Genomic DNA, 72,089 nt, shown 5'->3' on the forward strand with positions numbered 1-72,089 from the left:
GGATTTTCATGGATGCTGTCTGCAGTATAGTTTCCTATGATTTTATTATTTGTATCAGTGGGTATTGTAAAAGGGTGAATAGTAACTTCCAATTCTGGCAATATAATGGAATAGTCAAAAAATTCTTCAACCATGAAATGCTGCAAAATGCTGGATAAACATAAAAAATACAATTTGAATTCATGACTGAGATAGCAAAAATTTGAGGGGAAACTGAGAGCAAAAGCTTGAATTCAAAGAAGTAAATAGGCTGGGCGTGGTGGCTCATTCCTGTAATCTCAGCAATTCGGGAGGCTGAGGCTGGAGGATCACTTGGGGCTAGGAGTTTGAGATCAGCCTGGGCAACATGGCAAGACACTGTCTCTACAAAACAAATAATAAGTTAGCCTGGCCAACTTGGTGATGTGAGTCTGTGGTCCCAGCTACTCTGGCTAGAAGTTGAAGAGGGAGGACCATTTGAACCTGAGAGGTCAAGGCTGTTCTGAGCCGTGATTGCATCACTGCACTCAAGTCTGGGCGACAGTGAGAACCTGTCTCAAAAAAAAAAAAAAAAAACACCCAAAAAAAACAAAGGAAAGAGAAAGAAAGAAAGAAAAGAAAGGAAAGAAAAAGAAAGAAAGAAAGAAAAGAAAGGAATGAAAAGAAAGAAAGAAAAGAAAGGAATGAAAAGAAAGAAAGAAGAAAAAAGAAAAAAGAAAGAAAAAGTGATGTTGCTGTAAGGGCACTTGCTGATTCTGAATGGGCACTGGCTTTGATTTAGCAGGCAGCTGAAGCCAGAGGTAAATCGGGGGCTTAGGTCCTGCAGGCAGGTGCCTAGTCCTACTCTGCACCTTTTTCTTCTCCCTGTCTGTTTCTTCATAGGCAGGGTAATCATACACTGTTTCTAGAATATTAGCCTTCAAAATATTTTGAAGATTATTCATTTCACCTAAGTCTTTTTTTGTGTGTAAGAGGACAGTCGGGCTCATAAAATGTCAATGGCTTATTAATGGCAGAACCAGGACAATAATCCAATTTTCTTTTTCTAAGTTCAGAGTCCATTCTGCTCCACTACCTTGTCTTTCTCTATTAGTGTTTTCATCCAAAAATGAAATGACGGACATGTGTATGTGAGTGTGCATGCAGGTGAGTCTTTTGGGACAGAGGCTCAAAGAGATGATATAGTACACATTTAACAGGTTTTGAGCTCTAAGTTGATGTGAGAGACGGAGGAGGGCTTTAGGACCTTCCTGGGCTGCTGAGGCTGTTACTTACCTCTCTAATTCTCCCATGTCTATGGAAGATGCTCCTTCAGCTGATCTCTTGGAGCTACAGATTGGAGGAGTTGGTACTGCTCCTTTTGTCAGCATGCTTTTGGCAAATAGAGTTTTTGGCATTTATTTCGAGTTCTCTAACCGTCGTGAGATCACAGGGCCGAAGCACTGTGGTCTCCTCTTCCCAGGACTATCCTTTTAATTGTGAGGGCCTGAGTTAAATATGACAAGAGTCCTAGTGGTACACTAGCCATCACAGTGAGCCAAAGGGCTCCCCAATCTCAATTCCCTTCTGAAGTTTGGGTGCTCTGACGTGGGTCAAGCAGGGCTGGGAAGAGACATTGGGCCTTTTGGGCAGGCTATAATTTAATGTCCTTTCCAACTGAGATCTAAAAAAGTAATTCAATATCTATTGAGTGGGGGGGGGGGATAAGGAAAAGCGGATTTTTCTATTTAAAAATGTATCAGTAGCAGACTCATACATTAATTTATTTCTACTGACCAAAGCAGAGTCAATATTGTTAAGATATTCAGTCAAATGTTTACTCTTTCTTTCTTTTTCTTTCCTGTTTTCTGTTGCAGTTTTCTGAATGGGACAACTTTTGGGGAAACATAGTAATAGATTCCAATTCAAAATAAATAGGCGGCCTGTTCCTGATAAGTAGTAGCATAATAACATGCAAATATTTACTTGGAAATTTTTACCTGAATGCTGACTATGAATAAACTGTGACTCTTTTTACAAAACTACCCAACAGAGATAGCTTGATCCAGGATGGTCTTCTTTTGTTTTTAATTTTAAATATGCATTTCAATTATTTTTCCTCATTTGTTGGTGCTGGCTACTTTTTGGGGGTAACCAGTGCAAAGTAATAGAAGAAGAAGAAAGTGATATGAGGAGAAAAGGGGCTTAAGAACTGTCTATAAAGGGTATTTTGAGGGGTGATTGGTCTAGAATATTCAAGGGCCCAGCCAGGTGGCTCATATCCAGGTGAGACCTGAGGTATGAGAAGATTTAAGAAACCAGGGGAGATCTATCAGGCAAATCACAAAGAATACCAGGATAGATTACATATATTTTTTTAGACGCAAACTTCTTCCTGACGGTAAAATTTAAAAGAAATGGGTCCTTTTACAGGGAAAGTGAAGGTAATATTTTTAAAATACAACGAACAACATAAAGCTTTTAAATAGTATTGGAACAAATTCAGAAATTTCTTTCACATAGCCATTTATTGTATTACCCAGATAAAAATTGAGAGCATAGGATTAGGATGTAGTTGATTGAAAATGTTTCTTGTGGGGAACACATTTAGAGACTCCATGTGTAGAGCTCAACAGTAATGTAGTGGTAATGAAGATAGTTAGAGAGAAATGGATAAAAAATCCCTTAGATTCTTTTCCTTGAATATCACTGGCTTTGAACAGGAGCTGGATATTAAACAGTAAAAGTTCGTCTTTCTAGGGTGATTTTGGAGCACTAGTGTTCCTAGGTGACTGCTGTGGTTTAAATGTGTCTCCTCAAGTTTGTTGTTGGAAACTTAATTCCCCAATGCAATAGTGTTGAGAGGTGGGAACTTCATGAGGTGATTAGATCATGAGAGCTCTGCCCTCATGAATGGATTTTATGCTATTATCTCCAGAGTGGGTTAGTTATCAAGGGAGTGGGTTCCTGATAAAAGCGATTAATTTGGCCCCCTTTCTGTCTCATGCATTTTTCTTGCCCTTCTGCCATGGGATGACACAGCATGAAGGACCTCACCAGATGCTGGTGGCACACTCTTAAACTTACCACCCTCTAGAATTGTGAGCCAAATAAATTTATGTTTACTATAAATTACCCAGTCTGTGGTATCCTGTTTTAGCACAGAAAAAGGACTAAGACAGTGTGTATTGAAGAATATCCATTTATTTTGTAAACCAAATGATCAGATAGAGTACATTCCACTGAGAAATCTTCATTCTTACCTGGATGACTCCAGGTCTGCAAAACAATGTTCACAGAGGTGTTCTTTCCTTCTCAAGAAATAGGTTTCAATCTACTTGTAGGAACGCTTAATTTGTCCCAAAATATTACGCCAATGAATACAGCCCACATTATTTTAGGCTGTAAAACCGTAGGGTATTAAACTCCAGAAAATATTCTTATTGTACATTTATTTATTTATTTATTTTTATTTTTATATATTTATTTACTTTTGAGACAAGGTCTCATTCTGTCACCCAGGCTGGAGTGCAGTGGCGTGATCTCGCCTCACTGCAACCTCTGTCCCCTGGGTTGAAGCGATTCTCGTGCCTCAGCCTCTCGAGTAGCTGGGATTACAGGTGCGTGCCACCATGCCCGGCTCATTTTTTTTTTTGGTATTTTTATCCTAGCCACTAGACCACCAGGGAGGCACACCTTTTTGGCATTTTTAGCAGAGACAGGGTTTCACCATGTTGGCCAGGCTGTTCTGGAACTCCTGACCTCAAATGATTCTCCCACCTCAGCCTCCCAAAATGCTGGGATTACAGGCATGACCCACCATGCTCGGCCTTATTTATTTATTTAGAGACAGATTCTCCCTGTGTCACGCAGGTTGGAGTGCAGTGGTGCTATCTCAGCTCACTGCAACTTCCGCTTCCCAAGCTCAAGCGATCCTCCCACCTGTTTCCTGAGTAGCTGGGACTACAGGTACATGCCACCATGCCAGACTAAGTTTTGTATTTTTGTAGAGAAGGGGTTTTGCCTGTTGCCCAGGCCAGTCTTAAACTCCTGCACTCAAGCAATCGGCCTGCCTTGGCCTTCCAAAGTGCTGAGGCGTAAGCCAACATGCCCAGGCTTGTAGTACATTTATTTGACTTGCATGAATCACATTACCAAACTTGTATGTGACATATAAATATTTAAGAAGTTACTAATTTGGAATTTGGGATAATTTTTAAAAAGATAAGGCAAACTGTTATCTGAAATTGTATAATCTAATAATATTAAAAGTGATGAATACTTTAAATATTAAGAAAATAAATGTCAATTACCTCAAAAGTTTATATACCTACATTTCATAACAATAATTGACATAATTTCCTCTTACCTCCTCCTTGAAAGTGAACCATGTACAAATCAAAAGTAAATGGCTAATATAAAAATTACACAGCACTGGGTGCGGTGGCTCATGCCTGTAATCCCAGCACTTTGGGAGGCCAAGGTGGGCGGATCACAAGGTCAGGAGATCGAGAGCATCCTGGCTAACACGGTGAAACCCCATCTGTACTAAAAATACAAAAAATTAGCCGGGCGTGGTGGCACGCACCTGTAGTCCCAGCTACTCGGGAGGCTGAGGCAGGAGAATAGCTTGAATCTGGGAGGTGGAGGTTGCAGTGAGCCGAGATTGCGCCACCGCACTACAGCCTGGGTGACAGAGTGAGACTCCATCCCCCGCAAACAAAAAAAAAAATTACCCATTTGCCTTATCTTTTCATTAAACAGGTTCTCAGTAGACCTCTAGCAAGCAACATCTTGGATGGAGGTATTTTCTTAAACTAATGAATGTCAATTCTTTGAAGTACAAAATTGATGTTTTGAAAAAATATGCAATTCAGAATTTTTACTTTTTCTCGTAGGTATTTTCTTGGTTAACTAAAATTCCTCTTACCAGTACTTTAGCTCTATCCTAGAAAAACTGTCTAAATTCTTAGAATAGCCTCCTAGCCAATCTCTCTGACTCCACTCTCCATCCCAATGTAATTTATTGCTCACAAAATTTTTCTTAGATTATTACTTCAAAATTTGTCTTGTTTTACAGCCTTATTGAAAAATGATGGAAGTACAATTAGCTACACATATTTAAAATGTGCAATTTGATGAGTTATAACATATGTGCACACCAACTAAACCATCATCACAGTAAAGATATCAACCTATCCATTACCTTCCAAAGATTCCTCATACCCTTTTGTCATCTCTCTTTTCTACCCTCTCCAGTCTTTGCACCCCCCATGTCACTCTTACCTTCCAGGCAACCACTGATCTACTTTCTGTCTTCTGTCACTATAGATTAGTTTATATTCTCTAGATCTTATAAAAATGGAATCATATAGTATGTACTTTTTTTGGGTCCATATTCTTTCACTCAGAACAATTAATTTGAGATTAATTTATGTCATTGCCTGTATCAACAGGTCATTCCTTTTTATGGTTGAATAGTATTCAATTGTATGGATATGCCACCATTTGTTTATTCAGCCACCTGTTGATGAAGATTTGTGTTGTTTCCAATTTTTCGCTATTATAAATAAAGCTGCTATCAACATTCATGAGCATATATTTTCTTCCTTTCCTCTATTTTATTTTGTTCCCACTCCACCTCTAAACAAAGGGTATACAGCTAAAAAAACTCTTTGACCAGTAATTTATTCTGTTGTTGGAATTAACTAACTGATGGAAATGGACTGTTTAATTGGTATCGAGTAGACATAGGGACAAAAAGACTAAGCTGCTGAGCTCCAGCGGCCAACTTTGTGAAATTCTTGAGCAACGTTCTTATTTGCAAACACAGAAAATTTGTTTTCTGCCCTTTTTCACAGAATCTACCCATATCTTTCTTTTTTATAAATCTTTAACTTAATTAGTACATCCAAATGACCTCTGTGATGGCTTATTTTATGTGACAACTTGACTGGGCTAAGGGATAGCTGGTAAAACATTATTATTGGGTGTGTCTGTAAGGAGGTTCTGGAAGAGTTTAGCATTTGAGTTGGCAGACTAAAAAAAAGAAGATCATCCTCATCAATGCAGAGGGCATCATCCAATCCTTTGAGGGCCTAAATAGAACAAAAAGGTGGAGGAAGAGCGAATTTACTCTTTGTTTGAGCTGGAACATCCATCTTCTTCCCTCAGACGTTGGCACTCTTGATTCTAGGACCTTTGGGCTCTAACTGGGACTTCCACCATTAGCTCCCCCTTGTCAGGCCTTCAGGCTTGAGCTGGAACTACACTATCTGCTTTCCTGGGCCTCCAGCTTGCAGACAGCACTGCATGGGACTTCTCAGTCTCTACAATTGTGTGAGCCAATCCCTCATAATAAATCTCTTTCTATGTATCTCTAAATATTCTATTGGTTCAATTTCTCTGGAAAAGGGTGACTAATACAATCTTTCATCAGGAAAAGCTTTTACATGCAAAGTATATATATATTTTTAACTTAAAGAAATATGTTGGCCAGGCATGATGGCTCATGCCTGTAATCCCAACATTTTGGGAGGCCAAGGTGGAAGGATTGCTTGAGCCCAGAAACTCCAGACCAGCCCGGGCAACATGGCGAAACTCTCATTGTCATTACCAAAAAACAAAAACAAAAAACCCCCCAAATTAGCCACGCATGGCACATATCTGTAGCCCCAGCTACTTGGGACTGAGGTGGGGGAATCACTTGAGCCCAGGAGGTTGAGGCTGCTGTGAGCCAATTTCACATCACTGCATTCCAGCCTGAGTGCCAGAGGGCCAGACCCTATCTTAAAAAAAAATGCAATATATTGTTTGTGTTTTTAAATTTCATAGTCCTTCTAGCCAACTATTAGACATATTATTTTTACATATTTGTGAATCTGTTTTTTTTGGATAGCAAACAGTACAGAATTTCTAACATTGATTTTGCTAATGCATATTTAATAAATATCTTCAATCTCTTAAGTAATGTTAAACCTCAACCTTTGCTCGTATTTCACAGGGGAATAATGCTTTATGTATTATGCCTACTTAAAGAATGTCTGGCAAAATAGTTGAGCACATGTTTTTCAGCTAAGAGCAATTGCATTTGGGGCTTTTAAGATAGCTTTTGAATTCAAGTACTGTGTAATTAAATTAATAATTATAAAACCTACAAAATTTATATGTAAAATGAATTTAATTCTAAATTTTATTTGTGATTCTACAAAATTTGAATTGCCAAGAAGAAAAAAAATCAAGCCAACTGGCAAAATAGTCTATTTCAAAATATTTTAAAAATGTGATTTCTAATATTGTGCAAATATAAATGGAGAGAGGAGATAAACATTGATTCAGTCTATAGATCTATTCTGTCCTTCTATTCTCAGTTTAACTCTTTCCTCCTGAGGCTTTGTCTTAGCCTCTTCCTTTATTCTGCAAAACTCTCTACTCATTACTTTCACAGCATTTTTTCAATTTGCAATGACATATTTATTAATTTGTTGCTTTGTTTATTAGATAAAATCTCACCCTTGGGTTTGGGAGGTGAAATAGGCAAGATTTACCAATTAATCTAATTAACTGGCGTCGAGAGTGGATGGGGCCAAATTAGACATATGCATAAGAAAGAGCCTTTGGGATCAAATGGTGGACGAGATCAGGGCTCTTGACACAGTTGAGGTCCTTGACATTGTAGGTACTGCTGATTACTTGGAAGAAGGACTGTACAACTAATACACAAGCCTGTTCTTTTCTCTTGTTTTTCCTTCTTTTTTTGAAGGAATTTGGAAATAGAATAAATTTGATACCAAAGTTAATATGCTACTTTATCCTTTTTCTCAGTTAGGACTGCAACATCAGGCCTTTAACTGCAAAACAGCTGAATTCCTTGTGTCTGAGCAAACATCGTTATGTGAAATAGTTCAGCTTTAGGCACAGGCATAGATAGCAAGGCATGGGTAGGCAGCACTGATTGCCTATCCCAGATTGTTCCATTTTATTGTAGTTTAAATGAATCCCAGGCCAAAGAGGAACTTGGATTTTGATCTGCCCAAAGCCTTCTGGAGTCACCTCACCCTTTCACCTCATATGTTTTCATATTGGCTCTGAACTGGAATACTATCTGGGTTGTGGATTTCAGGGACTCAGATAGTGGATTTGATCATTGAGAGTTATTGGAATTTTATTAATGGAGAGAGAGAGAGAGAGAGAAATGGGGAGCCTTATTATAAAGAAAAGATATCATATTGTTGTGATAGAAAAAAAATCTCAAGTTTACAAACCATAGAGTTGAGGTGGAAATTTGAAAGAACTGTGCTGAAAATATTGTCTACAAGAGTCAAGTTTATTCAGAGGCAGTGGAGACAATGGTACACTTATAAAGAAATGACTTTAAGTCTTGCATCAAGAAAAAGTGGAAGATGACAGAAGAAAGGTACATTGATTGCAAAACAGTGAAGAAGAGAGCGACCATCTCATAAGAAGGATTGCAACCTTAGAGGGCAAGGTAATCACAGATGAAAGCTCCAACGACCAACTTTGTGTGCATATAAAAATGTTCTTAATGTTAGAACTAAGCAAGGAGTTCTTGTTGTCTTTATATCAGTGAGTCTGGACTAGAGCTTAATGAGGTTTAACTAGAAAGGATGCAAGATTCTAGAGAATAAACTAGGAGGACTCCCTGCTGAGGGGGCCCAGATATAATAAACTATTGAAAGGCACTCTTGAAAGCTATAGGGAGGGAGTCAATAATAAGAAAAACTGGGAGAGCTCGCCCTTGATAATTGGGACAGCCTCTAGAGGTTATACAAGATTTGGAATATTTGATATTGGAAGCCTGGGAAAGTAAGCATAAACTACTTCAGTCATTAGTAAGGGAGTGTTAAAGTGTGGTTAGTACAGGTGGAGAGGCAGGTTCTCTCATGCCATAGCGGAAAATGATTGAAAAATTTATGGTGATAGGACTCTTGGAGAAAGATGCAATGATAAGTATTTAATGGGAGTCAGACAGCATTCCAAAACATTGAGTTCAGACATGGATTAGGAATGAGACTGATGGATGGTTTACTTCTATGTGGGAATTAGTCTGTTCAGGGAAGGGGAAGATTGGCAGGATTTGTTGTGGCAGATATGGAACCCATTCATCTCATCTCACTTTCTATAAGTAATTGAAACAGGCAGAATCTGGAAGTAGACATTAGGAAAAAAACAACAACTCCTGGGCCAGAAAGCAAAGATTACAGAGAAGAATGAAAGGAAGGCATTGGAACTTAGCAAATAATAATAGTTCTACACACACCAAGAAAAAATATGCCAACAGCTGGTTTAAAAAATCTCAAAGCATTTGAGTTTTTTTTCTCGAAGTTTAAAAGTCAGCTAGGTGTTCCTGAACTGACTTTGAGAACAACTGAAGAAAAAGGGACACAACATGGAAGTAAGAGAATTGGTAGAAGGCAATTAAAGGCATTGCAGCCATTGAGAGTGTGTGTGATATTCAGGGGTTGGAAGATTTGAAACTGGCAGGATTATCTCGCTGTCTTTACTGGATCCTAGAAGCCCAGGCGATGGGAGCAAAGATAGTTACATTGTTGGTTCAGAAATATGTTGGATGTTGTGATAGTTACCTGTGGCTGACATAACAAATGGCCACAAACTGGGTAGCTTAAAATAATAGAAATGTATTCTTCTTGATTCTGGAGGCTACAACTTAGCTTAATAACATCTGCAAAAACCTGTTCTCTAAATCAGGTAACATTCAGCAGTTCCTACATTAGGAAGTAGATATAACTTTTGGGGAGCTACCATTTAATTCACTATAGGCATGATTAGGATTCTGTTTCCTGAATCTAGGTGGTAGGCTTTTCTTCTTGTCACTGCTTTCTCTAGTGCAGTAAGGACATCTGATCAGAATCTGTATTCTAGAAGTAGATTCAGCTATTCTCCAATCTTTCTGTTTTGATTTCTTTATCCTTGACCCTTTATAAATCAGGTCAGCTTTTGTCCCTCTAAAGTGGTCATCTTGGATTTGGAGGAAGAGAGCAGGAAGCCTCAGACAAATGGGTCTCTCATTTGTCTGAACATTTTGTGAGAGGAGCACTGACTATATAATTCAAGGATTTTGTAAGCTGGAAAGCCTTGGAACATAAAGATAGTGTCTCCCTCTGGAGCAGAGGAAATGTTTATTTGTTGTTTGGTATAATAAAGATGTCTTCCTCTGGGACAAAGTTTGGGCAGGTTTGCTTGCATTTGTTGTGAAAGATTGGGGTCCTCTAAGCTTGAGTTTCCTCAGCTGTGACACAACCCACTGTGTGAGTAGCATCCACCTGGCTGATTTATGTTGCCCCATAGGACTTGGGGACAAGGGGAACCATGAAGCTCATGCTGTTTGCTATGCAGTGAAAGAGTAAATTCAGGATACAAGAGTCTTGTATCTTCTGCCAGAATCCATGAAACTGTAGCAGACAAACTTCTTAGCTTGCAGCTAGGGTAAAACCTCAGATCATTACGTTTTTAACAGTCTCTTTTAAGCCTCCTACCGTAAGCTGAATTCACTAACTTGGTTTTTATCAGAGAACCCAGGTATTGAGTGCTTATTCAATGATGAAAATAGTCGGTTCTGGTTCTCATTTGACTATCACTGCTATGTGTTTGCTTTTTCTATCAGAACTCCAGGCAAGAAGGGGTTAGTGGCAGGGTTTTGGATAGGACATCTGCCATATGGAAGAGTGGGCAAAAAATTTACTGTAGCAGGTTTAAGGCTGAATAGGGAATCTGTGCAACATAAATAAAAGTGTGAGTAAGTGAAGACACATGTACCAGTGGGTTTATTGCAATATGGTTATAATAGTGAAAATCTGGAATCGGCATGAATGTCGATCAACAGGGTTGAATAAAATATAGTACACTCATGCTATGGAATATTATGCAGCTATTAAAAAAGCAGGGAAATCTGTATATTTGGTCTCAGAAGATATCCTCAACACCCTCCTGAAATGAAAAAGAGAAGTTATAGTATAATAAACATGGCCTGTTCCTTTTAAGGACTCTGTATATTTCTGTTTCTATTTATATACACAAAACAAGAACTTCAGGAAGATGTAGGGTAAGTTGTTATAGTTAGCATTTGTTACTTTTCTAGTCAAATTATTAAAATAGAAAAGTATAGGAGAAAAGCGTTAATAGGTTTTGCATGAGTGGAGGCTGTTACTTAGAGAGCTTGGCCATGGAAGGAAGGAAACAGGGGTGTGTACTTAGGGTAATACAGAGTTCAGGGAAGTTGGTGATTTTAGTTTTTTAAAGATGGGAGACAGAGTGTATTTATGGGGAAGTAGCCACTAGAAGAGAAACCCACTTTTCCATCTGTTCTATCCTTATCCTTTCACCCATCTTTCATCCCATCCCTCTTTGCATTCATCCTTCCTCCCTTCTTCCCATGGCAATTAAGAAGGGTGAAAGGTGTAGGGTATATAGCAATAATAAAAAAAAAACACCAGGTGTCTGCTTTTGTGAAGTTGCATTTTAGGGGGAGACAGGAAATGAACAAGTTACAAAAAAACAACATAATTGCAGGTAGAGCCTAGGGTTGTGAAGTGACAATGAAGCACAGTGAGGAGCAGATGATGATAGCGGGGGTCGTGTGGGGAGACTTGAGAAAGTCTCAGGGTGGCTGAGAAAGGCCTTTTTGAGGCCTTTTTGAGGAGCTAACATTTCAGCAGAGGCTGAATGACATGATTTTGTAAAATCTGCAAATTTGATGGAGGGTTCCTGGCAGAGGGTTCAGCAAGTGTAAGGCCTGAGAACAAGCTTGTCATGGAACGATGGTGCAGGGAATGTCGCAGAGGTAGGCAGGGGCCACTTTTGGAGTAGGGGAGTGCTAGGTTATGCTATGGAGCTCCTTCCCCTGGGATGGAATGAAGTGAGGAGGGAAAACTTCGCTTTTTAACAGAGTGTAGTCAGCACTGCTTACTCATTCCATGGAAGTCTTTTGTTAACAGGTGATCAAGTTCTGGAAATGGGTTAAAAGTAATCCTGTTTCCACAGCACATTCTGTCTCCATGATGACAAAGATTCTTTGCTGGGCCAAACTTTAGTCAGGCTTCTGAACCTTCTCCTAGGCCTATCTGTGTGCTTCTGGTAAAATCTACTTTTAGCAAAGAACCCTGCTAAGTCAGTTTGGCAAAACCACTCCCCTCCCATCTAGACATCGGACTGGGTTTCTCATCCTCCACCATTGCCCAGGTAATCATCCCCCAGTTCCAATCACCCTGGACTGGTTTCAGCAAGAATCCTGCTAGGTTGGTTTAGCCAGAATTCCCTTAACCCCTGATGCTTTCTCTTAGTAATTTTCCATCCACTGACCCTCATGCTGTTCCTTAGCTGTAAATTCCCACTTGTACATGCTGTATTCTGAGTTGAGCCCAATCTCTCTTCCCAGCTACAAGAACCCATTGCAGTGGTCCCTATACCTATCGTGCTGGTCCTGAATAAAGTCTCCCTCACTATGCTTCAAGAAGTATCATTGAATATTTTTATCTTTAACAGTGATTAAAGTAAACATTCTGCCTTGGCAACTTTTGTTTTTCTTTTGCTCCATGTGTCTTGAAAGCAAACTGTATAAATAATATTGTGTCAATTTTATTTTGGTCATCTGATCAGAATTGTCTTTTTTCCCCATAGTGTAATTGATATGAAAAGCATGTACTGTAATTTAAATGCAAATATCTCCTTGGGTCCAGATACATTTCCCAAAGTTTGAAAGTGGAAATTGCTTCCCAAACAAAGCCAAAAGTGTATTTAGGATTAATATGCACATGTGGAGCTTATACAACTGTATCAGCATCATTGCTTTCAGCTTCATTAAAAATGGATTAATATTCCATGGTGTTTGAGATTAGTTTCTATTGAAGGTCTGCATGCTTCACAGTGTTATGCACTCACCTTTGAAAAGTCTTATTGTTTCTTTCTAAAAAATTGGGATTTCTAGGTGGTCCTCACTAGAACAGTGCCGTAGAATGCATAGGGGCTTCCACAGGGCTCCTTGTAAACAGGGTTCTTGTTGAAAGGTGGGGTGCTTCACAGTGTGTCCAGCAGCCAGGAATGATACACAGCATGGGGGATGTGCGATACAATCCTTACATTCAAATATTGAGAGCATGAAGAATCATCTCAGCCAACGATATCTGTGGGAATGTTACAGATCTTCCAGGTGGCTGGCTGTCAGGATTTTTTTTTTTTTTCTGAGGTGCTGGTGCTGTGGATAGGTAGCTTTGAGAAGTATCTGCTATTATCTATAACATTTTTTTCAAGCATTCTTATTTGAAATGTTCTTGTAACAAAGCACCTGACTTATGATGAGACTTTAAGATGGGCTCTGGTTTTCATGCAATGCTTTTCCAGATAAATAATCCCAAGTGCATTATCAATACAATGCCGTTTGGACTTATAACATTCCAGATGCTGCCACTGAAGATAACATTTGCAATTATCCCGCTTTTTGAGTAAGACTTATATAAGACAAATTAATTATGCATTTTCTTTTCTTTCTTCTTCAAATGCAATCACACTCTTTTTACTACCTGATACCACCTGCTTTATAGCTCCAGGGGGGAAAAGTTAAATTCCATTTGAAGTAAGACTACAAAGCTTCATATTATCATGCAAAGGCCTCAGCTTCATAGCAGCCTATGCATAGGGTCTCTATGACACCTGGGGGTGCTCTAGGCAGGCACAGTGTTCACTAGAGTAAAACAGACATTTTGTAGAGTCTGGAGAGAACCCAGCCAAGAAGCTACGCTTTCCTTTCAACAACCCAGAATTCTACGACTTTTGCACTGAAGCAAAATAGAGACCAGAGAACCCACAAAATAGGAGTACTGAGTCCAGCTCAGCACACCCAGAGGCAGCATCTTGAAGTATCAGGAGGTACAGCAGATGTTTTATAGATCCCTGCAGCAGAAAATATAGGACTACAGAACCACTTTGAACTTAAAGTATTGACTTTGAACAGATGCAGGTGCAGAGACAATGTTTATATATGAATTCTTATGAAGACAAGAATTCTTATATGAATTCTTATTCATAATAATTGCTGAGATATCTATACATAAAGAAGTGCTCATAGCATTGCAAATCATAGCCCACAGGAACAAAAGAGTATCCGTGGGAAATGCAGAATTGGAATGGTAAAGGAAGTGAAACTCGGGACAAGAATGAAGCAGGAACACTTTCCTCAGCTATCTGACTAAGAGTTGTACAAATTCCTGTTGTGTGATTTGTTATATATGTAAATGTGCTAAAGGGAACTCTTTAGTACACTACTGTATTGCATTCTTCCATAGTGTGTACTTAGACATTTTCAAAGTACCCCTTTGCTGTCTTCATAAAGTGTCAAGTTAATGAAACTTTTTTAGGTGTGTAAAGAATCTGAATTGGTTGGATTCAGGTACAGGTGCTCAGAGTGGGTGTATATCTCTAGGTTAATTAGCTGAAAGTGAGTTCATTGAAATTAATTACTCAGAAATTGGTTTTCCAAAAGACATTTCACCAAATGGTTAATTGGCAAGGAAGGCATGTCAAGGATGGTATGAAAGAGGGTTTTTTAAAAAAAATTTGTTTTCAATCCGGTCTATTCTCCATCTCTTAATTCACATATTGTCAGCTACCTTAATCAGATTAATGCTTTGTATATGTTTCAGTATCTTAAAATTTCTCACTTGTCTGACATGGCAATAATGCACATAGCTGCTATTTCAAAGGCCTCCACAGCTCCTGGCATGGGTGCCCCGGTGGTGGTGACATCACCGGTGCAGGGAAGCTGAGCAGAGAAGGTTGGTGGGGGAGATTCAGGAGTTTCATTCATGGGGTGATGAATTTGGGTTTGGGCAGAATCATGAAATTCATTTTGTCTTATCACTGTGTAGGGCTTTTCATTTTATTTTGTGTTGAGGAAACACATAGATGTAATTTTCACAATCTTTTGTAATTTCATATAGCATTCCTTTTGTATAGATGGGAAGGAAATTACATTTTTCTCTTTTTTGGAACTCTTGAAATTTATCATTTTTATTTTCTCTTTTTTCTCACACGAAGATATATAAATATTAATAAGGAGTCACCCAAATGTATATAACATTGCATTGTTATCTCCTTTTCTCTGAAATGTTGGTGTATATTCTCATTTCTTTCTGTTTGTATTTAACGTATTTATGTGGATGTGCTAAGTAAGGTAAAGTACTATACAAATGTGGCCTATAATTACTTTAGATGTTACTCACATTTAACAATTACCAATTGTTATCAGATAATAAGCATTTACTGAATTCTTTCAAAGTTGAAAACATTTTATTAGGTACTTGGGGCTACATATAGAGGAATAGACATAGCCCAAGACCTCAAAAAACCCTTTGGAATTGAGAAGCACGATACACAAACTTGTAATCAAAATAAATTATTTTTTTGTCCAGTGAGGCTTGAGATAATTTGAGGCTTGAGATAATTTAAGCTGTGAGTTATGGTCACCAGGTAAGTCATTTACATGGAACTCAATAGAGTTTGGGGAGCACTCTTTCTCCTTTTAACATTCAGAGAGAAATATTCAGTTGCAAAACAGCAGCTGGAGGCACACTGAAATTGGATACCTATGGGGCAGTTTGGCTGGATTGGAATTAAAATTCTGTTAGACCCCAAGGATGATAATGGTAATGCAACTGAAGTTGCAGTACAGACACTGATCTTTAAATCCCATTTGCAGACAAATTTTGCTCGCAGCCACCAGATACAGGTATTAGAATGATTAAATATCGATTGCTAAACATAAACAGCCCAAAGACCATATTAAATTTGCTGTCTGTCCAGGTGATCAATGCAAAGCCTCCAAAATCATACAACAACATGAAACAATGGCCACTATCACCCTTATAAAAAGAGTCACATGCTCTGTGGATCACTTTGGAGGATCTTTAGGGGACCTCAAGCAAGTGTTTTCTAGTAAGTTATTTATTTATTTATTTGAGTTGAGCATCCACTATGTGTCAGATACTGTGCTAGGTAGTGGGTTTTTAGGATGAATATGATGCACTCCTGCTGCTGAAAGGTTAAAGTCTTTGGGGGACAATCACTAATGAAAATAAGTCAATGAAAGGTAAGCAGGACCATCACAGGGACATGGATGCAAGGATATGGGACCATGGAAACTGGGGAAACTGCCTGGGAGTCTTGGGAAGTCGGTGAGGAAATGATTTTAAAAACACAAACTTCTAATAATTTGCTTAACCAATTTTTTTTTGTTTCCACATTTGAGTTGTTTCTGAGGTCTGATATAAATATTTCAAGGAAAATATTTATGCATATACCTTTTATGTGTGCTTTAGATTATTTCCTTTGAATAATCTGCAGACATAAAAAGACCAGGTTGAAAGGTTATGAAAAAAACCTAAGTATCCTGTACACATTTTCAAATTGTTTTTCAAAAGGGCTCTATCAATTATCACTCCCACTCAGTTACGTAGGAGAATACACATTTTAATAAATTCTTACCAACATTGGGTAGTATAAATTTCAAGCTTTGCCAATTAATAGGCAAAACCTTTAGCTCCATATTATTATTATTAATTAATTAATTTTTTATTTTTATTTTTGAGACGGAGTTTCTCTCTTGTTGCCCAGGCTGGAGTACAATGGCACGATCTTGGCTCACCATGACCTCTGCCTCCCAGTTTCAAGCAATTCTCCTGACTCAGCCTTCTGAGTAGCTGGGATTACAGGCATGTGCTACCACACCCAGCTAATTTTGTATTTTCAGTAGAGATGGGGTTTCTCTATGTAGGTCAGGCTGGTCTCAAACTCCTGATCTCAGGTGATCCTCCAGCCTTGGCCTCCCAAAGTGCTGGGATTACAAGCGTGAGCCACTGGGCCCGGCCTCAATATTATTTTTAAAGTGTTTCTTTAAAGTTAGGGTACATAAGTATTTTTAATATCTTTATTAAAGTCTGATTTCATATAAAAAGCTCACCCAATTTATTTGTGCAGACTAGAAAATGTACATTTGAAAATGTATACAGTCATGTAACAACCAACATAGACTTAAAACATTCCTGTTACTCCCAAAAGTTTCTTTGTGTCCTTTTGAAGACAGCCTGCCCTTTGTGTCTGGTTCCACGAAACTACTCGTCTCTTTTCTGTCACTGTACTTTTGCCATTTCTAAAATTTCATATAAATGGAATCATATTATATATAGTCTTGTGTGCCTGCTTCTTTCACTTAACATACTGTTATTGAGCCAATATTGTTTTATTGCAAATTTTTAAATTATTTTTGGAGTTAAACACTTCTTCATGTACTTTTCAATCAGTTGTTTGGAGGAGGTAATATTTGGTATTAAAGAAGGATCAAGAATTTCCCAAGTGAAACTGGGGGAGAGAATTAAAGATTGTAAAAACTATATCATATAAAAGCAAGCCTCATAAAAGGCCTGACAAATCCAGGGAATGTTAAAAAGTTCAGCCTCCAGGAGTTTAGAGGATGTTTCTTGGGAGGATTGGAAGAGGATGTTACACCAATGGGGATAGATTGTAAAGGGCCTTAAGATGATGCCCCCTTTTCCCCTATAGGCAGTTGGGATTTCACAGAACCTTTAAGGAGGTCATTGACTTTTTTCCTTGGTTTGAATATCATTCTAGTGACAACAAAGGTAGAAATGAATAGGGAGAAACTTGAATCATACAGAACACGTTGGAGGCTATGCAGAAGATGCATTGTTTCAGGAACACTTAGGAAATGGAATCAGCAATTTGGAAATAAAATCAATGTATAAGGATAGGAAGAGAGATAAATTAGGAATGATATTGAATTATCTAGTTCAGCAGACTGGTTGCATAGTTAATTTATTAGTTGCGTCAAAAATATTGGATGCAGACCACATGTAGGAGAAAAGATAACTAGTTCTATTTATACGTTGAGTTTGCAGAGTCTGCAGTAGTTGGCACTTTGAATTTTGAGTCTAAAGCTAGGACTACAATTGTGGGCTAGAGATATAAATTTGAGAGTCACTGGTTATTAGCAGGAAAATATATAGAATCGTGCAATCTGAGTAGAGTGAAAATAGAAGCAACAGAGGATAGAATCTTGGGCAACTTCGTCACTGAAGAGCCTTACTGATTTAGTGCAACCTATTACTTGCTGAGAGGTCCTGATTTTGTGTTCCAAGACAGCCTCCCCCATATTACCCAAGGATAAATATGTAACAGTCTAAGCTCATCTTGGTAGTTTCATTCCCCTTATCAGTGACTGTATTAGGGTAGGGCATTTGGCCCAGTTCTGGCCAATGACACATGAAAGGTAATAGGAAGGAATAGATCTTTGTCTGCTAGATATTGTTCTGTGTGGACTTGATGACTAGAACAGTAGCAGTTATCTTGTGATCATGAGGGAAGAGCAGAGACACAGCTGACAAGCAAAGCATGCCAAGCAGAAAGATGAGAAGAACCTGTGTGTTTTATGACGTCACTTGCATCAACCAGTTCTGGAGCTGTCCAACCTAGGACCTGTTATGTGAGACAATTGATTTTCCTTTTTATTTAAGCCAGTTGAGTTGGAATTTATATTACATGACGTTGAAAGTTGATTTTCCTTTTTATTTAAGCCAATTCAGTTGGGATTCATATTATACGAGGTAGAAAACATCCAAAATGATACATCATTCTAGGTAATTACATATGTATCATGTCTGTAAAAATCTATACTGTTAATGTACAGTGCTCAAAACATATGGAAATATCTTGCAAGTAAGATTATATCATGAAACATCAGGGCCAGGGATAAATTAAGGCATATTATTGACATCTTTACTAAAATTACATATAGAAAGCTATTTTATCATTGCATTTTAACTTTAATGGCACCATATACATGTATGAAATTAATTGCAATTCTTAATAGAAGAGGTGATTTCTGTGGATAGATTTTCATTATTAAGGAAAAGGAATGAAACCATTCACTGATGTATCATTTTAATTCTTATTTCATTCCTCTGATGAGGTAGTCTCAAGAATGGGGAGTGGGTATCATCGCTTGAGTCAAATGTACTACCCTATAGGCACTTCATAGGCACTTCATTCCTGTTAGGTGAAATCAGAATCTCTTGGATGAACAGATAGCATCATTTTTCTTGGGGAAGACTCTAGATTGCGCACCCAGGACCTTCCTAAAGAAGTTTCCTAGGTGGTATGAAATAAAGAATGAAGTGCAGTGAAGAAGATTCTATTAACAGCACTTGTGATCTAAAATTAAGTGAGCAAAGCAGTTCTGTAAATCCTTGTTGAATAGACTAACGGAGGTGCACTTGATACTTCTATAAGTATGGCTGCTGTCACAAAGACTGAACTTTCTCAGCAAGCACAAAAGTTTCTGTAGATATGAGCCCCTGTCAATACATCTATGTCAATGTACTTTTACCAGGGACTTTCCTACTTTGTAGAAATCAAATCAGAGAGATATTAGGACATCAAAGAAGCTCACCACTCCAGATGGTTGATAAAGTCTGAATGCAGTCCTTTTCACCCTGTAGTGCCATTTTCTGCAACTAGCCCTAACTCAGCAGCTGTACATGATCAAAGCAACAGAAGGGAATACTTGACATATTCATAAACAGAAAATATTTCTGAATGCCCAGGGGCACAAGTGAGCATCTGAAATTTAGTATGATATCAGATACCATGAGTGCAAGGCATTATATTGGACATTTTTATTCTTCTACGCACAGCATGTCTTTTAACTTACAGTAATTTTTAACCAATGATATGCTCCAAAGGTAATGAGTTTACTTACATTATGAACAGAGATGAGATGCCGATTTTTGACTGTGTACACACTCTCTGGACTGATCTTACTGATTGCTGTAGTTTAGATATGTGACCCTTCAAACTTCATGTTGAAATTTGATCCCCAATGTTGGAGGTGGGGCTTAATTGGAGGTGTTTGGATCATGGGGGCTTGATGCCATCCTTGCGGTAATGAGTGAATTCTTACTCCATTAGTTCTCCTGAGAATCCTTCCTCTTTCTGCCTCCCAGAGCTGGTTCTTTTAAGGAGCCTGGCATCTCCCTTCTCTCTATCTCTCTCGCTCCCTCTCTCTCTTTCTCTCTCACTGTCTCTCTAACCATGTGATCTGCACACACTGGCTCCACTTGCCTTCTGCTGTGAGTGGAAGATTCCTGAGGCCCTCATTAGAAGCAGATGTTTGTGCTCCTTATACAGTCTGTAGAACCACGAGCAAAATAAACCTATTTTCTTTATAAATTTTCCAGGCTTCGGTGTTTTTTTTAGCCACACAAATGGGCTAAGACACTGGTGGTGGTATAACCACTTAGAAGCCACCCTGCTCATCTTCTCTCTCATCTTCCTCTGTACTATTCAGATCACTTATGCCACTAGCTGTCAAATAAAGGGCTCTGAAGGAAGTCCTATATAGAAATCAGTTTTCTCAGACTTCCATGCAGAAGTGGCTAGACAATTTCTGCCCAAATGCAAAACATAACTTCAATGTATTAAAAATGATGATGATTGTTAGTTCAGACTGGAGTTGATTTCTTGGACAGATTGGAATAAATACCCCTAGGAGGAAACTGGGACATATAGAGCTTGGAGCAGATGGGGAGGAGCAAACCAGGCTCAGAAAAATGTGACAAAGTGAAGGTGACTGTGGGAAGGACATACACAGGAAAGAGCAGGAACTTCCCTTGGACTGGTTGCTAAAATCTCAGCATTGGCATCGCATTCTCTTACTACACTTTTTTCTGTCTTTCCAGCTCATTCCCTCTAGGACTCCAACTCCAACAATTCTTTTAAAAAATTATAACAGCTCCTCCCATCCATTGATTCTATGGTGTGCTGGTAAATGTTTAACAACCCGCATCCTGATAAAAATAAAAGCACCCAAATTTGGAACATTTGCTGATTTCTGTCATGTAAATACTCCTGCCATGGCCAATTTCAACTATTGACCTGAAGGCTTTGAAGACAGTGTTGGGTCGAGATATGGCTCTCCTGAGTAGGTGTGAGTCAGCTCCAGAACATTTCTGCAAATGAACCCATTACTTTTTCAGTGTCTCACTTCCCTTACCCACGCCCCTCACCCCCACACTCCTCCACTCCCAGCTTGGCCCTCATTGCCTTCCTTGCCTAGGTTAAATTTACTGGGTCATCAACATAATCACGCCCTTGCATACCTCAATTCCGTGAAACATTGCATATTCTTCTTTATTGAACAAAGCTCATTGTGCTTCAGTTGTTTAAGTCTCTGCTTTCCCATTAGACAATAAATTTTGAAGAATGCATCTTTTAATTTTTGAGGTCTTATTGCTTACCATATTGCTGAGCTTATAGCAATTGCTCAATGTATATTTCATAAATGAATAAATGACTAAATTACAAAGGCAACTTAGGAGGAAAATATGTTCAAAAATGAAAACCACTCAGTAAAATAAAAAAAAAATTTGGAGATAAAGAGAATATAAACATGGAGAAAGAGAGAGAGAGAGAAGGTTAGAAATCCTGACTGTACAAGAGATGAAAGGATGCTCACATAACTAATTGAAAATTTCTTTCTTTCTTTCTTTCTTTCCTTTTCTTTCTCTCTCTTCTTTTCTTTTTCTTTCTTTTTTTCTCCCCTTCCTTCCCTCCCTCCCTCCCTCCCTTCCTTCCTTCCTTCCTTCCTTCCTTCCTTCCTTCCTTCCTTCCTTCCTTCCTTCTCTCTCTCTCTTTCTCTTTCTTTCTTTCTTGAGAAGAGGTCTCACTTTGTTGCCCAGGCTGGTCTCACACTATCTAGCTCAAGTGATCCTCCCACCTTAGTCTCCAAATTGTTAGGATTACAGACACGAGCCACTGTGCCCAGCCTTGACTAACTGAAAAATTTCATGATATGGACTTGTAGGAGCACTAAGAACCTGAGAAAAAGGCACATTTATGTTGTTTGAGGTGGAAAATAGACTTTCAAGAAATGATAAAAATAGCAGTGAAACTTCCCATTTTTAATTTGCCCCCATATTATCTCTTGGTAATTCAGCATTTTTTTTAAGAGGCAGTGCTTTGCTCTGTCACCCAGGCTGGAGTGCAGTGGTGCTCACTGCAGCCTCTAAGTCCTGGGCTCAAACAATCCTTCAGCCTTAGCCTTCCAAGTAGCTGCGACTACAGACACATATTCCACCAAGCCCAGCTAATTTTTTTTTTTTTTGCGGAGATGGGGTCTGGCTATGTTGCTCACACTAGACTTCAACTGATGGCCTCAAGCGATCCTCCTGTCTCAGCCTCCCATAGTGCTGTGATTACAAGTGTGAGCCACCACATCCTGGTCTAATTCAGCATTTTAAAAGGACTTTGTTGACGATGTCTCATGATGATTAAGTTTGCAGATGATATATAGAGAGAATGGATGGAATATTGGAGGATAGCATTCTAAAGGGATTTCAACAAGTTTGGAGAATGACTTGATCGAAATAACAAGATATTTAACATGACATTTGTGAAGTCCTAGACTTAGATAGCTAACTACACAAGGATAGAATAGCTTAAACAGCAGCATATGTGACAAACAAAAAAGGAAGATTAGTAAGCCTTCCAGTATGAACCAACAGTATAATCTGGATACCTAAAAAAGTTGTTGCAATCTGGAGTTACATTTGTAAGTGTTAGTCATGTCTGCTTGGCTATTTCTAGCTTATTGTATTCCATTATGGTTGTCACATTTTAAAAGGGATAGTGAGAGAAGCAACCAGCAGGATGAAGGGACTCAAGCATGTCATGAAAAGTTAAGCTGAAATAATGGCTTGGGGCATGAAAACATTTAGCGGACATATTGGGTCTCTTCGTTAATATCATGGACTTACATATTGAAGACCCATGACACTTATTCTTCCAGGAAGAAGCTTATAACAAAAGGGGTTTCAACTTAATGTAAAGGCTGATCTAATATTGAGCTGTGTGAAGATACACCTTCACTCAACTGCTCTGGAAGGCAGTAGATGTTCTTTGCTCTAAAGGGAGTTTAGAGGTTGGACAATCACTTAGTGGAGGTTCTGCAGAGGGACACCAAGCTCTGCAAGGGGGGTTTAACTAGAAATTCTAAATGAGACTCCCCACTACCCCTCCCAGCCTCTGGTAATCATCAATCTACTCCCTCTCCCACCCCGCTGCCTTCTGCTACCACTGAAAGTGTGCTCATGTCCCAGATGGATCCCCACTTCACGTTGGCCTTTGAGGCATGTAGCACTCTTCTTATGGCATCTGGAAGTAATAAAAGACCTCTGTTGGCATTCAGGAAGATGGCTGAATAGGAAGAGTTCCAGTCTGCAGCCCCTCTGGGACGAAGCTTCCAGAGGAAGGAGCAGGCAGCGATCCTTGCTGTTCTGCAGCATCTGCTGGTGACACCCAGGCAAATAGGGTCTGGAGTGGACAACCAACAAACTCCAGCAGATCTGCAAAAGAGGGGCCTGACTGTTAGAAGGAAAACTAACAACAGAAAGCAATAACATCAACATCAACAATAAAGACACCCACAGAAAAACCCCATCCAAAGGTCATCAGCATCAAAGATCAAAGGTAGATAAATCCACTAAAATGAGGAATAACCAGTGCAAAAATGCTGAAAATTCCAAAAACCAGAATGCCTCTTCTCCTCCAAAGGATCACAACTCCTCGCCAGCAAGGGAACAAAACTGGAGAATGAGTTTGACGAATTGACAGAAGTAGGCTTCAGAAGGTGGGTAATAACAAATTCCTCTGAGCTAAAGGAGCATGTTCTAACCGAATGCAGGGAAGCTAAGAACGTTGATAAAAGGTTACAGGAACTGCTAACTAGAATAACCAGTTTAGAGAAGAACATAAATGACCTGATGGAGCTGAAAAACACAGCACAAGACTTCGTGAGGCATACACAAGCATCAATAGCCAAATTGATCAAGCAGAAGAAAGGATATCAGAGACTGAAGATCAACTTAATGAAATAAACTGTGAAGACAAGATCAGAGAAAAAAGAATGAAAAGGAACAAACAAAGCCTCCAAGAAATACGGGACTATGTGAAAAGACTAAACCCATGATTGATTGGTGTACCTGAAAGTGACGGGGAGAATGGAACCAAGTTGGAAAACACACTTTAGGATATTATCCAGGAGAACTTCCCCAATCTAGCAAGACAGGCCAACATTCAAATTCAGGAGATATGGAGAACACCACTAAGATACTCCTCAAGAAGAGCAACCCCAAGACACGTAATCATCAGATTCACCAAGGTTGAAATGAAGAAAAAAATGTTAAGGGCAGCCAGAGAGAAAGGTCAGGTTACCCACAAAGGGAAGCCCATCAGACTAACAGTGGATCTCTCTGTAGAAACCCTACAAGCCAGAAGAGAGTGGGGGCCAATATTCAACATTCTTAAAGGAAATAATTTTCAACCCAGAACTTCATATCCAGCCAAACTAAGCTTCGTAAGTGAAGGAGAAATAAAACCCTTTACAGACAAGCAAATGCTGAGGGATTTTTGTCAGTACGAGGACTGCCTTACAAGAGCTCCTGAAGGAAGCACTAAACAGGGAAAGGAAAAACTGGTACCAGCTGCTGCAAAAACACACCAAAATATAAAGACCGACGACACTATGAAGAAACTGCTTTAATTAATGTGCAAAATAACCAGCTAGCATCATGATGACAGGATCAAATTCACATATAACAATATTAACCTTAAATGTAAATGGGCTAAATGCCCTAATTAAAAGACACAGACTGGCAAATTGGATAAAGAGTCAAGACCCATCAGTGTGCTGTATTCAGGAAACCCATCTCATGTGCAGAGACACAAATAGGCTCAAAATAAAGGGATGGAGAAGTATTCACTAAGCAAATAGAAAGTCAATAAAAACAAAGAAACAAACAACAACAGAAACCAAAAACCAAACAAAACAAAAACAAAAAAGCAGGGGTTGCAATCCTAGTCTCTGATAAAACAGACTTTAAACCAACAAAAATAAAAAAAGACAAAAGAAGTATGTTACGTAATAGTAAAGGAATCAATGCAACAAGCAGAGCTAATTATCTTAAATATGTATGCACCCAATACAAGAGCACCCAGATTCACAAAGGAAGTTCTTAGAGACCTACAAAGAGACTTAGACTCCACACAATAGTAGTGGGAGACTTTAACACCACATTGTCAGTATTAGACAGATCAACGAGACAGAACATTAAAAAGGATATTCAGGACTTGAACTCAGCTCTGGACCAAGCAGACCTAAGAGACATCTACAGAACTCTCCACCCCAAATCAACAGAATATACATTCTTCTCAGCACCACACACCACTTATTCTAAAATTGACCACATAATTGGACGTAAAACACTCCTCAACAAATGCAAAAGAATGGAAATCATAACAAACAGTCTTTCAGACCACAGTACAAACAAGTTAGAACTCAGGATTAAGAAACTCACTGAAAACTGCATAACTACATGGAAACTGAACAACCTGCTCCTGAATGACTATTGGGTAAATAAGAAAATTAAGGCAGAAATAAAGATGTTCTTTGAAACCAATGAGAACAAAGATACAATGTACCAGAATCTCTGGGACACAGCTAAAGCAATGTGTAGAGGGAAATTTACAGCACTAAATGCCCACAGGAGAAAGTGGGAAAGATCTAAAATCAACATTCTAACATCACAATTAAAAGAACTAGAGAAGCAGGGGCAAACAAATTCAAAAGCTAGCAGAAGACAAGAAATAACTAAGATCAGAGCAGACCAGAAGGAGATAGAAACATGAAAAACCTTTCAAAAAATCAATGAATCCAGGAGCTGTTTTTTTTTTGACAAGAATAACAAAATAGATAGACCACTAGCCTGAGTAATAAATAAGAAAAGAGAGAAGAATAAAATAGACACAATAAAAAATGATAAAGGGAATATCACCACTGATCCCACAGAAATGCAAACTACCATCAGAGAATACTACAAACACCTCTAAGCAAATGAACTAGAAAATCTAGAAGAAATGGACATATACCTGGACACATATACCCTCCCAAGACTAAACTAGGAAGAAATCAAATCCCTGAATAGACCAATAACAAGTTCTGAAATTGAGGCAGTAATTAATAGCCTACCAACCAAAAAAAGCCCAGGACCAGATGGATTCACGGCCGAATTCTACCAGAGGTACAAAGAGGAGTTGGTATCATTTCTTCTGAAACTATTCCAAACAATAGAAAAAGAGGGACTCATCGATAACTCATTTTATGAGGTCAGCATCATCCTGATACCAAAACCTGGCAGAGACACAACAAAAAAAGAAAATTTCAGGTCAATATCCCTGATGAACATCGATGCAAAAATCCTCAATAAAATACTGGCAAACCAAATCCAGCAGTACATCAAAAAGCTTATACACCACGATCAAGTCAGCTTCATCCCTGGGATGCAAAGCTGGTTCAAAGTACACAAATCAATACATGTAATCCATCCCATAAACAGAACCAATGACAAAAACCACATGATTATCTCAATAGACGCAGAAAGGCCTTCGATAAAATTCAACACCCCTTCATGCTAAAAACTCTCAATAAACTAGGTATTGATGGAATATAGCTCAAAATCCACAGCCCATATCATACTGAAAGGCCAAAAGCTGGAAGCATTCCCTTTGAAAACTGGCACAAGACAAGGAGGCCCTCTCTCAACACTCTTATTCAATGTAGTATTGGAAGTTCTGGCCAAATAAATCAGACAAGAGAAAGAAATAAAGGATATTCAAATAGGAAGAGAGGAAGTCAAATTGTTTCTGTTTGCAGATGACATGATTATATATTTAGAAAAACCAATCATCTCAGCCCCAAATCTCCTTAAGCTGATAAGCAACTTCAGCAAAGTCTCAGGATACAAAATCAATGTGCAAAAATCAGAAGCATTCCTATACACCAATAATAGAGAGCCAAATCATGGGTAAACTTTCATTCACAATTGATACAAAGAGTATAAAATACCTAGGAGTCCAACTTACAAGGGATGTGAAGGACCTCTTCAAGGAGAACTACAAACCACTGCTCAAGTAAATGAGAGGACACAAACAAATGGAAAAACATTCCATGCTCATGGATAGGAACAATCAATGTTGCGAAAATGGCCATACTCTCCAAAGTAATTTACAGATTCAATGATATTCCCATCAAGCTACTATTGAGTTTCTTCAGCGAATTAGAAAAAACTACTTTAAATTTCATATGGAACCAAAAAAGAGCCCACATAGCCAAGACAATCCTAAGCAAAAAGAAAAAAGCTGGAGGCATCATGCAGCCTGACTTTAAACTATGCTACAAGGCTACAGTAACCAAAACACCATGGTACTGGTACCAAAACAGATATATAGACCAATGGAACAAAACAGAGGCCTCAGAAATAACACCACACATCTACAACCATCTGATCTATGACAAACCTGACAAAAACAAGCAATGGGAAAAGGATTCCCTATTTAATAAATGGTGTTGGGAAAACTGGCTAGCCATATGCAGAAAACTGAAACTGGACCCCTTCCTTACACCTTATACAAAAAGTAACTCAAAGATGGATTAAAGACTTAAACATAAGACCTAAAACCATAAAAACCCTAGAAGAAAACCTAGGCAATACCATTCAGGACTAGCATTTGATCTATTTTGTTAACTTTTTCAAAAAGCCAGCTCCTGGATTCATTGATTTTTTGACAGGTTTTTCATGTCTCTATCTCCTTCCTTCCTGCTCTGATCTTAGTTGTTTCTTGTCTTCTGCTAGCTTTTGAATTTGTTTACTCTTGCTTCTCTAGTTCTTTTAATTGTGATGTTAGGGTGTTGATTTTAGATCTTTCCCACTTTCTCCTGCTGGCATTTAGTGCTATAAATTTCGCTCTACACACTGCTTTAGCTGTGTCCCAGAGATTCTGATACGTTGTGTCTTTGTTCTCATTGGTTTCAAAGAACTTGTTTATTTCTGCCTTAATTTACTTATGTACCCAATAGTCGAGCAGGTTGTGCAGTTTCCATGTAGTTGTGAGATTTTGAGTAAGTTTCTTATTCCTGAGTTTTAATTTGCTTGCGCTGTGGTCTGAGAGACTCTTCGTTATGATTTCCATTCTTTTGAAATGCGTATCATTTCTAATAGTTTTTCAGTTGATTGCATTGGATTTTCTTAATATTATATCATTTGCAGTAATGACAGTTTTGCCTTATCCTTTTGTTGTTTATAAATATAATTTATTTATTTAATGTTATTACATTGGCTAGAATCTTCAAAGTAATATTGAATGGTGATAGCAGGCACATTTTCCCTCTTGACTTCAATGATAATATTTCTAATATTTCATCAATAAGTATAAAGTATTTTATATATATATATATATAATTTAGCCAATCTCCTCATACTAATCATTTAGGTTGTTTCCAGTTATTTATTTACATAAATCATGAAGAAGAAATATTCATGCTTATCTCTTTATACATATGTGCAAGTATTTTTGTAAAATAGATTCCAGGTTTCTGGGTCTAAGAATTTACACATTTCAGAATCTGATGGACACTGCCAATTGCTTGCTGTCACCATTCACATTGCTCTGGAGGTTCTAACAAACGTAATGAAATTTGAAAAGCAAGCAAGCAAACAAACATTTTTGTCAGTCATCTATTGCTGTATAACAAACCACCTTGAAACCTAGTGGCCTACAACATCAATACATCCTTTCTCACAATTGTGACAGTTGAATTGTTAGTTTTGTGGGTCTTGGGGAGAAAATGTGGTTGTGGAGAGGTGGCTCTGTATCAAAATTTATATGTCAAAAGTGAGATGTCTTAGTGCTTGTAGTATGCTTTTTTACAGGGAGGGAACATTCACTTTTCTATAACTGGGAGAAAGATGAGCTGACTGAAGGGTGAGATATTCTGTGCAGGTTTTTCTTTGAGCCTTTAGTAACATACTTTCTTTGTCCATAAACCACGATTCCAGGATGTGCCACACAAAATTCATCACTGATGCAGTCTGTGAACAAAATTATGTTCCCAAAGAGACTGGAGATAAAAACTTTAAGAAGCAGCTGATAGTGTTTTACTTTAAAAAATGCAAACCAAGCATGATCAGAATGATCAGAGTTGACATGTTCTGACTTTCTACCAGCACAAAGGGGAAATGCTACAACTATTAGCAAGGATTCATCTCCTCTTCCCCCCAAACTTTGCAGCTATTGGTTAGCATGTCTTGGTCAGGTCTGACAGTATAACTTCAACATTTTTTTCCCAGATGGCTTCTGTAAGTTTGGGTTGAAGAAAGCTACCTCTTCAAATTCTGCTCAGCTAAAGTGAGAAAGTCAGCAAAGAAAGAAGAGGTCAATGCAACAATGAAGGAATGCCCATCCCCTCTTTTTGCTGTTCTATATCCTATGGTCCTTCAGATTTCAACTTGATATCAGCTATCTGCCATTAATTCATTATCTTACTTATTCAATATATATTTATCAGTTGTCTACTTTGTCTACAAGGAAACTGGGTTAAATACAGGGAATAAACAAAACAAAACAAAAGGCAAAAACAAATTTAATCCCTGGAGCTTACAGTTTAGTGGAGGACACAGAAAACTAATCACTCAAAAAAATTTTACCCAACTAAAATTATGAAGTAGAAGCCAGGAAAATCTTCTTTAAGGAAGCATCCCTTTGTTGAGTTCTGAAGGAAGCACAGAGGTTGGCTAGGCAGAGAGGGTTTCAGGCCTATGTACAAAGGGTTTGTGGGGTGAGGGATGGTGACACTAATGTAGGACCCATTCAAGACTGAAATGGAGAAATTGAAGAGGGCTGGCTGCAGTATGGAATGAAGCTGGAGAGGTAGGGATTGGGGCCTGAGTATGTGAGGTCTTATGTTAGTTTAAGCAGTGTTGTCTTTGTTTTAAAAATAACAGAGTTATTCTTTCTCTTAGGCAAGGCTGGATGCTTTTGACCTTGTGTTGTAATTGCCTTTTAAATTATCCTTTTGCTTTCTCGAGAATGTATGTTCCATCTGGGCAGATTCTATGCCTTGTTTAATTTTGTAACTCCAGTATCGGGTACCCTGCCAGGCACAGAGTAATTGTTCAACAGTTTTGCTGAGTGAATGAATTATTATTAACAGCAAGACCTTCTTAGTGGGTGACCTGATGAGAGTTCTGCAGTCAGTGAGGATATAAAAGGCTGATGAATGTGACTCTCAAAGTAGGTCAGGCATTGCCTACCTGTCGGTGAATGAAGGGGCATGATAAGAAGGCTGGAGGTTAGCTAATGAATTAAGCAGAATATAAATATCAAAGTAAGGCTTTGGGCAGCTCTAACACTTTGGATAAATGAAAGCATTTTCCTGGGAATTTTACCCTTCATGTAGACAAGAAGGCACTCTGCCAGGTTGTCTGCAGGGGCAAGAAATGGGATCTAAGGCTTGACAAGTCAGGTAGAGAGATCACCACTGCAGGGATGGAAAGGCAACCTTCCCCATGTTTTCCAGTATTTATGAAACGATTTGCCTTTGGTTTTGATATGATTGAGACAGACCCTCTCAACACCACTTGTGTGACTCTGCATCTTCACCTCTTATTTATCATCTGTAAAGATAAGCCTTGGCTCTTTGTATTACAGAGGTTATTATTATCAGTAGTAATAGTAGTAGCAACCATAGTAAGGTTGCAAGAAATTAAAATGTATTTACATAAACGACGGCTACATTTGATAACAAATGGGGACATTCTAGCCGTGAGACTTCCTTGATCAACTGGAGACTGACTCTCAGCAGGCCTCTTTAGTCCAGAAATTGCAGGTGAATTTTCCAGGGTGAGGAATTTTCCACGGTGGGGTTGTCATTCTTCCAGACAGCCAGGACAGTTGTGCCCAGACAGAGAACAATGAGGCTGAGGCAGCTTATAGGACTTTGTGGATGTAGCTAAGTCTCCTGCCAGAGGTGAGAGGTGGTGAGGTGTGCAGTGGGTGATAAGCCAGCTTTTTAGGATTGTGAGCGGCCTGCAGATGGGCTTTCCCGGGCCACACCCGTCCCAATGGAGTTCTTGGTGGTGGCCCACTGCGCAAGTGGAAGTTACATAAAGTCACATTTTGAGGAGAAATGTAAGAGGAATTATATCAGATAGAATGCTCTGCCTAAAGGTAGCAGAAACTATAAGGCAAAGGAAGCTTAAACTCTCAGGAAATTGTTCATCTACATAACATGAAGTTCAGAGACAAGCCCCACATGCTGGCTGACCTGGCCTCTGGCTGTGTCTCATGGTAGTTCTTTCTGCTCTTTCTCCTCTTGTTTTGTCCTTAGAATGACTTTTCTTCGGATTGTAAGGTGCCTGTTGGTAGTAAGGCTCTCCAGTTCACATAGCAGGAAAGAGAGGAAATCATTGACCACCACTGAATAAAAATTCTTCTTGTCAGTCTAATTGGGCCAATTTAGTTTAAATGCCCACCTAAGACTACTAACAACTTCTACAACACACAATAAAGAGTGTACAACACCATATAGGGAGTTCTTTGTCCATTAGCAGTCCATGTACACTGAGATAAACAGCCCCAAAGAAGCGTTGCCACTACTCTTTCCATAATTATTTATTAGTCAAGATCTCACTCTGTAACAGGAAGAAATTTCTGAGCTCAAATTGGAGAATTCTATGGGAAGGGACTCCCAGACTAAATGAAACTTTAGGTGGTGAGGAACTTTAAGAATATATTTGACCAAAAATAATAAAAATAGAAACAAAATTCTTAAAAATTGTCTACTATGTTGCTGATGCATTGGCTACAAGATGAGACATTATTTATTTAGATTTGCTTGATATACCTAAACGTTGATTAAATTTCTAGCAAAGAGAAGAATACCCAAAAGTTATGCAAATGCTTCTTCTAAGCGTATTTGACATATTAAGCAAGGAATGAAATTCCACATATATAAATATTGAATGAGTAATTTTAATGTTTAAGGAAATGTTAGACTTTCTAGTTTAAGATGGCAGAGTAAAACTTGACCACAAAAATCTTCCTTTCAGCAAACTCAGCCACTGAAATAATACATAAGTACATCAACCCATCAACCAAGCAAACACACAAAAATGAAACCAGAAAAATCACCCCAATAACTAAGGTTTCCAGATTTAGCAAATAAAAATACAGAATGCCCAGTAAAATTTGAATTTCAGACAAATGACAACTTTGGGGGTAAAATTATTTCCCAAATATTGCACGAGCGTCCTGTATTTTATCAGGCAACCTTACCAAATGGCAGGAAAAAGGAGGAACTGGCTGGTGGCTGTGAAAGAGTAAGATCAGAGTTTCTGAGAATTAGCAATCTTCCATGAAGTTTCCAACTCATCTTTCTCCAAACATTATAAGGAAAAAAAATGAACAAAATTCTAGAGCCTCACTAATACCCCTAGCTTGAAAACAGGCAGAAGGGAGTGTGTAGAAGCCCTTCTTCCACAAAGGAAGCAAAACGTTCCACAAAGGCAGAATTCCTTTCAATCATTTCCATGACCCACTAGAGAGAGAATAGCCACTTGAGTTCACCATATTGGAGACCATACTGGCTGGACAGGAGAAGAATGTCAGGATCATAAACAATGGATTGAAAAATGAAATGATCTGAGGTCGAGATTAACTTTATTTCTTGGTGTGAGGGATGGGGCAGGGGTGAGGGTGGGAGTGAGTGGGTAGATGGGGACATAGATGAAGAAAGGACAGCCGTGTGTTTATTAGTAATTACTAAAGTCAGGTGATAGGTACATGGGGTTATTTACACTAGTTTCTCTATCTTTGAATGTGTTAATTTTTTATTATAAAAAATTTAAAATTTAGCCAAATAGAGGCCAAATAAAGATAAGTTATAACTCGGTTTCTGAGGATGTAGGAGATGGGGAAAAGACTCCCTGAGAGTCAAGTAAAATGTTTCTACCTTGGAAACACATTTCATGTTCTATATTATGCACTTTCTGCTTTGGGGAGTCACAGCAGCTCCTGGACAGGGAGAGATGAAGTGGGAATGGCTGACTCCCTGGTTCAGGCCTCATAGTGCATTTGGGTAAACATCTGAAGTCCAAGTACATCTGAAGATACAGTAAAACAGAATGGTGGAATTGTGGACACAGATGTTAGGCCAGGCAACAGAGGAGAGGGTAAAGGCCAGCATGGCAATAGAGCTGCCAACAGCCGTGATTCTTTTCCCTTATCCAAGTTCTCAGCTTTAGGATCTCCAACTCTACAATAGTTACAGGACAAAACACACAGATATCAGAAAAGTGGAAAGGAATCACAAGGAATTACCTACACTAAATCCAAGCTGTCTTCCCTATTCAAAAGCAAGATGATAAAATATCATGCCTGGCTTCTATGCAAATATACTGCAGAACAGCCCCTTTATCCCCCTCACCAAGTAAGTATTGAAATATCAAATGCAAAACACAGATGAAAAGTCTATCCAGAAGTGAACACTCAGGAACAAATGTTCCTAAGGATGTTTTACTGTATGGAAGAGCTTACTAAATACAAACATGTTATTAAACAATAATTTAAAGATGAGATACTAAAACAGCAGTTGTGAGAAAAAAAGAGATTTGCTGAGCTAAGGAAACAGATCAAGTACTAACAATTTAATACCATTGCTGAATTAATAAATAAAATGAAGTAAAAGAGCAAGAAACTGACCAGGCATAGCTAAAAATTGGATGAATGACCCAGAAGAAAGGTTTAAGACAATTGCAGTGAATGTAGAGGGAAAAAGACAAAGAGATTAAGACACTGATTGAGAAAATAATAGATATGAGTGGTAGACAAGGCCAAACAAACATTGAATTAAAAACCCCAACAAATCTAACAGACAATATGTTCAAAGATGACATAGAAGATAATTCGAACAATTGAATAATCTGGAAATGCAAACCTATGCTTGGAAAAATGGATTGACGAAAATCAATAAGGAGACATATCCTTATTAAGGTATTGAATTTCAAGGATAAATAAAGCATTTTTCAGGCATTTAGACAAATTAAGCAACTTACGAAGGTGAAAATCAGTTGATTGAGTTTTTCTCAAGAATAGCACACCCAATAAATGAAGAATGTTAAAAGGATTGCTCACATACGTTGAATTCATTTAAATGTAGGCTAAACAATGGTGAGAGATACAATTGCAAAAGGTAAATATTGTGAAAATTAATAAGCAAAAGTAAAAACTTTAAAAAAGACAACATACTCCCAATGAGAGGAAGATGAAAAGTGACTATGCTAATTTCTTGGTCTTAGATGAGTTCAGTAGATACTACCTACAAAAAAAAGTTTGGTATTTTACTTAATGTCATCAAGGTATTCACTGGAAGAATGAAAATGACAATTAGCCAAAGCAGGAGATAGACATGGGAAGGAAATACCTCATTAAGAGGAATAATTTATAGTAGGGAGTCCACAGAAACTTTATAATGTTATATAATAAGAAATAGAGGTATAGGCATAAAATTGAAAAACTCCTAAAAGAGCTAAGATAGACTATAGCACATAACCTCAAGACAGAAATCACACAGACAAACCTTTAGTGATGTTGGTTTTGCATCACATGTTCAAGTGGGAGCATGTGATGACAGGATGAGCCCTCTTCTGTCAAGTTCCTCATCAGCTTTTATCTAAAAGAGTTCCATTCATTGAAGATCGTCACCTTTTTGGGTTTAGTAGGAGTTGCAAAATGGAGATGTTTTAACCTTATCATTCCTTTCACTTAGGTGGAATTCTTCTGTATAAAAACAACGCCTCTCATGAAATAGGGCTATTTTTACAATGAAGTATGGTTTATTCATCAAAGGCAGAATATATTTTTAACTGTTTTCTTTTAGTTGCCAAATTTCAGATTAAGGTGTTTGTGGGCTAGTTACTTTAATATATGGTAAAAATGTTGTTTCCTTCTTTCCCTCCCTTTATTGTTTCTGTTGGTAGGCTTTCTCTTTTTCCATTAGATGCATATGAATTCATGGATTTAAAATGGAATTAGATTTTAAATTGAATTCATGAATTTTAAATTACATGTAATTGAATCAATTTGTTTTGATATTGATTTGAACAAATCGATGATACAAAATATTTGGAGACATCCAGGGAAATATGATTATTGACTAGGCATTAGATAATAACACATAATTGTTATTGAATTGTTAGCTATAATAATGATATTGTGTTTATAAAAGAAGTGTCTATTTTTAAGAGAGATTCATACTAAAGATTGAAGGCATATATGATACTTGGGATTTGTCTTAATTATTCAAGGAAGAAAAAAGAGGAGATAGAGAAGCAAATGTGACAAAATTCTGACAATTTAAAAATATGACAGAAGGCTAAGTGAGGGTTTTATTGTACCATTCTCGCTGCTTTTGTGTATACTTGGACATTTTCATAATACAATTATTTTAGAAGCTTAGATTTAAAAAGAAATGATGAAATATATATTATTAATAAAGAAATATCATTATGCTATATTAAAAAGGAAAAAAGCAAGATAAACAATGTAGTAAATTTGTGCGTGTGTTTGGGATATGCCCAACAAGAAATAAGCTTAAACATATCCGTCATTCTCAATTGTGGCAGGTGGCCTGAAGTCCAGACATCCAGCAGATGGCGCTCTGTGCCCGTTTTATGTGGCGGAGAGAATCGCGCCCGTCATTCCGCTTCCCGTGTTGATGCAAATCCTGAGCATTCTACTGTGTTAAAATCAACACTTCATGTTCTCATAATTAGCATTCTGCTTTTAGAAATGACCCTACCGTCCTTTGTTTTTTCTTAACAAAGCAAAGCTGCGAAAGTTTATTAAGCACAGTATTACACTCTTGGATGGGGAGAGCAGACAGACCTCTCTGGGAGATGAGATCAGCCCCTACTGTCCTCTTGGATTTGGATTTTGTCTTCCTTCCTGGCTCAGTTTGAGCTTGAATTCTGCAATGTGCTTCACATGACGTGGGGGATGAGTGATACCGTGAGAGAACACTGGGCTGGGAGCTGGTAGTTCTGTACCTGGGTGACTTTGGGCAGATGTTTGACCTCTTACAGCCTTGAATTCCTTGTTTGTAGACTAAGGTTGTGTACCAGATGATCACTAAGGTCCATTTCTTCAATCAAATTCTGTGATTCTGCTTCCAGTTTTCAGCCTACAGTTCTCTGGGGAGGGGACATAAAGGCACCACAGTAGTGTCTTCAATAAAGTCAAGTTGGAGAGAGGATAGTTGTCTCAGTCTGTTTTCTGTTGCTTATGACAGAATACCTGAAACTGTGTAATTTATAAAGAAAAGGAATTTATTTCTTACAGATAAAGAGGCTGGGAAGTCCAAGGTTGAGGAGGCACATCTGGTGAGAACCTTCCAGCTGGTGGGAAGTTGTGGTGTCCTGAGGTGGCACAGGGTATCACATGGTGAGGGGGCTGAGCATGCTAACATGCTAGCTCACATCTGTCTTCTTCATCTTATAAAACCACCAGTTCCACTCCCATGGTAACCCATTAATCCACTAACCCGTTAATAAGGGTAGAAGAGTCATGATCCAATCACCACTTAAAGGTCCCTACCTCTCAGTACTGCCACATTGGGGCTTAAGTTTCAACATGCGTTTTGGAGGGGATATTCCAACTGTTGCACTAGTGGGCCAAATGACTGGATAACAGAGGAAGGGAACAATTAAGAGACAGGAAGGGGAAGCAACAATGAAAAGGAGAAGGTCAGCAAGCCTTGGAGATTAGACTGAATCTGAAGCAAATGCAGAGCTAGCTATGGCTTTTGACATGGTTTTGAATTCATTTCTTCCAAATCTCATGATGAAATGTGATTACCACTGTTGGAGGCAGGGCCTGGTGGGAGGTGATTGGATCATGGGGTGGATCCCTCAGGAATGGTTTAGCACCATCCCCTTGGTGATAAGTGAGCTCTTGCTCTGAGTTCACACAGGATCTGGTTGTTTAAAAGTGTGTGGCACCTGCCCCCTTGCTCTCATGCTCCTGCTCTTGCCACATGATGCACTGGTTCCCTTTGCCTTCCACCACGATTGTAAGTTCCCTTAGGCCCTCACTAGAAGCAGATGCTGGCACCATGCTTCCTGTACAGCCCACAGAACCATGAGCCAATTAAACCTTGTTTCTTTGTAAATTACCCAGTTTTAGGTGTTTCTTTATAGCAACACAAGAATGGCCTAATACAGCTTCATTTAGCAAATGGCATAGGAGGGATTCAGGACCACTTTTGTCTCTAGGACCCCTGACCTTAGCTTCAGGCACAAAGTCCTTCACCTCCATGGAAGGTGGATTGTAAAGTAACCTAATGCAGTGCAGGCAGCAGTGTGACACTGCTCTTGCTTCTAGCTGCCAACAGCTCTGTGTTCATCAGCAGCCCCAGCAGCCGAGAGTCACTTTCTCCTCTGGTTCTGTCTTCTATCAGACCCTCATCCAACATCTATGTCCCTCTCATTTACCTCTCATTTACAGACTAGCTCATGTTTAACTCTCCACTACTGTTGAATTTTGCTCCTGTCTTTCATCTTCTCTCATTTGTACAATGGTTGGAAAGGAATACCGTAACAGATCAAACTGATATTCACCAGTTAAGGGATGGGATGGGAGGTTTAGAGCAAAGTGAAAGGATCGTGTGGGATGTCAGTACAGTGTCATGAGAGCCGCGTGACCATATATGTATCAGGCATCCAGCAGAAATTTAGGTGGCATCTCAAAAGATTTGAAAACTTGTCTATTCATGTTTCACTTACCAGATCAGATTCTATTTTCTCTGTAAAGCCTCCTACTCCCTCTGAAGTTTAAAAATGCTTATCTGAAAAACATCCTTGATAATTGTTTTTTTTAGCATTGTTTATTATATTTTCATGTTCATGTCTCATGTCATCATGTGCTCTAGTACTCCTTGGGGATGGGAACTGCCTTGTTTATATCTACTGCATCATTTAGCACTCTTTGAACACAATAGTGCACTTCACTTTCAAGCATAAAAACAAACTTAACTTGGATTTACTTGCCCCTACATTTATTTTAGCTTGCTTTCCAGACTGTGAAAGTCACATTAAATTCCTGATTACTCTAGGATTGATCTTGCAGTTTGAATATTTAAGTCCTTGGCACTTTTCTCTCTAATTTTTATTCTTTTGCCTTCCGACTATTTTGCATCTTTCCCTCATTTTCTTCACATGATGGAACTGGAAGTGAAAGGAGATGAAACTAATTTATTTTTATGTTGCTACTTGTAACTGGTAGAGTTTGTAGGGTTGAAGTCGAGGGGGAGGTTGGAGAAAGAGTGGCAGCTGCTGAAAATGAAGTTTCCAAATAATGGAAAGTTTGCTATTCATGTTCTTTTATGTGCTGGTTGTATAAGTTAGGATTTTAAAAATGGAGTTGGCATTTATGATTCTATTATTTCTCATTATACATCAGGTTGTATCTGTGTGTAAATGCAAAAGGTGTGCTTTCACTGCCATTCTTCACTGAAAGAAGGGGCCAACCCCTGAGCCATATCTCAGAATGAGAATTAGCCTTATGGAGCACCTAGCATCTCATGGGGTGTACAGAGGGCTCTGCACTCTTCAGAATGGGTCAGGAGGCTGGATGGAAAAGGAGGCAGTTGGCTAGAAGTAATTCGTGTGTTGTTAGATTATGGCTTTTGTGTTTTGAATCTGTGCTGCAAGTTATCTTGAAAAGGTTTCCCCCAAGTAGCAGTCAGAGGCCAGGAAAGATACCTCTGGATTTCACTACTGGTGGAGTAATAGACACTGGCCACTCCAGCTGGGGTGCCAGATCACAGAATGCTGGAACAATTACTTTCTTTCTTATTTTCTTTTCCACTCAACAAATAATTTGCATGACTATGAAACCCAAGAATCAGGCCCTGTAGATATTGGGAAAAGGATGCCTCATGCCTATTCCTAAGTTAGTTCTTTAAACTTGAAAATACTGTCTACTCAAGGCCGTGTCCGGGGCTGACTTTACTGATGGTTTTGGAGTCACAGAGGCAGTTACACCAATGAAAAACATGTCAGAGCATATGACCATAGAGAAGTTAATTTTGAATGTGAGCATGAAATACACCGTCCTTTGCTTACTCATTTTCTGTTATTAGTAGCCTTTCTCTGTAGATTCCTCCTTGCTACCACGTTACTCTTCCCCCATCTCCCTCCCCCTTTCTTTGAAATCCCTCCTTCCATTTTAGTGTTGGGACCTGGGAATTCCAAACGTCTTCTTCATTATGCAGAGCAATTTCATTCTTGTTTCCAACTTTTCAGAAGCTCATATTTCTCTAAGCAAATGGTGTGATGAAGTGCTTTGTTAACTAAAATGCCATCTTCTCCAGAGAAAAATCTAAGGAGGTAGACAGTTTTACTTAGTTGCAGGCACGTGCGTGTATGTGTCTGCTGTATTTGCTATAGATAAAGTCTTACGACAGATATTTTAGGATAACATTTTCCAAATTTTTTTGAAAGACATATGAAAACCAGAGTAAGAAATATATTTGACTTCTCAACCCATGAAATATATAAATGAATATTCATGTACATTTACATTCACATATATGCATACACACATATATTTTATACAAAATGATACCTTTATTAAAAGGACTATGTTTGATATTCTATTTCATTTATTTAAAAAATACTAGTCCTGACACTTTAACTTGATTTCATGACTCCTCATGAGCTTCAAACCTGAAGTTTATTATTTGATGTGAGTAAAATTCCATATCTTGCTTTTAGAAACTAATCCTAAAAAGCTAATACAGCCTTAACCTTAAGTTGCTCTACCCATACTGGCTTGATAAAAAAACTAAATCAGTATTTGAAAACTTCAGTGGGAACTTTCATTCTGAAACTTCTCCAAGAGGTTTTTAAAAACATCATTCTGTTTTTTTTTTGTTTTTGTTTTTTTTTGGATGGAGTCTTGCTCTATTGCCCAGGCTGGAGTGCAGCAGCATGATCTCGGCTCACTGCAACCTCTGTCTCCTGGGTTCAAGCTATTCTCCTGCCTCAGCCTCCCGAGTCACTGGGATTACAGCTCTGTGCCACCACCCCAGGCTAATTTTTTTGTATTTTTAGTAGAGATGGGATTTCATCATTTTGGCCAGGCTGGTCTTGAACTCCTGACCTCAAGTTATCCACCTGCCTGGGCCTCCCAAAGTGCTGGGATTACAGCCATGAACCACCACGCCTGGCCAAAAAATGCATACTTTAGTAGAATATGGCAGAAAATTTGGAAAGTAGAGTCAATAGAAACGCAATCTGCAGCTAACTCCCATCATGTACCCTGTTAACATATCATGATATTTCACTGCAGCATATTTGCTATGCATCCAGACTAACTTCTTATTGCAAACCCTCTTCTTCTTCTTTTTTTTAAAATTGAAAACCCCTATTGTTTTTCCTCACATGTCAAGGAAGACTGAGAACCTACATATAGGGTTCTAGCCTATATGTAGCCTCCCATGTATGCAGGGGGCACACTTGCACACGTACACACACACACACACACACACACACACACACTCTCTCTCTCTCTCTCTCCCTGTCTCACAGAACGGAGGAAAAACTTCACTGCCTGACTTTAATATTAAATCTCACTTTTCTCACATTTTCTATGTTTTCACACCTACAGTCTGGCTAATCTATTTTCTAGGCAATTCTTAGCAGAAAAAAATGTGAAAGTGATAACTAGATTGTAATGTGTGAAAAAGCTCTCAGTACAGATCTGAATATATTTGGGAGGAATAAGAATATCCTAGATTTTCAGAAAATTAAAGATGTCATTTAAATAATAACTTTCCCATACTGGCCTTTGAGACTATCTTCCCTGACTGTTACAGTGGCTCAACCATAAAGTGGGAGAAAATACTAATGTTATTTTTGAGGATTGCATAAGTTAGAATTAGTGGCGTTTTCCTGGGCTCCTCCTGTAACTTGGGAACTAAATTGGAGTTGCTCTAGGATCATGTAATGCTAGTAATGTGTCTGGCTTCTCTTTATAATCAACAGAACCACCCACTAATGACCTATGCTCCCTTTTTACAGAATATTTTCCACTCTTCATTTAGCTGATATAAGTTCTTCATAACTTGGGGCATTTATTTTGTTAGCTTTTTATACTTAACAGGGGATTGGAATTTCATTTCTGAAGAGTAATATTTGCTGCTTTGAGCTCTTGAGGAAAAAATAAAAGGGGTTAATGATTTCAGGACATATATGTTTGAGTTAAGATAGAAAGTTGTAATCACAAGCTGATATAAAAGGGATAATTTTGCAAATATTAAAATCATTAATATAAATCTCCTACGTAAAGTATCTTTTTCTTACTCCTTTCCATTTTTAGTCTAAGCCACTAAGCTAATGCTGCCTTGGCAAGAGAGAATAGTACAATACACGAGAAAGCTAGATGTAGAGAGAGGGACAGAGAGAGAGAGAGAGAGAGAAAGAGAGAGAGGAAAAATAAAATATATTTAAGTTTCTATCTCCCTCTTTAAGATATCCAGAGCCAGGCTTGGTGAACTTCAACATAGAGTTATTTAGGACAGTAGTGGAAGAGAAAGTAGGAAGAGAAGGGCTTCCCCTCCTGGCCCTCAGGGATGGTGAGATGGAGACATAGAAAGAAGATAAAACAATGAAGACAGCTCCTTGCTCCAGGCTTTGACCCAAAGCACAAATGATGTTTTTAAAAAACTGGGGAGTACTGAAGTTAGAGGGGATATACTCACCTTGTTTGGATCTCATGAAGGGTGCTCGGCAAGAACTACTGGCAGCTTCACAGAGTGGTGGGGTCAGAGTATCTGAGTCTGGCTCCTGAGCCTCTCTAGTTTCTGGTATGGCATAGAGATTGATTGAGAGTCAGAAAGGCTGCCTTGGGCAACTCTACAGACTTGTAGGGTCAAGGTGATCCCATGACAGAAGCTGAGGGTAGAGTACCCAAACCTAGGGGACAACATGAAGGATGCATGAGAGATTTAGAATGGGGTTGTAGCCACTGAAAGCTGAGAGGAAGGAAGCTGAGTGTTTTAAAATGCAGTGTGCTAATAGAACATTTAAGGTATAGTAAGGCCAACAGATCAGGAGACAGTTGTCATTGAAAAGACAGTTTGTGAAGTTCCCAAGAGAAGTGTGCATGCTGTACCTCTAGTAGGGGCACATTGGTGAGCAACGGGCTTGGTCAGGAGGCAAGGGAGAGAGGAACTGGGGGAATTGTGCTTTCTGGGAAGGAACAAGCAAGGCAGGGTAAGCAGGCTTAGGACTGGCTGGTTTGAATAATTTAGTCAGGCTCTGGAGCATAGAAGCTGTCCCTGGTTGTCTGGTATCTGGCCCTGGGATGATTAGGTAAGTTTTGTGGTGTCTCAGAGTATAAGAACCTGATAAAGGAGGTGGTTGCTGGTGTGGACTCTGGCTTGATCATCTTTTATTTGAATTCTTACCTCCCTCCCACTCTGCCCACCGTGGGAGGAAGGTTCCTTCTCCCTAGGTGGGGAGGCGGCAATGAGGGAAGTGGGAGGCCAAGGCGGGGAGATTCAGTCATATTATCAGGGTGTCCAGAAGAAGGTGTATCTGGAATATGCATACAGGACAGATGTCAATGCATCAAGTTTACAGAAGCTAGAGAGGTGCTTAATACACTGAGTCAGCAGTAATATTCCACCAGGTCCTGGCCAAGTCAAGCAAGAACAGTCCGCAAATTTACAGCTGCAAATACCAGCAGTGGATACCAGTAGAATGCTCATGGATGGACCAGTCAACACATCCAATATGTATGCCAGGCCAGCCTGGAACCTGCAAGGGCCTGGGGGTCAACAAGAGGGTGAGGTCATTCATTTACTCATTCACTTAACAGCTACAGTGAACCCAGATACCAACTTGGCATGTGTAAACAAGGGGAAGGGAAGAATGAAAATAGACGAAGCACCAAATGGTGCTTTTACCCTAAAGACAAATGGTACCTAATAAAGGATTGTTTTATTTATTAGATTAGATGATATGTAATCTAGTGGTCCCCAAACTTTTTGGCAACAGGGACCAGTTTTGTGGAAGACAAGTTTTCCAAGGTCAGAGAGCTGGGGGGCGGTGAGTTGCAGCAGTGGAAGGGATGGTTTCCAGATGAAACTGTTGCACCTCAGATCATCAGGCATTAGTTAGATTCTTAAAAGGAACATGCATCCTAGGTCCCTCACATGTGCAGTTCACAATAGGGTTCGTGCTTCTATGAGAATCTAATTCCGCTGCTGATCTGACAGGAGGTGGAGCTCAGGTGGTAATGCTCACTTGCCTATCACTCATCTCCTGCTAGGCCACCTAGTTCCTAACAGGTCATGGACTGGTACTGGGTTGGGAACTCCTGGATTAGACCATTCCCTAGCACATGGGAGATTATGAAAGAGATCATATCAGTTAGAAACAACATGCACTATATTTTTGCTGAATAGTGGAGCTTATTGTGAGTGAATTTGCAAGATGATTACATTGATTACATCTCTTTCTCCCAACTCCTCATAATAGGAAGCTGGCTTGGATATTGTGTTGGAAGAGAGTTGGAACTAGAGGAAATGGAAATATGAGACTAGGAAAAGAGGCCTTTCTCTTTTCTTATTTAAAGGGTCCTTTTAGAGCTAGGCAGACAATGGTCATACTTAGCTCCCATAATATTATGGGACTCATGATACCAATTAATTCTCCTAAGGCTTTATGAGCTTGACCCATACTTACTTTCTTTTAGATAACTGTAAGAACCCCCAAAAGCCCTAAATGCTGAAAAAGAGGTTTGGGTCATTCATTAAATTATTAACTATGCAGCCACCTTCATTTTCATCTTCAGGAATCATTAACCACTTTATTATTAACGATGGCAAAAATGGAGCTAATTTTGCACAGTGGGATACTGAGATTAACGCACTGTCTTACCTGCTTTTTAAATTATAGTACCTCCAACAAATACTGAATGCCTACTGTGGGCTAAGCGTCATTCTAGATGAAGATACAAGGGCAAAGAAGACACAGACTTGCCCTCAGGGAGTTTATAGTATGGTGAAGAATACAAAGGCAATTATCAAAACAGTGATGGAGAGAACTACTGGATTCTAGACGGGCACGTTCTTGGAAACTTGGGAAAAACTTTCTAGAGGAAGGGTGACTTAAACTGAGTCGTAAAGGGCCAGTAGGGATTAGCCAGTGAACAGTGAAAGGAGAAATGTGAAAAGACCTAAGGAGAAAGCATTTAGTTCATCTGGAGAAGTGAAAGGAGTCCTATTAAACTTGTACTACCACAATTAGTACTAGTATAAATTGGCTTCCATGTGCTATAGGACTGCTAAGAATATTCCCCAAATCTTGCATATAACTCACTCAACCATGTGCAATTTTGGGGACTGACAGACTTATGCTCATATTTTAGCTTTGACATCTTAAAGAATTTACTCAACATCTCTGAGCCTCTGTTTCTTCAACTGTAAAATGACGATAATAACTTCTTTGAGGAATCATTATGAGGATTGAAATAAGTACGTGAATATAATGTATATTTACATTCTTTAAACAGTTGATGGATTCCCTTAGCTTTAATGAAATTTGTCCTAATTAAGAGATATTACTAGATTTTACCCCACTTTTTAAGGTCATAGCAATTAATGGGAAGCTTTTTTGTGGGGGTGATGAACCCCAAAGAAAACTTCAAGAGTGAGGATTAAGGGAAGGGATAAACTTCTTTCACAAGTGATTTTAGCAGCTAAGATGAAAATGTGTCACCTCAGATGGTTAAGTCATCAAAGGACAGAAAAGCTATTCTGGAAAAAGATCAGAAATTACAGGATGGAGAGAACTTACATTTGGAAAATTCTTGGCATTTCATGACAAAGGAGGAAAGGAGTAATTAATTACAGCCCTCTTTCCCTCCAAACTAAGATAGATCTTCAGAATCCTCAACACTGTGTTCCTGGCAGCCACTCCCAGTAGATTAGCACTCCTCCAAGGGTTCTCTAGGAAGAAACTAAAGAAGAAAAGACTTCTTTGGAGAGAGAAAGACATTTCCTTTTCTACCCAGAGGTGTCCTTTTCAGAGATCCCTTTTCCCCTCACAGAGCTGACGTCAGCCTCCACAGAGCACCAGCGAGGGGCCTTCTGGGTTGAGTTGCTGTGTTCCAAGCTTGATGGGATCAATAGTTGGAGTAGTCTAAGAAGAGCTTATAGGATGTAATGGGAAATTTTTGTTGTGGCTATTGTTTGTTCTTGTTTTTTTTTTTTTTTAAATTCTGAAGCCTAATTTTTCTGCTGTCTACTAAACCAAAACCTGATTCAGAAATGAAGGCTCAAACAAATGTAAGGAAATTATGAATGTTACAGAGTTGCTATATTTTAAATCATATTTTGTTGGAAAAAAATTTTATAACAAAATATTGAAATACTCATTAGGGTAACAATTTTATAATTACATTAAAAAAATTCTGTCACCAGTGATTAGAACAGATGGCAAAGTCTTCATAGTCTGACACAGCTTTATAGCCTGGAGTTTCAAATGGATGTGGGTCAAAGTAATTCAATGATCATTACTCTGTTATTCCTCACCAGGACAGTAACCAAGAAATTCTATAAAACCAGAAAGTGATAGAATCTCTTGCTGATTGTTTCCTGTCTTCATCTGTAAGAGGACTTGTAGTTATTGTTTTGCAGCTTATACATAGGAAACGTTCACATTAAACATTCAGGAACTTGAGCCACTCAGGGGAAGTGCTGATTTTTTTTTTCTATTTTTTAGTGGAATTCATTGTAATTTAATGTTTTATGTATTGGGAACAAGTTCAATGCTCCATATATCATAATACTCTAATGAGATGCACTATATATTACCATGCTCGCAGAAGCCATCATTTGGTTCATCCCATTTGCCAGGTCTGGGATGTGGCAGAGAGCTTTATAACAGGTGCCCAGTGAAGCACACATGTGCCCAGTGAAGCACAATTCATAATTCAGCCCTGGCCATGTGTCTGTTCAGTGCTGTGGCCAGATTAGGCAAGTTGCTGCATAGCCATTTCAAACAAAAATTCATATTAAACTATTAAATGAGATTTGTAACTTACCCAGCAAAGCTAAAAATGGGAAGAGTAAATTTTATTTTTGGGAACTGGTGGAACATTTACAAAATCAACCTGATTGTTTTATTTTTCTCACATGCTAGTTAGAAAGATGTTGATGTATAACGGAGGAATATATCTGTGTAGATATAATCGGTAGTCATAGCACTGCCTATTGCACATTACTTATATCTTAATTTGTTTAAGATATAAACAATGTTTCAATGGCTGGGCCAGGATGGGGACTGACTTATGTCTACACCATTTGACCTTTCATTTACTTTCTAGTTCTCTCTTTCAGCTGGCTCCTTTGTTGTGGCTTCTTTTTTCCTCTTTACTATGAAGGATTCCCAAGTGGTCTTTTCTCTGGTGATTCTTCCTTTTCTGCATTCCCCCCTTTTTTGGGGGAAAGTATGATTTAGCCTGAAGGATCAGGGCTTGGAGGGGTGACTGGAACCCAGAAGGAGAGAGCGGTGTACATGGAGGAAAAATGGCCTTCTATAAGGGATGTGGCCAGTGTGAGACAATCTCACAGGAAGGGAACCTAGGGGAATAAACAGTGATCTCACTGTACCTCCGTGCCTCCAGTCACCTGCTGGTAGAACCCAAAGGGAAGTCCAAGGGTTCCATGATCCATGTTTGTTCAGATCAGACTTCTGGAGTGGATAGCAGAGCGGAAAAGGGTGGAGAGTAGATCTGAAGAGGCAAACAAGGTATTTGGCAAAACTCCCATATCTATAGTTCTATCCCTAACTTCTTTCCTGGGCTGGAAATCTAAGGCATCCAAAATATCTTCCATGGAAACTAACCCTGTTTACCATCATTTTGTTTCTGTTGATGGAGTCTTAATTTCCACAGTTCCTGAGGTTCATAACACCAAAGTCTTCTTTGAGGTCGACTCATCACTTCCACCAACAGTGAAGTTGAGGGAACAAGCTGTACTACTTTACCTGCTTTTAAATCTTCCACAGCAGCAAGTAATGTTTGCAGATAGTGAGCATCTAAGATATATTTATGGAATTTTCTTGACTTAACTTGCTCAGAGCTTATTGCTAATTAGAATAACTTTAACCTTGGAGATGTTTATTTTTCACTTGATTGTTGTAAGGTTGCAAAACTGGGCAGCTGCAGCCAAATTAACAGCCCTGAAAAAACACCAGAGGATAGCACAGACAGTGCCTGCTCAGTCATGATGGAGAGAGGAGAAGACAGAGGGAGCTTGCCTGATGTACTCACTAAGTGGCTGTTGAGTGAAGGTTTCTCTCGGCCAGTTATGCAAGAGGGAGACTATTTGTTCTTTTAAAATGATTGCTTATGTATTTGCTTTAGCTTTTATTAATTATTTTAAGTATCTTTAACACCAGAGATATCTCACACTGGTTGCCCTAGGGCAATTAAAAAGCATTTTTTAAATTGACAAAAATTATATATATATTTATGCTGTACAACTTGATGTTTTGATACATGTATACATTGCGGGATAGCTAAACCAAGCTAATTAACATATGCATTACCTCACTGCTATAGTTTAGATGTTTGACCCCTGCAAACTGCATGTTGAAATGTGATCCCCAGCATTGGAGGTGGGGCCTAATGGGAGGTGTTTGGGTCATGGGGGCAGATCCCTTGTGAATATCTTGGTGCCATCCTTGCAATAATGAGTGAGTTCTCGCTCTGTTAATTCCTGTGAGAGCTGGTTGTTAAAAGGGGTCTGGCATCTCCCCACCCTTCCTGTGTCTTGTCTCACCATGTGATCTCTGCAAACACTGGCTCCTTTTCATCTTTTGCTGTGAGTGGCAACCTGAAGCCCTCACCAGAAGCAGAGGCTGACACCATGCTTTCATGTTCAGTCTGCAGAATTGTAAATCAAAAACCTTTTCTTTATAAATTACCCAGCCTCAGTTATTCGTTTGTAGTAACAAAAATGGATTAAGACGCTCACATACTTATTAACATTTTTTTGTGGTTATGGACACTTAAAATACTCTTAGCAATTTTCAAGTACACAATATATTGTTATTAACTGTAGTCACAATGGTGTATAACAGATCTCTTGAACTTACTTCTCTTTTCTAACTATAATTTTGTGTCTTGGACTAACATCTCCCTAATCCCCCACACTCCTGTTCAGCCTCTGGCAACCACTATTTTACTTTCTGTTTCTATGAGTTTGGTTTTATAAGATTCCACATATAAGTGAGATTATGTAGTATTTGTTTTTCTGTGCCTGGCATATTTCACTGAACATAATATCCTTCAGGTTCATACATGTTGTTACAAATGACAGGAGTTCTTTCTTTTTTAAGGCTAAATAGAATTCCATTATATATATATATAATATATATATAATGTATATAAAATATATATTTTTCTATTTATTTATTTATTTATTGAGACAGGGTCCTACTCTGTCACCCAGGCTGGAGTGCAGTGGCATGATCTTGGCTCACTGCAACCTCCACCTCCCGGGTTCAAGTGATTCTCTTCCCTCAGCCTCCCGAGGAGCTGGGGGTACAGACGTGTGCTGCCGTGCCCAGCTAATTTTTGTATTTTTAGTAGAGATGGGGTTTCGCCATATTAGCCAGGCTGGTCTCAAACTGCTGGCCTCAAGCGATCCGCTTGATTTGGCCTCCCAAAGATAACAGGCATGAGCCACTGCGCTCGGCCTGTGTGATTATTATTAACCTTAAAAATGTTGACACCAAACCTAATGGATTTGGAGAATATACTGGGCTGTGTTATCAAAGCCAAGTCATAACAATCTGTTTCTGAATCAGTGTGAACTTGACAGAAGGGGTAGGTGGGGTAGAGGAACCATCACTGTTGCTGATTCTCAACCTTGGCTACACATGATAATCACTCGAGGAGCTTTGAAAAATAGTGATGCCTGGGCCCACTCCTAGAGATCTTGAGTTAGCTAGTCCTGAGATAGAACCTGGTATTAGTGAATAAATACAGATCTATTGTGTCCACATCTCTACCCAGGAGACTAGCTGCTGAAGGGACAGAGATGCCTTTTGTTTAACACTTAAGATTTTTCCTTCCTTCTGTTTTGTCTTAGGACAGTAAAAATGCAACAGTCGATTTCTCTTAAGGCAATTACCCAAGAAATTTATGGTAATATGCCAAAGTTGAAGCCAAGGTGACTGCTTGGCTTATCATAGATATGATTGCGAACATGATGGCTCACAACCAAATGTGTTATAAAAATGAGTAACATCAGTAGGAAATGGCATGTGAAGGATTGACTTATAATACAGATGTCCTGAATAAGGTACAGTCACTGCCTTCCATTGTTTATCATCAAAGTGGAAAGTGTGAAGTCCAAAGCTCACAGATAGAAGCAGACAGTGTAAGATAGTATATAAATCACTGTAAAGATGCAAGGTGAAGATAATACCCTATGTATAAAACTAATGATTCACAATCATTATACATGCATAGTCAATTCTTATCCTAGATAGATTTTTATGAAAACAAATATTTAATTATTCAAAATGCTCCCAGGTCTCAGAAGGAAAAGCCACATTCACCCCTGGACACAGGCGATGACACCCTTAGGGTGCCTGACACCTTGGGACTACATTGTTGCCTACATGAATAATTCAAAATATATTTTAAAACATGATGCAAAATTTATATACTTGCTGAAATCAAAATAACTTTTTTCTAGGTTTTCTGAGCATAAAACTCTAGGTAAAACTCTTGGTTTTATTTTATTTTATATTATTTTATTTTATTTTGTTTTAGAGATAGGGTCTTGCTCTGTCAGCCAGGCTGGAGTGCAGAGGCATGTCACGGCTCACTGCATCATTGACCTCCTGGGCTCAAGCAATCCTCTCACCTCAGCCTCTCACATAGTTAAGACTACAGGCATGTGCCACCATGCCCAGCTGATTTTTTATTTTTTTTTGTAGAGATGGAGTTTCGCCGTGTTGCCCAGGCTGGTCTTGAACTCCTGGGCTCAAGTGATCCACCTGCCTTGGCTTCCCAAAGTGCTGGGATTACAGGTGTGAACAACTCTTCCAGCCACGATTTTACTTTATTAGTGGCCCTTCTTTGTTGATGTCCTCAGTTTGGAACTAATCTGCCTACAGTGTAGCCCAGCACTGGGCCCACTTTAATGGTCCCCAAGGAGGACTGCATATCATTTCTAACTACTATGCTTGAGTTCCTGGAGAGCTGAGATTGTGTCTTGTTCATTTTTGAATGTCCCACAGTGCCTATAAACAATATTTATTGATTGAATTATATATATAGCACCGTTGAGTCTGAGAGTCTGAGTAATTTGCTTCTGAGTTTCAAATAAAACTCTCCATCTTTCAACATACAAAAAGTGCCTTCCAGTAAATTTTTTTTGGAACCAGTTTTATTGTCACCATGTTTTATTGTTTTGCGGTGCTGATATTCTAGGGATGAGGCCACAGTCTTAATGATACTGTGATTCATTGTTTACCACAGATTAGTTTCTTTTAGGAGATGATGCATGAATGTTGATTGGCGGGGACAGGGGAGAAAGTGGGGTGCACCAGAGAAGAATATATTCATCAAGATAAATAAACATCAATTTGTGCAGCCTCTCAAAACATGCTTTCTGAAAAGGACCTTTCTGGCATTGTTCCTCTATTTGCTTTCAGCTTCTGTATTTTAATTTATTGAAAATTCTGCTAGCCCAAACCTGCCTCCACCCACTGGAAAAACATTGCCTTTATAATGAAGAAAATTTATTGCCCACTGTGCCCTTGGAATTTCATGCATGCTGTTCATTTTGATGCCTGGCATTAAAATTAGCTTTTATTTGAATTTGTACTGTTGTACATATGTAATTTTCTTTAAAAAAATTACAATTTTGTTTTCCGAGAAAGTGATTGGTAGAAGAAAAGCTGCTTTGCAAATATTTGGTAGAATCTAGCCTTTGTAAATAACTTGCCTGAGTAAAAATGCATGTTATTAGTCCTGCTTTCTCATATGTTTAAATAATTATTTGTATCCTATACTTATCTGTGTCCCTGTAACCTACAGTTGAAGAGCAGTGGTTCCCAAATGCCAGACTGTAACAGTGTTTTCACTGGCTCTCAATAAAGTTTGGCAAATAAAGATAATGTTAATTTTTTTTATAAGGCTACCTATTTTTCAGTTTAAAGAAAAAATACCTGTCATTCTGTGATTTTTGTTAGATATCCTTTCTTTCTTTTGTTTATTTGGTTTGCTTTGTAGGGAGAGGATCTTGTTTTGTTGCCCAGTCTGGAGTGCAGTGTCATGATCATGACTGACCACAGTCTTGAATTCATGGGTTAAGGAATACCCTTGCCTCAGCCTTACAAGTAGCTGGACTACAGGCTGGTGCCACCATGCCTGGCTATTTAAAAAAAAATTTTTTTTTTATAGAGACAGAGTGTCGCTATGTTGACCAGACTGGTCTTGAACTCCTGGCCCCAGGTAATCCTCCTGTGTAGGCCTCCCAAAGTGGAATTACAGGTGTGAGCCACTGCTCCCGGTCTAAATGCCCTTTCTTTCACAATATAATAGAAATAGGAGAATGGTAGCTAGTTTTAAAAATGTTCATGTCTGACAAAGTAAAAACATTGGGAAATGCTTCATTGTTTGTTTTGTAAGCTACAGAAACTACCGTTATAAGAATGGCAAAGACTGTTCCTGATTTCAAAATTAGCAGTTACAAAATAAAAACTGATTATCCACTAAAAGAAGTGTTTTGACCAACCAAATTGGGGGCGATTTGTCCTTTCTACAGGCTGAAAATCCTTTCCAATGACTAAGAATTAGACTCGTGTAGGCTAGAGGCGATAGTTAACATCTTTTGGACATAAGCCCTTGCCTAGGCTGATGGGAACCTCAGACCTAGCTGGGAACACACTCATGATTAACTGATGCTAGGGCAACAGAAAAATGGGCTCATGTGTGCAACAGAAGATCCTCTATTGGGGAAAGATAAGAACTTTCTAGGGGAAAACCCAAGTTATTGGTGATGGAGTAATATCCTATAAGACAAACCACAACTTCATAAGCTGAGTCCAGTTTCACATTGGCCCAGGATCTGGGCTGGATAAAGTCCTTCCATATGACACTTCTGTGGGTGGCCCACTGGCCTCAGCAGTAAACAGAATATCCATGGAGGGCAGTCTCCTGCATCTGATCACTTTCCACTCAATAGAATTCCTCCTGGGAGATGGTAGGTGGGAGGGTGACTAGGAGAAGTGTGGAAACATTTTGATCAATAAGAAATTTCTCAAGCTTTTAACACTTGCTTTTTGAGGAGGACTCTATTAGCATTTTTACCTATTTATTTTCTTTGTTTAGTTTCATGACTAAATCTTAGCAAAAAGCCTGCTCCTTCATAAAGGACAGGCATCTTTCCAAGCCCATGCCAAGATGGTCACTGTCATCAGGCATTCACTGTGAAGGAGACTGCCAGTTATCATCTGGTTGGTGCTATGCTGGGATGGGATAGGCAGGGAACAGGAAGATATTTGTGGTTTCTTGTGGTTCCTTCCATCCCTTTTCAAATGTCCTCTCTTGTGGACCTACTGATGAAGTATCAGCTGTTCTACTGGCCTATGGTTGTCTAGGAAGATTTATATCATATTATATTATATTATATTATATTATATTATACTATTACATTATGTTATAATATAATTTCACTTCCTTTCTGGTGTTTTCTAAGCCAATTACTTTTTTATGATACAAATGGATGTATTGATGTACCATACGTTTCTCTCTGTCTTCAGCTTTCTCATTTGCTTGTGCCAATCCCTGGTAAAATAAAATCCATCTGACTATGTCAAGAGAACAAAGTCATGGCCATGAAGGCCTAGTGCTACTTTTTGAATGGGACTGACTTGAACTTTTCCATGCTGATAGGAAAAATCTGCCCCCTTCCGCCCCCCGTCACAACAGTAAAAGAGAGTATCCATTTGAACTCCATTCTACTTGCTTCTCATCGCCACGAGGAGCTTCCACTACAATGACATCTCTTTCCAGCTCTCTCCAGCTCCCTCACTTGCTCCTTACCTGATTGGTGAGTTTAGGTGGAAGCAAAGGAAATTGCTCCATTCAAACTTCCCAAGCTCTCTCTCAAAACTGCTGGCCTGCATAGCAGGTGTATTTGGGTCTGTCCTCAGTATATGGACAGATTACTGGGTGAACTTTGCCCTTAAATGGGTGTCCTCTTATTTCTAGTGCAACCTGTCATGGAGCAGGTAAGAATATTTCTGAAGTTGGTGTCAGGATGACAATGGAGACCACTGATTTAAATCCATGTTCTCTAATCTGCTTTACCAAAAGTAAAGCTGCCCTTTTGATCTCCATCTGTCTGTCTCTTGGTTCTTATTTCTCAATCAGTTCAAAACTTGACAATGGGGTGTTATTTAATTGAGCCCTTAAATTCCAATATATAATCCCCACAAGCAACTTAACTTGTGACAGGTGAATAAATAATAGTTATTCACATGGTTCAATTTCCATGTCATCCATCCTGGAAACCTCATTTAAAACCTTTTGGACATAGAACCTTGCCTCTAACCAACCTATTGGGGCCCTGGGTGTGCTTTCTCCAACTGAGCTACTACATGACCTAGATTGGTATAAATTATTGTTGACACTTTCAAGCTGAAGGCCTAGAGCTGTCATTAGGGGACTTGGTCCCAGGGCCCAACTGATCCTGGCAAATGTACTCACAAAAGACCCTGGGTCTGTGGCTACAGGTGACCTAGAAACTCTCTTCCTCTGTGAAATATTCAGAATTTATGACCTCCCACATGAAGTAATATTGTAATTCAGATGGTTGCAGGAGTCTGTTTCTGTAGAGCCCTCTCCAATATCTCTGATTTAAAATGCACTTGACCTTTGATTGCCGTCATAAATTCAGCAGCCAAACCAGAAGACCCTAAATGTGAGCAGTTTTGTGAGACCATACAAAATTCTGCCTCTATCCCCAGATCCCATTTGATTGATGTAAGGATTGTTAATCTTTGGGACTTTCCCCCTATCATCATTTTCCTATTTCTACCTACAGCCTCTTAGCAGAACTCCAAACTAGTTCCAACTCCAGGCTATCCTTCACCAGGCAAAGTCTGTCTAATGACCTATCTTTAATGGATGTGTTATATTAGAATGTGTTTGGAAATTTAATGTTGGCTTTAACAAATAGGAATTTGTGTCATATGATAAAAAGTTTGGAGGCAGTTGGCTGTGCCCATTGTCCACCTCTTTTTGCCCTGCTTTGTGCTATGGGAAGGTGATCTCTAAGGAGTGTGTTACCTGTGCTCTCTAACCCCTGTACTTTGGATTGGGTTGGCCAATGGATTGGGTTGGCCAACAATGGATTAGGCTGGCCAACTTTGGATTGGGTTGGCCAACAGCTGGAGATCACAAACAGGGAGGAGAAAGAAGTTGGGATATTTCTTTTCCTGGCTTCCTCTATGTTGGACCCAGTTGGTTTGTGGCTGGAATCTTTTACCTAAAACAACAGTTCTTATGGGGAATCCCTTCTCTATTTTCTCCTGGTTCAAGCCTCTTGTATTAATACCTTCCTCTCCTTCCCTTTCAAGCTTGAAGTTTTAATGGCTCCTCACTGTTGATGGTTCCTGAGGTTTCATTATTCCTTATTGATTCTCCTCGGCTCGCCCACACCTTTGTAAAGAGAGGCCCTGTATGAACCTCTGTTTAGTCACTCTTTGAGTGTGCCACCTGTTTCCTGCTGGTACTCTGATTGATATGGCATCTGGTGGCATTGATTCAGTAGAGCAAAGCTATTATATCTGTGACATTTCTGTGATTCTCTTGGCCTTTCCTTGGTGGTTGCAATATAGATGCTACTGCACCTGTCGGTGTTCCAGGCAGAAAGAAGGGGATGGGGGAGCCAGCTGACTCCTATTCCATTTAGCAGAAAAAGAAAGGTCTTTTCTTCAGCCCTAGGGGATCCTAGTTGAGGGGCCACACAGTGCCTTTAGGATTTCCAGGGTGATAAGAAAAAGGGGAATCAACATTTACTGAGCACCTACTACAGATCAGGCAATGTATTAGATGCTTTACACACCTCACTGCCTCCAGTTGAAGCAGGTACAGAGAGGTAAAGGGACTACCTTAAGGTTATTCAGCTCGAAACTTGCAGGTAGGGAATTTCAACATCGCTATTCTTCCAGCAGCAATCAAACATTTATTCAATGAGATCTTATGTGGAATAAAAATGAAAAAAGATGAAAGCTAAGCCCCTCTAGTTAAGCCAGGGAAAGGACCTGAAGATGTTGAAAAGAATGCCTTGCCCTTACACCATCCCATGGGGTGGCCCTAAGACTCTTCTGCAGAACTCCAGGGTTTCTTGGAGCAGAGTTTGAAAACCACCACTTTCTACTCTGCTAGAAGCACACACAGAGCTCCCCAATAAAAAACAATTTGAACAAAGCAAATGCTGGAAAAACCTTATTGACTTATCCAGTCCTTGACTCCATGCTATTCTTTTCTTTCAAGTCTATCTTTACTTTTAATATGAATATTTATTTTTATTAATGCAATACATGCATATTGTTTAAAAAAATCAAATAGTATTAAAATGCTTCTGGTAGAAAAATATGCACCGGAAATCTGCTCCCTGAAGCAACCACTTTCTACACTTTTAGCTTCATCTTGTGGCATTTATCTCCACATTTCTAAATATAATGTTTTTGTTTCTATTTCTTATTTCTTTTTTGATTATTATCTACTGACTTTTTTTTTTTTTTTTTGAGATAGAGTCTCGCTGTGTGCCAGTGCCAAGCTGGAGTGCAATGCCACAATCTCGGCTCACTGCAACCTCCGCCTCCTGGGTTGAAGTGACTCTCCTGCCTCAGCTTCCCAAGTAGCTGGGACTATAGGCACCCACCACAACACCTGGCTAATTTTTTTGTATTTTTAGTAGAGATGGGGTTTCACCATGTTGGCCAGGATGGTCTCAATCTCTTGACCTCATGATCCACCTGCCTTCGCCTCCCAGAGTGCTGGGATTACAGGCATGAGCCACCGCACCCGGCTCTACTGACTTCTTATTGTGGCAGATAAGTGTTTAGTTCTTTTATAATCCCCCTTTTTCCTGCTCCACCTATTTAACGTAATTACAATTTTTATCAAAATCAGCTTTTACTTTATTATATTGAGTCAAACAATTCAGTATAATTACATTATTTTTCTTGTACAGCTCCTCCTCCCCACACTTCAAGTTTGTATTTGATTCATGTTTCCATTTCCTGAGTTTTCCTTATACATATTATTTCCTACAAACATTCCAGTTTACTTGTAACTGTTTTTTTATTCATTGTGTTTGTTATTTGTTTCTTTTTTTTAAAAAATCTTCCTGTTTTTTGCTTTTTTGTAGTTATTTTATATGATTCCATTTTCTCTCCTCTCAGCATATCAATTATATTTCTTTAATTTTTTTAGAGGTTGCCCTTGAGTTTGCAATACACATTTATAAGTAATCCAGATCCACTTTCAAATGACACTATACCACTTCATGGGTGGTGCATATCCAATTCCTCCCTCTTATTCCTTATAGTATCATTGGCATTTATTTCATTTATTCATATGCTATATCACCCAATACATTGTTATTATTATTACTTTGACCAAACAGTTATCTATAGATCAGGTAAAAATAGGAAAAATATTTTATTTTACTTTTTTTTCCTTCTCTGACACCCTTTCTTTCTTTATGTAGAGCCATATTTCTAACCTATGTCATTTCCACCTCACCAAAGAAGTTTGCTTTGGCATTTTTTTTTTCAAGACAAGTCTGCTGGTGACAAATAGCCACAGTTGTATTTGCCTGAGAAAATCTGTTACTTCTTCACTTTTGAAGGATAATTTCACTGGATACAGAATTTAAGACTGGTGGTTTTTTCTTTTAACACTTTCAATATTTCATTCTACTTACTTTTGGTTTTTGTGGTTTCTGATGAGTACAGTGTAATTTTTATACTTGTTCTTCCATAGATAAGGTGTTTTTTTTCCCTCTGGCTTCTATCAAGGTTTCGTTGACTTTGGTTTTCTGCAGTTTGAATATGATACCCAGGTGTAGATTTTTTTCAGGGGTTGGACATTTATTCTGCTTGGTGTTTTATAAGTTTTTGGAATTTGTGGTTTGGTTTCTGTGATCAATTTTAGAAAATTCTCAGCTGTTATAACTTCAAATAATTCTTTGGCTCCTTTCTCTTTGTTTCTTTTTCTGGTATCCCATTATGCATAGGTTATACCTTTTGTAATTGTCCCAGGGTTCTTGAATATTATCTTTCATTTTTTTCATTCTTTTTTCTCTTTGAATTTCAGTTTAGAAAGTTTCTATCAACATAGCTTTAGGCTCACTAATTCTTTTTTTGGCTGTGTCCAGTGTCCTGATGAACCCATCAAAGGCATTCTTAATTTTTGTTAAATTTTTTTATTTCTAGCATTTCCTTTTTATCTTTTCTTAAAAGTTTCATCTCTCTGCTTATATTACCCATCTATTCTTGCATATTGTCTATTTCTTCCATCAGAGGCCATAGTATATTAATTTTAGTTATTTTAAATTCATGGACTGATAATTCTAAATCCCTGCCATATGTGAGTCTGATTTTGATGCTGCGTTGTCTTTTCAGATCATGTTTCTCCTTGCATTTTACTATGACTTGTAAATTTTTGTTGAAGATTAGACATGATACTAGGAGTTGAGGTAGATAGGCCTTTAGTGTGAGAGTTTATGTTTATCTGGCTAGGAGTTAGGCTGTGTTTATTGTTTGCTGTAGCTCTGGATATTAGAGGCGTCAGTTTCCTCTAGCGTCTTCATTTTTGTCTCCTTTTGTCTTCAGGTTTTCCTAGATACTCCTTCTTAAGTAAAGTCTGAGCATTGCAGTTCTTTCTGCCATAATCCACTGTTATTATATAAGAGCCTGACTGATGTGATGGTAAGATATGGGGAGAAGGAAAAACATTCTATATCTCTACAATTAGGTCTCAGTTTTTAGTGGGCCTGTGCCTCTGGGCTTTGATCTTCATAAGTGCTTGTCACACTCCCCTGTCCCCCATAGATGAGACAGAAAGGCTCTATGGGATTTTTCTCTGCTCTTTCCCTAACAAGCTGGTGGGGCTCCTTAGAGGTAACATTCATGTAAGTGGGGGCCCCCTCAGGAAAAAACCACCCCAAGAATTTTAAACTCTCATGCTAGCCCACACTCAAATGCTTAGCAATTTTTTGATTTTACTTTTGAAGTGTTCAAATGATTACAGATTCCAGTAGCTTCTGATTCAGGTAAACTGATCTGTATTCTTTGTATCAACTGTCTCTTCAGTTTTCAGGGTGGTAGTTTGCCAATTCTCTGACAGGTATAAGAAACATGGTTGATTTTCAGTCTGTTCAGGTTTTTTTTTCTTATTGTGAGGACAAGGATGATGACTTCCATGTTTCTTATATGTTGACATGAACATGGACGGCCCAGTGTATTTGTAAAATAGTGCTGCCTTGCAGTACTATTTTCTGTGTGTTCAGATACATCACGTAATCTATCAGTTATGAGTTGTTGTTGTTTTTCTGGAGACCTCCTTTCTGGAATTTCATAGTCTCTGGACTGGAATGATTGCTCTCAAGCCTACTGCAAAGTTGTCGTTCAGGGACTGCCTTCACCACCATTGTGAGAATTTTTCTTTGCCTGTCTTGTGCATAGGATTTTCTATTTTCTGGCTCTACTCTCTCATTTTAGGTGGAGCAAATTCTTCAGAATCTCCTTGGAAAGGGGCTCATAGGAGATACATTTTTTTTGGTCATTAACTATTTTAAATACATTATTTTATTTTATTCTCTATCATACTGGATTGGTGATTAGGTACAGAATTATAGATTGGAAATATTTCCTCTTAGCATTTTCAAGATATTGCAGTATATTAATAAATAGTTTTGTAAATTCTAATGCTAAAATGATCCGTGTTGCTTTTTATTATTTGCCCATTTGGAATCTACTAAGGTTTTTCTTCATTTCTGGTAATGTGAAAATTCAAGATGATGTGCTTTGGTGTAGATTTTTAAAAAATTATTCTACTGGGCACTTGGAGGTCCTTTCAGTCTGGAAATTCACATTCTTCAGTACTGAGAAATGTATTGAGTAACTCCTTTGAACATTTTCTTCTCTTTTTCTTTTCTTTTTCTTGAAACTGTTATTTGTCAGATATTGAAACCTGTGAATTGATCCTCTGACACTTATTTTTCTTTCCATTTTTTTATTTTTTAAGATTATACTTTGGAGATTTCTTTGACTTAATTGTTCAACCCTTCTTTTAAATTTTAGCTTGGGTATTAAATTCTAGCTTGGATATTGCTATTTTAATTTCTAAGAATTCTTTCTTATTTGCTGATGTGTTTTTATTTTAATAGACTATTCTTCTTGTTTTAAGTGATGCAATATTTTCACTCCTACCTGAGGATATTATTTGTGATTTTTTAAAAGTTTTCTTCTTTTTTCTGTATCATCATTATTTCTTTTTATTGTTTTCTTTTTCCCATTTATTCATGTTGGTCTCTATTTTCCATGTTGGAAGACCTTCTCAGACATCTTGTACTCTGGCACTAAACAGCTGAAGTGAATCTCACGTGCATGGGTTGAGTTTATTAAGTAGGGTTCATCAAAGGATAATTATGGGATAATTGTTTTTTAGGAGAAAACAGTAAATGTTAGCGTTTGTAATCATTTCTCTGAGGTTGCGTGACAGAGATTGTAAATGCTTACCCAATACTCATGTGCTTATCTAAATTTTCCATCTCCCTTTTAGTTAGAGTGGGGCCATATGACTTGATTCTGGCCAATGAGGTGTGGGTCAATTTGTGCACATCTTGTACAATCCTCAAACTCTCTCTTTTCCTCCTGTAATGCTATCAGATTCTACATGTTCTAGATGTTTAGCTATGATATAGAGAAACACAATCTGACCTGTTCCAGACTGATGAGAGTAAGAAACACACTTTTTAAAGGATTTGTTAGTTGTTACAGCAAGGCCTATTCTTTCTGATTAATATGGGCCAGTTTCTCCAGAAAATAACCCTTTAGTTCTCTGCTTGGGGAGAATATGCCTGATTGTCAGCGTTTGACAGCAAGAGTGGGGAGGAATAGATAAAGATCTTCTCTTGGCCACAAAGGTGGTGAAGCAAATTTAGGGGTGTGTAATTACTCAGCATAAAAACTTTCATCACTTTCCTTTTCAGTCTCGTGCCTTGCCCCTGCTTTACCAACACCTACTTGGCCTTTCCTATGTCTCACTGGGTTTGCTTCCCTTTGTCCTCTTTCTCTGTAGACACTTAGGGTTCAGCCTCTTTTACATCAGTTACCACTCTTCTGTTTGTTTTCCATTTTTTATGTTTAAAAAATATTGTTCGCTTGCCATTGTCCTCTCTTTTAACTCTTCGCCCTTGTGTATGTACACACCTAAAAAAAATTCCTTCACTGAATTTTAATGGGGCTTCAGAAGAAAGAGGGCATAAAATGTGTGGTCAATTAGTCATGTTTATCTGGATGTCTTCCCTTTACTTCAATACTTAGGTTACCATTTTGGGGTTCGGGTGGGACTTCTTGCTCCAGATGTCATATTTCCACTGTTCCCTTAAGTGGCTTCTTAATGGCACATCTGTTGTTAACCCTCCTGGTCCAGATCTTGGACAAATCTTGATGCCCAAATATTCATTCCTTTAACCAAGCACATGTGTCTGTGTGGGAGGCTGTCCTCCGAGGGTGATGGCCTAGTCGATGAGCCCTTTATCAACTAACATCTGCCTATTGGTCCAACTACCTATTCAAGTTGCCTCCTCCCCCCACCTCCACCCCTCCTGGCACATGTTATACCTAAATCTGACAGGATTTTACTCTCCACAACTTCCATGCATGTGCTATTCCCTCTGCCTACTATGTCCTGCCCCATTTGTTTACCTGGTGAGCTTTTACTCCGCTATCAAGACTTAAGCCAAGAGATACAACTTCTGCTTAGTCTTTGTGGATAGCTTTCCTGCTCTTACCCTCAGGCAGAGGTAAAATTTATCTTCTGTGCCCCAATTAATCTTTCATTTATCTTTGATATATAGCACTTGCTTTGTTTTACTTCATTAATTGCTCTGTTTCAACTTTGAGGGCAGAGACTTATTTGTCCTTGGGTCCTAGTGCTTGAAACTGTCTTTGCCAAAGAATAAGCACCTGACACATGTTTGTTGAAAGTACTCAGGACATGTTTTCTCCATTCTCCTGCTACTTGTGGGCAGATGGAAGTCTGAAACACCCAGAACTCAGGGCTCTTTACACTTTTCTTGGGGAGTTCTGGGAAGGGAGAAATTATGACCTTCGGCAGAAGCCATTTACTCTCAGCTGACACCTTGTCCCTAATAACTAAAATCTCTCATGCTGCATGTAAGCCTATTTCCTCTGATTCGGCAAAGCCTCTCCTAAATATATCTAGATTTAGACTGGGCGCAGTGGCTTATGCCTATAATCCCAGCATTTTGGGAAACTGAGGTGGGTGGATCACCTGAGGTCAGGAGTTCGAGACCAGCCTGGCCAATATGATGAAACTCTGTTCCTACTAAAAATACAAAAATTAGCCATTCTGTGGTGGCACACACCTGTAATCCCAGCTACTCAGGAGGCTAAGGTGGGAGAATTGCTTGAACCCAGGGGGCAGAGGTTGCAGTGAGCCAAGATGGTGCCACTGCACTCCAGCCTGGGCCACAGAGGGAGACCCTGTCTCAAAAAAAGTATATATATATATATATATATATATATATATAAAATCATTCAACCCCAGTAAGTTCCTCCTAGATCACATTTTCCTCTTTTTTTTTTTTTTTTGCCATTCTTTTCTAGATCCTATAAAATAGCGTTGTTAAAATGAAGAAAAATGCAAGTAAGTGAACCTGATTCTCTTTTAGAGAAATAGCTGTGTGTAACACTGGGTCAATCCTCAGAGCTTTATGCTGGGTAAAAGGATTACCCAGTCTTTCCACTAGAGTAGAGAGTAATGAATGGCACTTTTTCCCCAGAGTAAACGCTCCAGTTGAGTGCACAGTGGACATTGTCCTAGCAGGATGCTAACAGCTTCAGCATACCTGCTATGTTATTGCTTTGCTTTCAGAGAGTGATGCCTAATAGGTCAAACCAGAGGGCCTTAATCTTATAGATCGAAAACTCAGCTTGCTCCAGCCCTGAGTCATGATGAAATTGGAGTTCCACGCCTGTCAGCCTACCATTCATGTACCCCAAAGGCTCATATAGTCTGTCAGAGAATACTTTAGGGAGGGCCACCATGTTAGCAGCAGCAGCAGCAACAACAGCAGCAACAACAACAACACTACAACTGCCCAGGAAACAAAGGACACAAATGAAAAAAAGAAGAGCAAAAAATGTGCAAACAAACCTTTCTGAATGCTGGATGGATTTCAAAAAAAGAGAAGATTTTACTTTTTTCTGTTTATTTTTCGGGAATTAAAATTATCTGCAAAAGGGAAAGCATGAATATGTAAGTAGTAACTAAAATAAAGTTCACAAACTCAGATGCATTCAGATGACAGCCATATGACTTAAAAGGGGCAAGGTCCCAAGGAATAACACTTGCAAGGAGTGGGTTCTGGGGAGAGGGGTGCGTTTGTTTCTCACCTAGATGGATTCAAACTTTGAAAAACACCTACCAGCATCTGGGAGTTTGGAGTTTCCTAATTAAGATGATGCTATCAAATCAGGCATGTGATCATAAGTATTACCTGGAGTGTGGTTACAAGCAAGAATCCCAGGGCTTTCCTATAAACCTCTAAACAAGAATCTTCAGGGAAAGGTCCTGGGAATCGAGCTATCTAATATTTATTTATATATTAGCTAGATGACACTTATGATTAGGAACTTTTGGCGTACACCAAAATAAAATGTATGGCCTAGTGCTTTCCAACCAAGTGCAGAGCTATTTGACTGGGGAAGGGTAGGGGCCAAACAATGGGCTCCCTTGGGGTGAATGTCATGAGATGGCAGTGAGGGCAGAGAGAACATCCTGAGTGAGGAGATGTGGATGCCGTGAATGGCTTGAATGCAACTGAGGAAAGTGATTAGGGCTATGTTGAGGTCTTGCGTGTGAGACAGTGGATTTACTAAGATTTCCACAATCACAGGGATTGATTTGAGGTGTTTGGAACTTAATGAGTGGAACTGTCTTTAAAGTGCATTTTGTCCCTACAGGAAACATAAGCTTGGAATGGGAAAATGGAGGCTTCTGCTGATAGGCCTACTGCTTTTTGAGTGCCTTGGCTGTCAAGGTATATTTGACATTTTTCTGGATCAAAAGATTCCAGAAATTGTCTAATTTTTATTTTTTCATTTGTAAAGGTCATTGGCAATAGATTACTTGATCTGCCAACTTTTGAAGGCAAAATAAAATTCTACGATGAAAAATTGATGGTTTTCTCTGTGCCTTATTGAAGTGTCATGTAGGTGTTAAGACAAAGATTAAAAATGCCCCTACTACAACTTGGCATATTAAAGGTAGAACAATTGTCAGGCTGTAGTTACATGTCACTATACTGCAGGAAAATAAAACAACCTCATGATAAATGGAAAGGAGAATCAAACAAATACAGTATGGCAAATAAACACATTGAAGGTCCCTTTTCAAATAGATTAAATAGGTGTAGTACATAAACACAGATATTGGCCAACCAAGCTTGAAAATTTACTATTTATGTATGTTGTTTAGTGGTTTAGGAGAATACTCACTTATTTTCTCATAATATCTTTAGGCCTGAGCATGGCATAACTGGATTTTTTGCTCACAAGGCTGAAACCAAGGTATCAACTAGGCTGCATTCTCATCTGAAGCCTGGGTCCTCTTCCAAACACAATCAGTTTGTTGGCAGAATTTGGCTCCTTGTGGTTGTAAAACTGAAGTCCTCAGCTGTAGAGGCTGTCCCTCTCACTAGGCAGTTCATGGGATTGCTCCTTGAAGGCCAGCAAGAGAGCATTGTATTGCTTGCAGTATCTAATTCAGGAAAGGGCTGAATGCCCCTCTTTTTAAAAAATACATTTTACTATATATGCTTAAGGTATAAAACATGATGTTATGGGAGACATATAGACTGTTAAAAGGTTACTATAGTGAAGCAAGTTAACATATCCATTATCTTACATAGTTACCAATTTTTTGTTTGTTTCTGTAGCAAGAGCAGCTAAAATCTACTCATTTAGCATGAGTCTCATATACAGTTCAATTTTATTACCTATAGTCCTCATGTTGTACATTAGATCTCTAATGTACATCTTACATATCTGCTACTTGTATCTTCTGACCTACATCTCCATATTTCCTTGCCCCTCCTTCTCCCACCAATACTCCACTCCCCTGCCCCTGGTAACCACTGTTTCGTTCTCTGTCTCTGTATATTTGAATTTTTTAAAGGTTCACGTGAAAGTGAGGTCATGCAATATATATATATATTTTTCCTATGGGCCTGGACTCTTTCAAAGAGCTCAAGTCAGGTTCACTTGAAACTTGGTCCAGTTGAGCTCTTTAAAAGGGTCCTGGCCCATAGAAAAAAAAAGAGGCTGTGAAAACATAAAATTATAAGCCTCATATATTTTACCTCAGCCTTGTCTAGAAAACATATTAGGGCAGAAACTACTAACTTTAACTAATGACCGTAAATGAAGAAACTTGGCCAAATGGTGTCTGTTGACACAAGTGCTTTGGGAGGACAAGCATGTGGCCAGCCATCACTTACTGTTAGATGAGAACAACATTAGTGAATACTTGCATAATTGTTACTACACAGTTTAATTAATATTTATTTGTACCCCATCAATATAAAGTTATCCCATCACTACAAAGTTTGCTAATTAGAACAAAGAGACTTGCTATAGCAGTAAAATATATTTTTTCTTTAATAGTTCTCCAAATAGTTGACATATGACCTCTAGTCTAGAATATTTGCTATAAGAAAAACTACATTTACTAGAATACTGTTATATAAAATTGTGGTCACTTAAGGTTGTAAGCTACATTTGGTTTTACTTATCAACTTTGGTATTTGTTGTTTACTATGGCATCACTAGCTTTGGTAAACTTAATCTGTACAAAAGCTCTGTGAAATTTTTCTTACACATATACACCATGGAATACTATGCAGCCATAAAAAATGATGAGTTCATGTCCTTTGTGGGGACATGGATGAAACTGGAAACCATCATTCTCAGCAAACTATCACAAGGACAAAAAACCAAACACCACATGTTGTCACTCATAGGTGGGAATTGAACAATGAGAACACATGAACACAGGAAGGGGAACATCACACTCTGGGGACTGTTGTGGGGTGGGGGGCGGGGGGAGGGATAGCATTAGGAGATATACCTAATGCTAAATGACGAGTTAATGGGTACAGCACACCAACATGGCACATGTATACATATGTAACAAATCTGCACATTGTGCACATGTACCCTAAAACTTAAAGTATAATCATAATAAAATAAAATAAGAGGAAAATAATTCAAAGAATATAAATAACATAAAACAAAATATGAAAATTAATTTATAATAGAATATTGGCACATTATATAAACAGATAACTCAAGAAATAATACCTAAAAGAGAAATATGACAAGTAACATTCAGTGATAGTGAAACTTCATGAAATAATACTTTCATTATATTGCTGGTGAAATAAAAATTAGTAAGCTTTCCATGGTGATTTTTTATAATAGTCATATCCTTTGACCTGGTCATTCTACTCTTAGGACAGAAATTAACCAGGGAGATGCTCAGAGATGTAAGTTACAAGGTTGAAAGCTGTAGCATTATTTATATTGTTAATATAATGTATTTATCCAAGGGAGTTGTATGCAGGAGTGAAAAATACCATTTAAAAATATACATTTAATGATGTAGAATGCTGTTATATTAAATAAAAGTTGCATAACCAAAAAAAAATAGGCAGATAGCTGAAGGCATATTTCCTCATTGAAAATGATTCCCAAGTAAAATACAAAAGTGTCTTGCACACTGACTTTAGGCCACAACTCAGAATTTGTTGTCAAGGTGAAATGGATTTCAAAGACCTAGGAAGGGTGAATGAATAGAGTGTGTGATTAACTGATGGCCGCAGGACATGCTCTGAGATAGCTTCTTGCATGTGGTGATTCCTGGGCCCAGGACCCTCACTCATGTGCCTGAGGCAGAATGAACTGACTATTCAGTTCTTGTCCTCACTGCCTAACTCATTGTTACAGGACTTCAGATAAATCTTTTAATATCTTGAAAGGATATTAAAGGTCTGATGAAGTTCTAAAACACCATTCTTTGATCTCTATTTTCATGAGACCAGTAGAATATATTTGTGGGATGGCTGGGGTTTGAGATTAGCCACTGCCATGAAACAGTGGAACTAACTGGCACTTCCAGAGCATGAGATCATGATTCTGTTACCATGCTCTGATTACTTTCAAATATAGTTGACAGTTCAAAGAAAGGCAGTAATTGCTTCTCAAGACACTTAGCATAATCTCTGATTTCTCAAGCAGCAATGCTGTTAGTTGCTAGTTATTTTAAACAAAGATGGACAAAAATGTGTCTTTGGAAAATATAATATTGCCATTTTATCAGACTTAAATTTTTTTTGGCATTATATTTACCAAACCAAAGCTTTCATGCCAAACTCCAAACACATTCAGACTTGGTTTCAATAGTTTCAGGGTCCACGCATGTCTCAGAGATAATTTAATACCATATTTCATTTAATGTTCACTTGCACGTTCTGCTTTTGCTACACTTCCAAGTTAGCGTTCTGAATTGATTCAGCAGAATTAATCTTCAAACACTCCTGCTTCCTTCTGCCAGATGGTCCCTTTGTAAGTTCTTTAGAGGATATTGGACTGGTAAAAATAAAGATCTTACTTTAAGTGGTTATCCTATCATAAGAAGATCAAAATAGACACTGGTCGATTTTCAGACCAATGAATTGAACCCCCTTGGGCATAAGTGGGCAATATGAGCCATTTAATAGCTATTGGAGAGTTATAAAACTAAGAAACAATTTGTTTGGGTAAAGTTTATCTCCTTGTAAAAGTGATTGTTTCTTATTATAGTATTTAAGAGGCTGGTTATGTAATCAGGGTAATATTTTTAGATGTGTTTGTAAAGCTGAAGTTTTGCTCTGCTGGCAAAAGAATCCACCCAAGTTGTCATGAGCAGAAGATGCTTGGCAAAAAGTGTTCAGTGTAGGCGCTCTTCTTTTCTCTTTTTGTGAGAACTACCATGATAAGTCATGTGAAACAAATGCTTAAGATCTAATTGTATTCTAAGTGGCCCCTTTGAAGTGACTCAAGTCATCTCCCTTTTAGAGGAAAAAGCTCAGCATTAAGAATAATTTGTTAACTTGCCTCCAACAAGTTTTTCTAATCATAACAATGCACTTATAATAAAAAATAGGAATACTTTTGTATTCAGATGTCAAACTTTTCTTGGAGAAAAGGTTGGAAAACAGTACAGTGAGGGCACGGGAAAGGAAATATGCCTCTCTCTGATACTGTAAATCTCATAGGACTCTATAATTTTGAACTAAATGTTTAGTTCATAAATTAATAAAATGTAAGGAACAAAATGGGAGAAGATGAGCAGTGACAATAAGTGCTTTCTGTATATGTCAGGGTCCAATATGGAAAATAGAAACCACTTCAGGTATCTCAAGCAGAGAGGAATTAATGCAGGGAACTGGCTGAACACTTGTTGGAAGGATGGAGGACCAACTCAGAAAAGGGCATGTTACCCAGTGATGAGCGGCCACCTCTGCTACTGCCACTGTAGCCACTGCTGTTGGAATCATGCTGCTGAACTCCTGCTTCTGCTGCTGCCAGAAGTACCACCAGGAGGTAAGAGGAGGTGAGGTATTTTAGCTGATTTGCCAAAGACTCTTAGGTGAGATGCACACAGGGTTGGAAGAGTAATCTCAAGATAGCTCTGTATTTGCTGCAGACTAGAATTATGGAAGGAGGCAGAGTCAGTAATGACTGAGACATTTTTACAGAAAATTGTTGAATTAAGGATGCTGTAGCCCACCTCAAGAGTTCGGGAAATTAATTCATTTTGAAAATATAATCAGAATATGTTCCAGTTCACCAGCATAGGGTGGTTGTATTTCCTTTAGTTACAAAATGCAAGCCCCCTCACATGTCTGAAGTCTACTGTTTTCTTTGAGTCTCTCTTATCACATAATGCAAAGCTTAATTTTCTGGTCTAAGAATTAGTTTTTGTTTTTCATCTGCTACAACTGTTTAGGAGAGAAGAAAGCACAACACATCCTTAGAGACTGACCTCCACATAGCTGACCCTGATCTGTCCTCTTTGCTTGTTTTTTTCTGCCTCCAGTATATTTTTCTGTGAAAATATCTCCTTCCTGTGCTATTCCATTCTCTTTTATATCCAACATATTAGTACGGAAGCCTGGGGTGGACACCACATATCCCTGCTCACACTACCGTGGATCTGGACCAAATACACTGACAACAGAAAGAAATGCTAGTAATTTGAATACTAGCTTTCTTGTTTTTTGAAGGTGGTTGAGAGGTGGCTGTATGTAGAATGAAGGAATCAGCCATTTAAATTGGGTTGACTAATCAGTTAAATCAAATAACTACATGTTTATTTTTCTCTTCACCATGTTAACCAAGTGTTTGACAGAACAGAGTGGTTAATTAAATAAAATGGACATTTCAGCACTTTATCATACACGTTTGTTACTTAAAAAGTATTTTTAAATTGGAACCAGTGAATTACTGAAAATCGGTTTGCAAACTATTGCTTTGAAGAGTTTAATATTTGTCTAGAGAGTCACCTAAGATCTAGAAACTGGATTGAAAAGCAGGTCATTAGCACCCACATTTTCTTTATGTTCTTCATTTATCTATCACCTCTTATCAACTCTTTAAAGTTCAATCATATCTTTTACCAGTATTTGGTCATGCCTGGGTCTTCCTCTGGCTCCTACCCAGCTCCAAAGTTCTACTGGGTGATTGCAGTGCCTATCTATCAACATCTAGATCTGTTCGGCATCCCTTTGGTGATGAGGAAATGAGACTTTTGGTCAACCATTATAGAAAATAGGAGCTAGCACATTCTCATGCCTCTAATTAAGAGGCCCTTTCCTTTGTGTAGTCACTGGGGTTGACTGTGGCCTTGAGGGTCTATTGCAATTGAGGAAATCTTAGAAAAGAGCCAAATATGTTTAATTCTGTTCCCTAAGCATACCACTATGCCATCAAATGCTCATAGCACTTTTTTCCCCCACTAAGTCTCTTAAGAATTTTAAGTATCTACATGTTCTGAAGGAAAATTCCAACTGTATTTGGACCAAGATGCAAAATGCAGTTTATTGTACTTTCATCTCACAGTCATTCCATGAAGTTTGTGATTTACCATGTGGCTCCAAAACCAAATGCATGGCACTGATGCATTGGGATTTATTGGTGAGACAGTGTGATATAAGCAAAGAGGATAGTCAGGAAAAGGGGGGTGCACAGCGCTTGGCGGAAGCTATTTACTAAGGGGGAATAGGCACACGGTAGGGTCAATAGTGGGCTTGGCTAATATCAGAGGTTCAATTAGGCAAGTAAGCCATGGTGATCAAGAAACTTGGATTCCCAGATATGGTTCAGGCAAGCATTTGGCACCTTATGTCTGAGCCAAAGAGGCAGGAGGCAAAAGGAGTATGGCAATGGGAAATATGTGTATATGCTTGGTGTGTGTGAGGGTTTTACATAAATAATTCGTAATGCAGATAGTGTATGCCTAGATGACTGAGACTTAGCAGTAGAGAGAAGAAAGTTGAAAAGGCATGCTACGTAGAGGGTGTTTTATGCTTTCTGAGTCTGCGCTTTGACCTGGTCTAAGTTGTTTTCATCAGAAATAAATCACTACTGACATTTCATTTTTAGTCACAACTCTAAAATCTTATTCTACATTCTTGAAAAATCCTTGGTTTGGCAAATAAAAATTGGCAGCTACTATCTGTAGAAATCCATTCTCTTGAGGTAAAGTTGACAGAATCATTTAATATAAGCCCAATTCTCCCACACAGGAGAGTTGTGAAGATTAATGAAACCATTTAAAAATTTCTTTGACAGCATATTGTAGAAAAGGCTTTTTAGAAAAATATTATTAAATCTAGATTTTTGTGATAGGGACGTAATCTTTTCCTAAATAAATTAGAATCTGTCTGTCTATTCATCTCTCTATCTCTCTAATCCCTCTTCCCCAGAGGAATGTCTTTCACATGTATTTGATTTTTAACCTAGAGTAAGAAATATATTTTATTTCACATACTAGTGTGTGCATGTATGCACACCACACCTGGAAACGTATATTGTATGCACAACTGTGCTCTGTTCTATCAATTAAGGGGGAAAGGAGGTAAAACAGCTGGTTGAGCTACTAAATTGGTTTCATGGCTTTCTGGTTGCAACTTGTGGCTTAAAAAACACTACTAGTACATATCCTAAGGAAACAGATAAGCATTTAGAAATATCTATGCCAAAACCCTATGTAGAAATTATTCAAAGCAGGAACTCAAAGCACAAGAATCAGGTAATTGTTTAACTAGGCCAGAGTTGTTTTCTTCAGGGACCTGGCAAGGGCAGTAAAAGCCTATAACAAGCTGCTTCTAAGTTCGCCCTAATTGAGCACTGACTCCCCCTTGAGGTTTCTGATTGAACTTTTTTCTTTTTATTGCTGTGAGCAATACAGAAATTAATAGGCTAATTCCCGTACCTGGTCCATACGGTATCTTTTGACAAATAATAACATTATTATTTAAATGAGTGTTCAAAGAGACTAAAGTTATTTCATATGAGTTTTTGCAGTTACATGCATATTTGTGCTAGACGATAACTACACACTTAGTTCTAGTCCTTCTTCCATTGTTCTACAGAAATCTAGATGACAGTCTGTTTTCTGTCACCATCCAGCATTGAGAATCCCCAGAGGCCATTCAGGCATTTGTCTGTGTTGGCAATGGGACATTTCCTCAAGTCAAAATGGAGAATTTCTGCCCATTTGCTTTCACTTTTTCAAAATGACTGGCCAGTTTTGTTGAAATAGCCTAACCTTATACCTTAATAATCACTTACACAGAAATTAACTACTGTCCCTGTTTCCTCAACTTAGGAGTTCTAAAAATCAGTATAGGCCGGGCAGGGTGGCTCACGCCTATAGTCCCAGCGCTTTGGGAGGCTGAGGTGGGCGGATCACTTGAGGCCAGGAGTTCAAGACTAGTATGGCCAACATGGCAATCCCCCGTCTCTACTAAACATACAAAAGTTAGCTGGGTGTGGTGGCGCACGCTTGTAGTCCCAGCTACTCGGGAGGTTGAGGCATGAGAATAACTTGAATCTGGGAGGTGGAGGTTGTAGTGAGCTGAGATCATGCCACTGCACTTTGGCCTGGGTGATAAACTGAGACCCTGTTTCAAAAAATAAAATAAAATAAAATCAGTATAGCTCATACTGCACTACATGATTTTTATAACTTAAATTCTGGTTTCATTTTTAAAGAGCACTTGGTATTCAAAATCTTACACTGTTTTATAAACCTTTCAGCACAAATCTGTACAGGGCAGTGACATGCTGTTTTGATTGTGTCTCAGCTCATTTATTTAAAAGGCCTGGAAGTTTGTTTCAGCAGATTTCCTGCAGGTGTGTCTGATTACCTGGGCTCCACTGATTCAGTAAGATAAATGGAAAACTTAAATCTTCATGAAATAGGGGCTTAAGGGAGAAATTCTGCAATGAATTGTCTTAAGAAGGAAAAAGTTCCCCATCTCTAGATATACTTAATCATAGGCTTGCTGACTACTTGTTTGAGACACTTTGGGAAGGAGAGTAATGTAGAATTAGATAGCTTATAAGATCTCAGCCCATTGAGAAATTCTATGAGTTTAAATTATGTGAAAAGATTGTCATATTTAGCTTTCAGATCTATTGAATTTTCAGTGACAGGCATATGGGCTG

The sequence above is a fragment of the Pan paniscus genome, chromosome 5 (genome assembly GCF_029289425.2).
Source record: "Pan paniscus chromosome 5, NHGRI_mPanPan1-v2.0_pri, whole genome shotgun sequence".
In the NCBI taxonomy this organism is placed as follows: domain Eukaryota; kingdom Metazoa; phylum Chordata; class Mammalia; order Primates; family Hominidae; genus Pan; species Pan paniscus.